Source organism: Microtus oregoni, unplaced genomic scaffold (assembly GCF_018167655.1).
Source record: "Microtus oregoni isolate MIOR12 unplaced genomic scaffold, Mior012 000034F_ref0000314, whole genome shotgun sequence".
Taxonomy (NCBI): domain Eukaryota; kingdom Metazoa; phylum Chordata; class Mammalia; order Rodentia; family Cricetidae; genus Microtus; species Microtus oregoni.
The window spans coordinates 9,674,316-9,746,404 of NW_024543093.1; positions in this window are offsets into that span (position 1 = coordinate 9,674,316).

The window sequence follows — 72,089 nt, forward strand, 5'->3', positions numbered from 1 at the left end:
TGGATTGAGACCCAGGTCTTCTATTCGGTTCCATTGGTCCTCCTGTCTGTTCTTAAGCCAATACCAGGTTGTTTTCAGTACTGTAGCTCTGTAGTAGAATTTGAAGTCAGGGATTATGATGCCTCCATAAGTTCCTTTATTATACAGGATTGTTTTGGCTATCCTGGGTTTTTTGCTTTTCCATATGAAGTTGAGTATCATTCTTTAAAGGTCTGTGAAGAATTTTGCTGGAATTTTGATGGGCACTGCATTGAGTCTGTAGATTGCTTTTGGTAAGATTGTGTAGGGCATTTTCTTAATTGTTACTGAGGGATGTGCCTTTTCTATTCAAGAAAGCCAATGGGAACAAACTAGTAATGAGCATTCCTACAGCTTCTGCTTTAGTTCCTGCTTTCGGGTTCCTGACTTGGCTTCCATCATTGGTAGATTAAAATCAAACAAAGTCTTTCCTCATTAAGTTGCCTTTGAACAGTCTTTTATCATGGCAACACTTAAAACATAGCAAAGGTAGCTCTAGAATTTCACTTTATAGAAAAAAAAACAAAACATTTAGTCGTGAAAGAAACATATAATATTTAATATTCATATAGCCATCATTTGAAAATTTTCATATATTTAAAAACAAATTAACATTAGTAGAATCCAAGATTTAAACTTGTTTGATAGTTTTTTTTAAAAAAGGTTTTTAAATGACAATTTGTTTTATGAGTCTACAAGGGAGGGCATTATTTGAAGTAGTTATATTGTAATGAAAATTTTAAAATATTTTCATTTTAATTCCAGCACTTTGGAGTCAGAGACAGGCAGATCTCAGTGAGTTCAAGGCCAGTCTCGTCTACAAAGGAAGTTCCAGGATAGCCAGAAATGTTACACTGTCTCAAAAAACAAACAAAAAAAATTTTTATTTACATTGTTAATTATTTCAGTTACATTTGTATTGTGGCGTATGTAGAATTGCTAATACATACAAAGTGACAAAAAAACCTGAGGGTCAAGCAACCTTCTTCTACCCCTGTTGTCCTCGTCTCCACAAACTAGAAATTTTAGCCACACAGATAGGCAAGCATATGACACAGCTTTGCTGGGAACGCTGCAGGTGCCAAAGTAATGAATGTGGAGATGTAGCCAGAAGTGAAACCGAATCCCTTGAGGCTGATGACGCACTTCATGTGACTGGCCTTGTGTTTTAAAAGGGGCCCTATAATCGGGAGAATGAGAGTAGACCAGGCTTTCTTTTTATCTGTGGATTCTTTTGCCTTTGGTGTCCATTCACCTGTCTGGCAAGATGCTGCCCCTAACTCCATCCATGAGAGGACATTCTGTCCGGACAAGAACTGGAATTCCCCGTGCACGCTGGAAATACCAGTGAAGGATTCTATGTCATACTGGGCAACTGCGAACCTTCTCATGTTAGTGCTAACATCTAATTCTCTCATCCTTTCTCCAATTCGGTGCCATGATCTTAGTCTGGTCTCTGGTCTGGGCTCAGCTGCTCAGTAGACACTCAAGGCTTAGGAGACCTTCTCTACAAATTTCTAGATGAAAAGAGTTTAGTTAGCAAAAGAAAAAAAAAACCCACCTGAAAAGACACATAAGGCTCCATCAGTTAACATGAACATTCTCAGTGTGTTTTCTAATAATACGCCTGAGTTTCTGTGTAATGATGAAAATCCATTCTAAAAAGATAATGGATAATAAGAAATACAATGTTTTCGAACTGAGGATGCAGCACAGACATTACAGGTGATGCAGAGTTGGGCTGGAATCATACACAAGGCCAGGACGGCTAAGAACTACTGCCTGCAGTTATCGCCCTCTCTGTAGAGTCCCACAGCTCCCCACAGGAGGATCATCTGCTCTTTCAGCATCCGCCAGCTGTGGAGTGAGCGAGCCCAGCACGTTCAGGTCCTGGAATACACAGTGTAATTAGAGCACTAAACCTTAATTTATTGGTGAGATTGCAAATATAAAAACAATTACAGCTTAGCAAATCGATTTTTTTCCTGCTGTCATGAACGCTTTGTATAGGATTCTTTGCGCGGCTTTCCTTTTCCTATTGGGCTCCACGATCCTTCGTGTGTCAGAGACCAGGAATCACACTCCATTACCTGTCCACCTACATTGTCCATGTGTCTGACCATCACCACCAATGTTTACTGTTTCATTGCAAATGTGAGAAGAATTGAGAAGCCAGTGCCACTGTGGCATTAATTTTGAGGCAGCTGCGGACTCACCTCTCTGGTAACTTTTCTGCCGCTTTTCTCTCCTTCCTGGCCAGTGATTGTTTTCTTTAGATTGTTCCTTTACTCGCCCATCCTACCGTTCTTACTCAGCCACATTCCCCTCTTAGGATGATTCATCTTCATTGTCAACTCAACAAGATTTGGAATCACCATGGGCACTTTATGAGGATGTTTCCAGGTTAACTGAGGCCACATGGCCTACTGTGCCACAGGCTGGGGTCCTGAACTGAATAACAAAGGAGAACACGCATATTCTTCTCTACTTCCTAACTGTCCTCACACTATGACGGTGTGTGTGTGTGTGTGTGGGGGGTGTCTTTATGCTCCTGCCTCCAGGTGCCCCTTATCAAACTGCAAGCTAAGACAAACTCTTCCTTTCTTATGTAACCTTTGTCAGGTGTTTCATCAAAGCAATGAGAAAAGCAGCTAGTCTACCCCTCACACATCTTGTCAGCTTTATCCCCCTCCTCCTCCTCTTTAAAGCTGATGACAGTGGCCATTACCCCCCACCCCAAGCTATTTAGAACTCACTGTACAGTCTGGACTGTCTTTGGACACACTATGGTTCTCTGCATCCTCCTGTTTTGCATAGTTCAGAGAATGATCTACCATAGCTGATAGCCAGGCTTTCAGTTTTGAATGAGGGAGTTTGTTAAGTATCAACTGAGCAGAAGTAAAAGAACCAACAGCCAGTAGCAGACCGACAGAAGCAGCAGATAGATTAATATCATGCAATCTGGAGCCTATAGCATCCAGCAGACGACTGGGGGCATTCTAACTGAGAGAATAAACAAAGGCGACACAATTAAATTGACTGTTTCCAGCATCCAGCAGACACTGACTGGGGAAGATGGGGCAGCCAGCTGGAGTTCCCAGTTGAGCTTGTGTCTGTAGATGAGCTCCCGCTTCTCATTCGCATGGCAGGGGATTTTATATTATAGAGTAAGAAATGCTCATATGTTAGAAATGGTTTGCTATATAACAGTTCTTAAGGATTCAATGTTCTAAATTCCCACTAGCTGCTCTTTGTAGTTCCCTCTCCCTATTACAGATCCAGGATGGGGGGCAGCCTAATTCAGGACAAAGAATCTTGGAGGAAGTTCTGAGACAAGCATGCTCAGATATGCGATTGGAGCAGTGCGCCTACCCCTCTTCCAGATCCCGCTCTTCAGCGAGCTTACACAGCACATCCCAATTTACCAACACAGCCCTTGCGAGACAGAATATGCCTGTGCCACTGCATCCGACATGACTTTCTGTCTCTAAAAGAGAGTTGTTTAGAAGTGTGTGTTGCTAAGCGGGTCACCGAAGCCCTTTAGACACGTTTGTTAGAACAGCCCATGGTTATACACTGAAGCCCTTTTAAGGGCCAGGTCTAAATTCCTAGAGAGCACAAGTGCTTGGAGAAGGGCGATCCACAAGTGACAGGAAACTGGATGCTGCTCTGCACAGAAATTGGGGACCTTAGAACCCAAATTTTTTCCAAATGATCTTGAATTAGAAAGCTGTTTTGCAAAGGGATTTCTCTGTCATTTAAAGACCACACACATGCAAACACACACACACACACACACACAAACACACAAATACATATGCAAACACACATGCACACATAAACACATACATAATCACACACAGACTCACATACAAACATATACGAGCACACATAGATACAAATGTACACACACTCACACACATACACACACATATACACAAACATGCACAAATACACATACATGCACCCATACACATAAAAAACACACACAGACTCACACAGACAAGCACACACACATATACAAACCTATACATACACACTCAAACACACACATACATACACAAACACTCACACACATACACCACACACACGACTATGACTTGGTGGAGGGACCAGAGCACAGAGGACAGAACCTGTGTGATTGGAGTGTTTCAGCCAAGCCAAAATTTATTGCATGGATGGAGGATGCTGCTTTCGGAGACACAGCTCAAGCTCTACAGACAGGTAGCAGTGATGAATTTTCAGGTCCTTAGAGCAAGGTTTTGTGGGAGAAACTCCTCAAAGGAGAAATGATGACAGTCAGGAAGCACCTGGAGACACTGCCAGCTTTAGCGTTGTTTGCGTCAGGCTTGCTTCCGAGTCCCTTACCTACTGTGGCAGGGGAAAGAAGCCAGCAGTTGAGGTCTGTGACAATTAAATTATGTCTCAGTTGTTTGAAATACCTTCCGTTGAGAGCTGAGACTAATGGCTTCCCCACAGCCATGTGCTGCAGAGCATAGCGAGCTAGTTCCTATGTTCCGTCTCTCTGGAGTCACTGGCACTGGGGGACACTAATGCTGTATTATCAGGACGTGTGCTTCTAATTCTGAGTGTGTCACTCGCAAGCTCAACATCTTAGCTCCTCCTGCCCTGGTCTACCTCTTAAACACGTGACATGGACTGGCCATGTGAACGATCTTCACCCATTAACTAAGATTACTCACAGTCCATTGCCAAAGCTGAAGCATTTTTGTCTTTGTTTGAACTGTGGTCCATGTTCTTAACTCTCAGCAGGCTTACAGAATGCTGGGGAAAACAATAAAATCAGACATTTTGTGATTAAGTTGTTTGAAGTGTCATATCTAAGAGGTGTTATTTTGAAGCAGAGTAAAGAAAGCTGGGGTCCCTCAGGAAAGGGAAAAGACCGCGCTGCTGGCAGGACCAAGCTGGAAGGACTACTGTGACAGTTTTATTCAAGGAAGACTTATTCTTGCACCAGCGATGGACTCTGGGGACCTCGAGTGGTCCTCTGTCCATAGACAGTACTTTGTCCTGTAGTTCACAGTTATCATAACATTTAGTTTATAAGTTAGGCAAGTGGGGTATTACTAGTAACCTATAAAACGGAATGTTAATACCCTGTAATAAATATTGCATAAGACTTACAAATTAGTTAGTCCTAGACTTGTCCCCTTGATATTTCAGAGTTTGATTGACCATGTGTAACAGAAGCCTGAGATAGGGAAACCAGGAATGCGGGGGTTACCGCATGGGACAATCCTAGAGAGAAAAGTGGTAAGGGGGTATTCCAGCCTCCAAAGCAAAGAAAGCAGGACTGGGTTTTAGGGGGCTACATGAGTCCTTGTGACACAGTGATGGAGCTGGTACATGCCAGCCCGGGACATTCTGGTATCACCTTTAGAACACACACTTCATTATGATGAAACCAACAAGCACAGTGGGCAGAGGAGTAGCCACTCACATCTTCATGTTTGTTGTGTTTAAAGCTGCATGGATTGAACTGTTTGACAGTAGTTGTGGTATCTGAAGGCATAGCATCAGTGACTCATAAAATAAGGAGGTAGACCCAGGGCTCAACACCCTCTGTAGGGGACATGGTGGCACAGGCAAGCAGCTGCAGGGTCTGCACAGCTTGCTTTGTGTGGTCCTCTGCTGAGGATTGATGGGGTGGTTTGAATAAGAATGGCACCCATAGGCTTGTATATTTGAATGCTTAGTCCGCCAAGCAGTGCACTATTTGAGGAGTAGAAGGATTAGGAGGCGTGGCCCTGTTGGAGTAGGTGTGGCCTTGTAGCTGGGGATAGGCTTTTAGGTTTCAAAAGCATAGCCCCCCCCTTCATGTTTTCCCCAAAATGACAATGGAATAACCTGAGAAACGTAAGCAAGCCCTTATTAAGAGCTTTCTTTTACAAGAGTACCTTGGTCATGGAGTCTCCTCACAGCAATAGAACAGTGACTAAGATAACTGATTTTGCTGAAGAGCATGCGTCCATTTATGTATTCATGTGTGTGTGCATGCATGCATGAGTGTGTGTGCATGCGCTTGTGTGTTTGAGTGTGCGTGTGTGTGTGAGTGGAGTGTACATGTAAACATGGGAATAGGTATACACATGTCCATATATGTGCAGGAGCATGGATGGGGGTGCCTAAGGACATATGTGAGTACATCCCAAGGCTAGAGAACAATCTCAGCTTCTCTTTCTCAGACCTTGTCCCCTTGCTTTTTCTAGAGAATATGTCACCAATCTGGAACTCACTGAGAACTCTGTGCTGTCTGACTCAGAAATCTCAGTAATCTACCTCTCTCTCCCTCTCCTGCGCTGGCAATGCAAGTGTGTGCTACTGTGGTTTGTCTGTTGTTTGTTTTTTTTTTCCCTGTGGATTCTGGAGACTGATGCAGATGAAAGCCTCTCTCTAGCTGGTCTGGATTCCCAGTACTATTCTGCACACTTTTGGAGCTCTTCTTGCTGTGTGCTGTAGCTTGAGCATGTGAGAACTTTCTTAGGATCGTGAACATTTGTGTCTAAATGGACACGATTCTCCTCGGAAGGTAGTCTGTTTTGATAACATGTGGGGACTGATGTCATAATTCACAGCTGCACACACGAATATTTCATTTAATTTTCAAGGGGACAGTAGCCTTTTGGCTTGAGTAACACCCGGCTGTAAAGAGGAGGTCACATCCATCAGGGTGACACACGCTGCCGAGGAACATGCTGCTTGGCATTCGCAGCCCTGAAGATCAGCCCTTTCCTGTCTGCAGAGAGCATGTCAAATGTGGGAACAGATGTCACCCACGAGGACTGTGAGCATGTCACTGGGTGGCTCCTCAGTCCAAGGGCACGCTCCTCGTTTGGAAAATTGGACATCAACTCTGAATCTGGAAAAATTCTATGCTTCATGGCTCTGCCTCTGAGCTCCTGCAGATACAGGAATTTGGCACTCCCGGCTCAGTGTAAGACCAGACAGTGAAAGTAACGCATAATGGCCTTTGGTGGAGAATCTTTCAGGGTGGATAGACAGCACACATTTTTTCTGTGCTCTATCCCTTGCTTCATTCATTATCTTATTCAATTAGTGAATAAATGTTCATAGAGAAAGTAGGATTGCTGCAAACCCTGCTGGGCTTCAGGGATACAAACAGGAAGGAGACACAGCCCATTCATGGCAAAGTCACAGTGCAGGAGGGGTGAAGCCACGGCACCTCACCACAGTGTGGTGGGCTTCCTGTGGTGATAATAAATGAACGACATGCACCGTGCATGTTGTCATGCTTGTGAGTGCAGGACTGCCTTTACCTGCTTCCATAACTTGAGGAAGGGCGGGTTGGAAGCACCAGCTGCTCCCTTGCCAGCCCTTCTTAACAAAGGCCAAACCTTACAGGGGACAAATAGAAGCTTCTTTCTGAAGGTTATTCTGACCCTGCTCCTGAAACAAGAGACATCTGGGAATGCCTGCAGACAGAGGTGGATTGCTGCTGGAATCTAGTGGGTAGATTCTTGGGGTGCTGTCAGAATCCCTAAAATGCCCATGTCACCTCCTTATAACCAAGGCTCTAAAACAGTCACCATCCCATGGATGCTACTGGATGTTCATGGGGTTGAAGCTCCCTCTCTCCATGTCCAGATATGGTTTTGGTTCACATCTTCTTGAAAAAATTAAAAGCAGACCTTGAAGTCCTCCTGCCTGGTGTCACTTGCAGGCTTTCATGTGGTCAGTGTGGGTTCTGTCTGGTCCCTACCCAGCCTCACCCCTCTGCTGGGTTCCTGTGAGTCAGACCTTCAGAACAGGTGCAGTCTGCCTGTCCTTTGCAGCTGTACCCTTTCCCTGCCCTTTGACCTCCTGCTGTCTTACCCATGCTCCATCTGGGGTGGAAATTCCCTGTCCCTGTCACCAAATAGTCATGACTTCTGTGGCCAGTCTCAGATGGTTCTCTGGAATAGTCAGAAGATAAATTTTGCCTTTATAGGTTTTATGGTGTTTTTTGTTTGTCTGTCTGTCTGTTTTTTCTCTCCTTTGTGGAATCTTCAGTCCTGATGTCTGAGTGTGTTATATGGATCCCACCTAGACCTGTGGGATCCTCCTCACTCCCAGGAGTCTCCATTTTAGAGAGGGTCATATAGACACTCAGATTTTCCCCTCCTTAAGGACATGGTTGTTCTGGAATGTACCCCACTCATAGTCAAGTGACCAGAGAACTCTAACCTCACGAGTATCTCTAGGATTCATCTCTCCATTCCAAATCTGTGTAATCATTTAAATAGTTTGTTGTGTTGTTTTGTGTGTACTCACGTGTTCACATACATGTGCATTTCCATGTTTATGTGAGCACACATGCAGTACATACAACCTTGAGTGACCCTCCTCCGGCACCATTCACCTTCTTTTCAGACAAGGTCTCTCACTTACCGGAGACTCTTCAAATAGAGTAGACTGGCTGGCCAAAGAGTCCCAGATTCCCTCTGACTCTACCTCCCTAGTCCAGGGGATTACAAGCACATTCCACCACTGCTAGCCTTCCGACAGGGTTCTGGGGGGATCAAACTCAGGTGCTTGTCCACTGAGCTGTGTCCCCAGAACATAATTCAATTGAAAGCAATGATGAAAGTTATTCTTTGCATAGATAATACGGTATGCTGAGCCCCGATTGGAGCAATTATCAGGATCTTCTCTGATATGTCAGACTTACAGTGGCCCTTCCTCATTACCTCCAAGGTGTTGTTTGTATTTTCTAATCATCCCAGACATAATTATTTGACGTACTGTGGTAATAGCTATGGTGGTGGTAGCTAATGTTTATTGGCCTATTATCATGTACTAGTCATTGGGCAAAATGGCTGCATGATGCTATCTTTTTACTCCGATACACTAGGGGTTTGGTGCTTCTATCTTTATTAAGTTCACATATAGAATAAGGAAATTATTGGAAAATTATTCAACATGTGCCCAGACATTTGTAAGGAGAGAAGCTGGAATTTAAGTTTTGAGTTGTCAGTATTCTCTGACACCCCTTGAGGCCTTGAGAGTAAAGAAAATCATTCTTTTCTTGGTGGCACTACAGAATAAATTGAATATTGACATGTGAAATATAAGTTGTGAAAATTTATAATGATTATTCAGACACTATTCAGGACTCCTGGTGAAGTTACTAGTTCTTTAATATCCAGTTAACTGAAATGTTTCTTATTTTTTTATTTGTTGTTTTTAAAAGAAACATGCTATCTTTTTTTCATTTTACATACCAATTCCAGTTCCCACTCCCTCTCCTCCTCCCATTCTCTCCACCTCCCCCTATCCCACCCCCATCCACTCCTCAGAGAGGGTAAGGCACGTTGCTTTGAGGAAGGACCAAAGCCTTCCCTACTGTATCTAGGCTGAGCAAGGTACCCTTCCAAATAGAATGGGTTCTCAAAAAGCCATTACAAGCAGTAGGGATAAACCTTGGTGCCACTGCCAGTGGCCCCGCAGTCTGCCCCAGTCACACAACTGTCACCCACATTCAGAGGTACTAGTTTGGTCCTATGCTGATTCCTTCCCTGTCCAACTGGAGTTGGTGAGCTCTCATTGGTTTAGGTTTCAACAGGTGTGCCCATCATGGTCTTGACCTCTTTGCTCATATTCTCACTCCTCCCACTCAGCCCAGTGCTCTGCTGTGAATCTCTGCCTCTGTTTCCATTAGTTGCTGGATGAAGGTTCTATGGTGACGTTTAAGATATTCATCAATCTGGCTACAGGGCAAGGCCAGTTCGGGTACCCTCTCTTGGGTCTAAGCTGGAGTTGTCCTTGTAGACTTCTGGGAATTTCTTTAGTGTCAGGTTTCTTGCTAGCCCCATAATGGTTCCCTCAATCAAAATATCTCTTTCCTTGCTCTCATCTCTGTCCTTCATCCATCTCGACTATCCGATTCCCTCCTCCTCTTCTCCTTCCACCACCCCCCGCCACTCCTTCTACCCCCATTCTCCCAATTTTCTCAGGTTATCTTGTCTATTTCCCCTTTCCAGGTGGATCTATATATGTTTTTCTTAGACTTCATCTTGTTATTTAGACTGTAGGCTTGTTATCTTTTGCTTTGCAGTTAGTATCCACTTATGAGTGAGTACATTCATCTTTCTGGGTCTGGGTTACCACACTCAGGGTAGTTTGTTATCCATCCCATCCTTTTGCATGCAAAATTCAAGATGTCATTGTTTTTACTGCTGAGTAGTACTCCACTGTGTAAATGTACTACGTTTTGTTCACCCATTCTTAATCTGAGAGGCATCTAGATTGTTTCTAGGTTCTGGCTATTATAAAAAATGCTTCTATGACCATAGTTGATCAAATGTCCTTATAATATGATTGAGCATCATTTGGGTATATGCCCAAGAGTGGTATTGCTGGATCCAGAGGTATGTTAATTCCCAATTTTCTGAGGAACCACCATACTGATTTCCAGAGTAGTTGTGCAAGTTCGCATTTCCACCAGCAATAAAGGAGTGTTCCCCTTATTCCACATACTCTCCAATGTAAGATTCCATTGGGACTTTTGACCTTAACCATACTAAAACTGAATCCAAGAACACATCAGAACCATCATCCACCATGATCAAGTCAGCTTCATCCCGGAGATGCAGGATGGTTCAACATATGAAAATCTGTCGACATAATCTACCATATAAACAAACTGAAAAATAAAAACCACATGATCATTTCATTAGATGCTGAAAAAGCTTTTGACAAAATATGGCATCCCTTCATGATAAAGGTCTTGGAGAGAGCAGGGATACAAGGGACATACCTAAACAGTTAGCCATACTGACTGGTATAAGATGGTATCTCAGAGTTATTTTGATTTACATTTCCCTGATGGACAAGAATGTTGAACATTTTCTTAAATGCCTTTCAGCCATTTGAGATTCTTCTGATGTGAATTCTCTGTTTAGATCTATATTCCCCCACCAAAAAAAAAAAACCCCAAAAACACAGGTACATGTAAGTTTGTTCTGTTTATATAAGTATGAAGATGCATTAGCTGGGGTGTGGTCTTAACTAGCTCAGTAAGTAAGAGCACTGGTTTGCTCTGGTTTGATTCCCAGCACCCACATGATAGCTCACAGCCTTCTGCAACTCCAGTTCCAGGAGATCTGGTACCCTCTTCTAGCTTCCATATACACACACGATACACGGACATACAAGTGAACAAAATATTCATACACATAAAATGAAATTTTAAAATATTAAACAGATTAACTGCTCTTAATCTCGGACCCTGAGGCACCAGCCACCTGGCATGGGCCCAGTGGGTTCAGGGAAGAGCCTTTCTTTCATTATTGAACTGCCTAGATTTGGGACAGGGGTGGAGACAGACTTCTTGGAAGGCCTGTGAAGGACTTGCATTCAGACCTCTGAAGAAATTTACAAAGAGCTCAGGGCCTTCCCTGACTTATATGAGGAAAATCCTGCCTTTTGCTGATGATATTTCTGCCCCAAGCCAAATCTTCACCCAGAGATCTCGCACCTTACAGCCTATATCTGCACACCAAGGTGAAGGATTAGTTATGTGCACTTGAAAATCAATAGATCATATCTATTTACCTGCAAAATAGATATGATCACATTTATGTATCCTACTATCATAAATATACCACCTAGTCATAACACTCAGTTAAAACTGGGAGACAGAAAAGTTGCGGTCTGGCTGGAAATACCACAGACACGCTTCTTGTGTTCACGTGGCTAGAGACTAATAGCTTAGGCTTTAACGTCTAGATGCACAGAGAAGGGGAGTCTTGTTCAGGCCACAGTTCCTGGATGTGCTCATCAAGTTCACGTCCCCTGACTGGTCAATCACATGTTCCTTTGCCTTCCCTTCCTTTAGGCTTTTGCCCTCATTGATAAAGGCTTTCTATCAGTGAAATCTGTCTTCTGCTGCCTATGGGTTGTCCAGGGTTTCCTTTATAATTGCAGGTTCGATTCCACCATTTCACATCCCATGTGTGTGAGGAAAGAATGCAAGTCCAGTGACGGACTGAGACATCTTTGTCCCGAACCTTCTGATTCACTCCATGTCTCCTCTGGATTTATTTTCCAGGGTCACTTTGGGTGTGGTGTGTATCTACACGTGTGTTTTTGTGAGCATGCATGTGTGTGCACCTGCATATGCGTGTATGCTTATGTGTAGATGCCAGGAGTCAACGCCAGCTGTCATTCCTCAGTTGCTCTCTGTTTTGTGTTTTTGAGAGAAGGTCTCTCACTTGCCTGGGAGTTGCCAGTTGAGCAAGACTGCCTGGGCAGCAGCCACAGAAACCTTCCCGTCTCCATCTCCTCAGTTCTGAGACTACAGACATTGCCACCATGCCCTCCCCCTCTCTTTTACAATGTGCTCTGGGGATCTAATTAGGTCTTCAGCTCCCATCCTGGCTCAATTTCTGAAGGGCAGAACAGCTCCACGTTTTGCTGCTACTACCAAGGTACCACCTGACCTCTGCTTTCTGTGCCTCTTCTTAAAGTTTGTATCTAGTTCTCTCAGCCTAGGTCCCATATCCTTAGAAGGAAATCCAGCTGTGGCTTGGCAGATTCCCTCTCCTCTGAACCGTGTTGATCCGCTGCTCTGTCTCTGTCACTAGCAAAGCAAAAGTTGCCTCGATCACGGACTTGGCGCCAGTCTCCTCGGGGCCCCTTTCTGTCTCCATGCCACACGAAACTCTTGCCATGACGAACTGTTCAGTATAGAGGTCACAACAAGATAGAAACCAGAGAGGCAATTCGTCAGTTAATTGAAAAATTGGCACAAACGAAATGTGAGAAAATTGATACGCCATGTCTTCAGTCTCTTACTATCACAGGAAAAGATAAAAATTCACACCCCTTTGCCAAATGTGGATATACCGCCAAGATCACTTTAAGTGGAGATTGGCTGAGTTGTGCGTTATTTTCCTTATATGAACTGAAGATGTATTGCCTTCCATGCAATTTCCAGATTTGGTCTTAAAAACGGACCGCAAAGCAGTTCAGCGAAACCTTTTCTCTTCCGCGACCCTTTTCCCAGCTGTTTTGCTAGTGTTTATCTAGTCGTGTGATGATTCAGTGGGAATGGCTCCCATGCCAGTCCTCAGGGATTGACGCTAGCAAACTGAATAACAACTGGCCAGAGGAGAAACACAGAAGGGGACACTAGAGAAGCCAGGGGACTTCTCCATAAACACACAAACGTTCCATAGGGGATTGACAGTCAGGGAAACACGGTGTGAACGAAAAGTGGCCCTGCACCCAGGAGCCATAGAATTCACAGTTTTTTCCTGGGAAATCTAAGAGAAAACGTCTTCTACCCCGGATAGCTCCACAACGAGAGCTCAGCAATAGCTCCGACATGTCTCCACCCAAGTCTAGCAGAGTGAGCCATGTGTTCTCTGTGGTTACTCACAAGAGCAGAGCACAGGTGACTCAAAGGCGTCGGAAGCACCAAATTTCCTCGCAGCATGGGTGACAGCTCATGAAACCTGCCTCTCTGGATCTTCCTGATGGCCTTGAAGTCACCTCCTTCCTAAGTGGCCATTACTGTATCTTGAACAGGGCCCTGCAACTCTTCCCAATCCCAGCAGCTTCCTGAACCTATGACATTCTCTCTGTTTGCCCAGGACCTGCCTGTTCCTTTCAGGAGGAAATGGTAGAATTCAGAGGAAATAGCTACACTACAATGTGTCTTTCTGCTATTGATTATGCATTTCTTCTCTCTGGAATGTTCAAGTTGGCCTTTCCTTACTGCTATGGTTTGTATTCTTTAAAAGCTCATTTTGAGAATTGCATATTAATGCAATCTGGGGGTGGGGCATTTGGAGGTATTTATCGTCATAGAGTAGGTGCAGTCCTGAGGGTCAGACCTCATCATACCCTTGGGTATTCTATAGAAAGGATGGAGTCCTGAGCTAGCGCCCTGATGTGTCCTACTGTGGGATGACTCTGCTGTCGTGACTGCAGCAAGGAGAGGCCACGAGATGCTGAGCAGATGCCCATGTCCTCGAACTCCTAAGAATTCAGGGCCGTGAGCCAAACACATTTCAGTTTCTGATAAATTTCAGTGTCCAAAATGGCAAAAGAAAGCAAATCAGTTTTCTGAGTGCACGCTCACCCCAACCCCTCCAAGTACAGAGTCCACCTAACCCACTGCTCACACAAAGCTGCCTCGTTGCCTCAGAGACCAGAGACCCAGACAAGTTTCATTTTCTGTCTCTGCTTTCAGATGTGAGATTCTCAGGGTGGGGCCGCTCCTTTATCCATGTCTCTTATCAGCAAACACAGGAGTGGATATTCACCATGAACTCCATCGGTTGAACAAGGGAGCAATCGTGCAGCTTGGTGGAGTTTAAGGCTTTTGTCACCTGTATCCTCTTTGGTGGGGATGGTTTCCACCAACCACAAGTGGCCCCTGGTATTTTAAGTTGTTCACACTGAAGTCCAATGAGGAATTTAGCTCCTTGGTCGCTCCAGTCTGTGTTTCTGGTGGCTGAGCAGCACATCTGTCCTCACTGCAAAGGCAAAAGGACAGAACGAATCGTCCTTCCAATGGCCTAAGCATCTTAGAATGCTCTGAAAGACTCTAGTCCTCGTGCAGAGACCTTAGTGCAGCTTCATAATGTAACAATACAGTTTATTTCTTCAAACAACTGGATTATGACTTCTGTTTGCAGTCTTGCGGATAGATTTTTATTTTCCTATCTGTGAGTCCTTGCCTCCAGGTTTTCTTAGTGTAGTCTTTATGGGAAGTCATTTGTTTTAAGAACTCTGATGATGATGGCTACGCAGATGAAGCAGAATACATCAGATGGGGGAACACAAATCAAATGATCGCACTAGTTCCCTGGTTCCAAACAGGGTATACTAAGGTTGTTATTATTATTATTATTATTATTATTATTAAAAGGGAAACTCACGATCACAATGAGGAAAACATGAACTGGTTCCAACATCCAGTTATGGTGTGTGGAAAGAAGAGGGACTGAGTGGGTTCTCCCGTGGGCAATTTTGGAACCCAAAAGTTGTGCTCCACCTGGTCCAGCCTCTCAAATGTCATTGGTTGAAGGAGGTTCCCCATCATTCAAGAAAAAGTCTCCCTCAAACACATTCTGAAGTCCAGACACCCTATCCATGGCCATCCAGAATGTACTAACAGCTTCACAGTCGGTTTGTCCCGTGATGCTAACACAGAGATGGCCTCAGTTTGAGGAGCTTGGTGAAATTTAACTGTTCACAGTATTTCAATAAGAGCCCCGAGAGTGAGCTATGCTTGGCAAATACCCAGCGTTTAAGGAACGTCCCATGCCTGGGATTCCTTGCTGAGTCCATCCCTGACACAGGAGCTGATATCTTGCCAGCTTGGAGTTCTTGGTTGATTGTTCTATGCCAGCAGGTCTCAACCTATGGGGTTGTGACTTCTTTGGGGATGGCATAACAGACACCCTGCATATGAGATATTTACATTACAATTCATAATAGTAGCCACGTTACAGTTAAGGAATTAGCAATAAAAATAATTTTATGGCTGAGGTTACCACAACACAAGGAGCTGTATTAAAGAGTCGCAGCATCGGGAAGGGTGAGAATCCCTGCTCTCCATGATCTTCCCTTGTGGCCCCAGCTCTCCTATCTAGTCTGATATCCACATTGACACTGAGGTTCCAGGCTTGTTTTGAAAGTCTCTTGCTGTTAGCTTCCCTGCGTGCGGCCTTGCTGGCTCATGAGCTTCTGCAGATTATGTCTCTGTCCTCATCATCCCGAGAGGGCACGGGAATTACAGATGTGCCCATCTGGCTTTATGGGGAATCTGAACGCCGGTCCTCATGTTGAGCAGTTTTACTCACGAAGACATCAACTCTCCAGCTTCAGGTTTCAACATTTATTCAAAAGGTACCCATTTTGTTTGTTTTCCCATTAAAATTAGGTCACATCTTACCTATTTAAAAGAGGGGAAATGACTACCCCCTTTTAATGGCCCTCACTGTGAGCTGCTGGTGGAAGAATTAACCATCAATTTGAGTGTTACACATAAAACAGCAATAAATATGATATTCATAATCCAAAATGAGCCTCATAAACCATTTCCAAAGAGCACCCCGTTTGTTTAATGGCCTTGCATTAATACATCGCTGTGAAGATAATGGCTCCAGACGGCTCAGATAATGAGCGGCCTGCCACCGGATAGACATTCGGCTTGGAGCTGTGAGCCTACGGAGAAGGTGAGAAAATGGAGGGTTTCCCTCCTTCAGAGCAGAACATAAAAGTATAAACAAGTCATAAACCTCCATCTGATCAGGGCAGGTGGGGTTTACTTGCAGATTTAAATGCTACACATCATTCCAGCGTTTCTCTCAGTCTGAGATCTGTAGGTGAGAGGGTTCAGGGCTGACATCCCTGCCCTGGAGGGAGCCCAGTGAGCAGAGGGTCGCGTCTGCTCTGAATGTCTGTCTCGTCCCATGGGCTCATGGCAGTTTGTCAAAAGCGCTGTTTCTGTGCTATGGAACACACTGATAGCCAAGCTCCCCCAAACACGCTGATCTGTCTTTTAAGAGCGTAGGAGTCGTGGGGAATATGATTAATGACAGAGTTCAGCTTTGCCTTCTTCCCAGGAGACAAAGGCTAGATGCTGGAAGGTCAGTGATGACAGTGAGCCTCTGAGGATGCTCTTCTCTAAGACCTCTCCGTCTCTTCTCCATATCCATGTGGCTCACTCGAATGCCCCCATGCATTGTTTCTGGGGTGGAAATAACAACCAGTCACCAACTAACGTGCGTACATTTGTCTCACAGGTTCAGGTAAGGGCAGTGTGAGTTTGATATGTCTTATTCTATGTTTGTGTTTTGATGAAACAATTCCCAGGAAAGAAAATGGATTTGCCAAAGGGGGGATGTAACATGTTAGCAAGCACAGAAGACATAGAAAGGAGTTAACAGCACATGTGTATGTGTGTGTACACCACACTAACATGCTCTTAAGTAACAGCAGTAAATACCCTCTATTCTCCAATTTCTTGCAATATGCAATATGTATGCTGAGAAATATATGCATGTATGTATATGTATATGTATATATGTATGTATGTGTGTATGTATGTATATATATATGTATGTATGCCGAGGAATATATGTATGTATGTGTGTATGTGTATATGTATATATGTATGTATACCAAGAAATGTATGTATGTAAGTATAAGTATATATGCATGTATGCCAAGGACTTCAGCCTACCCATCTTCCTCTCACTTCACGGCACTCACTTCTCATCCATACTGTGACTCCTCGGCTCCGCTGACATTACCTCCAGGCTGAAGGACTGCCTGGTCTTTGACTGTCTTTCCCTGTTATTTGTGGTTTTCAGTTTTCAACCTAAAATGGCTCTGTGTGTCTGTGTGTGTGTGTGTGTGTGCGCGCGCGCGCGCCTCTGTGTGTGTTCATTCACCTGTGCATGTGTGGAGGTCAGAGGTCAACACTGAGCACCTTCCTCAATCACTTTCCACCTTACTTTTTGAGTCAGGGGCTTTGATTGAACTTAGAGCTCAAAATTTTGTGTGGATTGATTGTCCAAAAGGTCACAGGACCCATCCGCCTCCACCTCCCCAGGCCTGGGATCTTGCATGGGCTTTGCAGCTCCACACTCAAGTCTTCAACTGCATAGCCTACACTTTGCCCATCTCCTGCTCCCCAGTTCTCAGAAGCCCATCCGCTGTAGGAGCTCCCAGGTAAGAACTCGGGTTCTCAGGCTTGGTGAGTGTTTACCCTCTGAGCCATGTTGGCAGCCCCACAGCCCTTTTCTAATATCGATTCTGCCTAGAGTCCTCTTCCTCCCTTGTTTCCAGTCCCCAGTGGATTCCCATCCTCTGAGAATAAAGCCCAGACTCCCTGCCGGCCTGGAGAACTGAAAAAGCGGCCTCTCTCCCACCATTCACTTTCTCTCTCTCTGAGCACCTACCTACCTGAGCTTGTCAAGTCCTAGCTCTTCCAGTTGAGCTGCTGTAACCCTTTACTTCCCATCTTTATTATGATAGAACACCCTTCACACTGACTCCGGGGCTTCTTCACTTAGTTCTTTTAAAGCAATGGAGCCAAGGACCAATGCCTCTGAAGCTAAGGATAAAAACAAGTCTCTTTTTCTGTAAGCTGATTGCCTCAGGCATTTTACCACACCAACAGAAAACTGAGTGACATCCTCCTGGGGTTCCTTATGAGCCCCTTCAATAGGTTTATTTTTTCTCACCATTTTCTCTAAGCTCAGTATAGTTCCTGGAGTCCGTGGACAAAAATACACAAAACACTGACTGGAAGGTTTTTTTTTTTTTTTTTTTTTTGAGACAGAGTTTCTCTGTAGCTTTGGAGCCTGTCCTGGAACTAGCTCTTGTAGACCAGGTTGGCCTCAAACTCACAGAGATCCACCTGCCTCTGCCTCCTGAGTGCTAGGATTAAAGGTGTGCACCACCACCACCCAGCGGAAGGTTGTTTCTTTAAGTGACCTGGGGGGCTTTTCATCCACAGATGTTGTGTTATAGGAGCTTTGTTAAGCTTCTGGAGTCCTTTTAATTTTAATTTCTGCTGTTTAGTCTTGTGTGTGTGTGTGTGTGTGTGTGTGTGCATATACTGCTGAAAATTGTTTAATTTTACAAGCTGAGAAATCAGACTGTCAGGTTCATTTTTATGTATCACCAATATTTAGTTCAGGCTGCTGTGTGCTACCAAGGATAGACAGAAGTAGAAGCTACCAGCTACTATCACTAGGGCAGCCACTGAGTCTTAGACTTCCATCTAGAGTGTGACTGGCTTGTCTTTGGAGAAGGAGAGAACTGTATTGAAGATGGTTGATGACCTCATAGACCTTGAAAATGTCCTTAGATCACTTAGAGTTGGTTGCTGTGGCTCTCATTTCCAGCAAACTTCGTGCTGAGCTGCAGGTCCCCACACAAGCACAGTTGTGGCATGGCAGTCACAGTGATGAACCTGTTCGGGCAGCGGTTCGGCTCAGTTCTCATTGGGTTACCATCTATTGAGGAGGTGATGCTCTATGGTCCCGCCTCCCTAAAGACAGCTCTCTTGGAACTTCCTTTGGCAGGTTAGCATTCCAGAACTTTCATCTAGTGAAGGTTAAACCTGGAAGTGGCTTGGATCTTTTTTCCTTCCCATTGACTGCCTGGTCTCAGACCCATCTAAAGCAGAGGCCGCTTTAAGCGCATTCACCTGTTTTATTGGGTGTTGGCCCCGGTAGAAAGATGTCAGAGAGCGTCCTTCAGCGAAGCATTAAGCATGCACTTCAGGAAGTATGGAGTGCTATAGACCAATGGGAGGCAGTTAGAAGAGGAAGGCGAGAAAAACTCAAGTCTCTTGAACTAAGCAAAGCATGGCGCGAAGTCACCACTGCTTTGATTTAGTTTTCTCATTTGCAAAAGGGAAACGCAGACTTAGTGAATGTTAGGGGGCCTAGTGGCCATGAAAATGCTCTCTCCCATCTAGGAACTGGAGATGTAATTACAAACATAAGACACAAGGCAGTTAAAACATTTATAACTACTGAGTGAAGATTTGGTAATAAGGTCTCACGGCTTCACAACCATAAGGCAGAAGGCGTTAACTGTGCCACACACTCACATGTGCTATGTATCTGCTCCCAACATGTGACTTATTCTCCCGTTCCCATGTTGTATTCCATCTCTCTAAAGGGAAGAGGATTCTGCAAATATTTTCACTGGGGTCAGAAGAAGTGCATGTACTTTTCTGCATTTGTGGATACGCTGTGTTGCAACATCTCGCCTCTGGGGTCGCTGAGCAAAGCATCCATGGTATTTTACAAATAAATGTTCATGAATGTGTGCCAAGAAAACTTTATTTGTAAAAACAGAAAGAGAATGGCATCGTGCCCAAAGACCATAATTTATAGACCTCTAATTTGGGAACTTAGAAACTATAGCCAACTCTTCAAAAAAATTTTTTTTTTAACAGAATCATTTTACTCAACTTTTAAAGAACATCTTTTAACCTAACTTTATGTATTTTAAGAATTATCTTAATTGCCAAGACTCTTTCAGATATTTGTAAATGTATATAGCCTGATAATTTGAAACATGCGTCTATTGCAGAATGGCTAAATTGAGCTAGCTGTCAGATGCTCATGTTCACGTATCTTTTGAAGGGAAAGATTGATAGCATCTCCAAGAATGCAACACTGTTCTTTAATAGTTTACCATGTCACACAACAGACCTCTTGGATACACAGCTCTTATCTAAGTGAGGTTGTGACTGTCCCATGACCACCCAGCCTCTGGGAGCTGCCATCCTGTGCTCTGCTTCTCTGAGTTCACTCTCCAGCCTTCCTTCATCTTACTGTTGGCAATCTCTCTCCCTCCCATTCTGCATATTGTGAGTGAAATGTGCTTTTCGGGGTGACCTTTGAGTTCTGTACTTAGACCCTCTTGAGAACAATTGTCAACCACAAATTATCTTGGCTTTAACAAATCAAAAGCTTTAAACAACACACAAGGTGCAGTGTCTATTGTCAAAATCTATGACGAAGTCATCTTTCATCACACGACACCTCAGCAGCATTAAACAACACGCTGACTCAGGGTGCCTATGGTCAGAGAATGTGGAATTGCACGGTAGAGCATGGGCTAGACCACACCCACCTCACAAATTCAACTGGGGCAGGACCTACTTCTGACTCAACTTGCTGGTTCTGCAAGGTTAGTGCATGAGGGATGTTGCACTGGGCCCTCTTCTCTTTGCCTTCCCACAAGCATCATTTGCATTGTGGTGGTTAGGGAGGGAGGGGTCAAGGACTGTGGCCATCCCTATTACTTCATTTTACACGTAACATTCCAAGCCAGGAGGTGGTGGCACACGCCTTTAATCCCAGGACTCTGCAGGCAGAGGCAGGCAGAGCTCTGTGAGTTGGGGCCTAGCCTGGTCTACAGAGTGAGTTTCAGGACAGCCAGGACCACACAGAGAAACCCTGTCTCAATTCCCCACACCTCCCACACAAAGTGACATTTCAGTATGGTTAGCACCTATGGCCGTGAGAAGGAGACCTGAATATAGTCTACCAGAGGAAGGGCATGCCATAGCTACCAGGGCATGTCCAGAAACTTCCATCCTTCTTTTCTCCATCCTATGGCAAACGTCCTTTGCCTTGAGCTTCTTTTTCTTTGGTCTGTGTTGTAAGGAAAGGCCACCCAACCAGCTTACACCCAAAATAACCTCACAGAAACTGTATTAGTTAAAACACTGCTTGTCCATTAGCTCTAACTTCTTACTGGCAAACTCTTACATATTAGTTTAACCCATTCTATCTGTCTGTGTATCACTATGAGGTCATGGCCTACCAGAAAAGTTTCAGCACATCTGTCTCTGGCCGTGAATCCATGGCATCTCTCTGACTCTGCCTTTCTTCCTCCCAGCACTCAGTTTTGTTTTCTCTGTCTACCTAAGTTCCACCCTATCAACTAGGCCAAGGCAGTTTCTTTTTTCATTAACAAATGAAAGCAACACACAAACAGAAGGAACTCCTACACCAGGTCTGTGCTGGGTTGCCCATGGATTGCTCCACTGTCACCAAAGACACAATGTCCTACCAAAATGCCACCCATCACCCAGTTTGTGCCACTTCTAAATGACTGCTTTCCACCACAGAGCTTTGTATGTGGGAGACAGATTGTTGCTACTCTTCTCCATCCCCAGCCTCATTTTCTGGGTTTTCTGTCTCTTTGTTTTTTCTTTTCAATAGATATCCAGAGATGTAAGAAGAACCTCTGCCATGGATCTGCAGGGAAATTTAAACTGTCTAAAAATGAAGGCTGAAAACATTTTTAAAATGTATTTCTCTCGGAGTCTTCTTGATCCAAGTTTGTCATCAAATTTTTCTTTTCTTTTCTTTCCTCCTTCCTTCCTTCCTTCCTTCCTTCCTTCCTTCCTTCCTTCCTCCAACAAATGATGGCAATGGACTTATTGGACCAAAACCACTCTGGCTGTTTCCTGATAGATCCTTCCTTGGCCAAGCGCTTAGGCAGGATGCTTCTCATTTTCCTTTGTATTGTCCTCTATGTTCATTGAAAGATGTTTGGAGGGAACTTTGCAGTCACTATGTTCAGATGTCTGCTTCTGTGATCTCCATCTAAGTAAGGAGACCAACAGCCGTCTCTCTCTTGATCATGTCATGGTGAGTGTAACCCTATATAGAGAGAATTTGAGTATTGGTTTGCATAGTTTTTGAGATTTCAAACATTTCCTTTTAAATATGAAAAAGATCATGAATACTATCTGAAAATAACAACAGATCAAGTATAGTCAATCATGAAATATACATAGGAAGGACAAAGGACAAGAGCAGCAGGGCCAGGGCCTGCATACCAGTTCTAGGGAACATTATCCTCTCTTTCCTTTTCTACATGTCAAGGAATGGTATTTGGCTCTATCATCATCATATACAAAAATAAAAATTTAAGACAGTCAAGAATCAAAGGCAAGACCAGATGTAACAGATTACTGGAGAAGAACCTGAAAGACTCACTAACATGGGCCCTACCAATGATGGTTTCCATGCTATGACGGACCCTCAGGTTGAAGAATCAGATGAACAAATAGTTCTATACCAAACCAGACTTCTATTGTATAGCAAATGAGACAGCAAAATGAAATGGGAGCTTATGAATGAGAGAAAATATTTGAAGTGGTGCCTCTGGCGTTAATATCAGATTCAACTCAATTTGTAAAACTCATCATCAGATTAACAGGCAGAAATTTGATAAGAAACCTTTCCATAAAAGGTATAATGATGGCCAACATGGGTAGGAAAAGGCTGTCAGCAGGGGCTACAAAAATCCACTGTCAGGTGCCAGCCTGCACCTGTGAGGATGGCCACTATCAAACAGTCAAAAGAGAAATGATCTTGGCAAGAATGTGGTTAGAAAGGGAATGCTTACACAGGTAGGAACACACACTGGCTCAGCCATTATGGAAAAGGTAGGCATTTCTAGAAGATTTAAAAATACGACTCCAAGAAGATCCATATCTCTCTTATGTGCATACCTGGAGGAAGGGGAATGAATGTCCCAAAAGGGCATCCACAGACCACCCTCCCAATTCAGTACAGCCGAGATTTGCACATGACCCCACTATGTGATAGATAAATGAATGAGGAAATTGCAGAGCCCACATGCAGAGAGACTATCATCTATGGAGAGTGGCTCACAGGGAGAGAGATGCACAGGAGTGTTCAGAACCATGAAGGACAAAATGGAAACCTATTTCTGCTGCCTGTGAGACTTTCTTCAGACTTCCTAATTTAAATTAGACTATCCAGGTACATAGTATAAACAAGGATAAACTTATAAATATATGTATCTGTGTATAGATTCCTGAGGATAAGATCTCATGCCATGCCTTATTCATATGCTTCTCCACAGTGATACCCAAATCATAGGCATTTAATAAAGTGTCTTATTAGAACCTTCCTAATAGTTTTCCTGATGACGCCTGCTATGAAGATGGTATTAAAGCAAGCTCTTTCCTCAATAGTTTGAAATACATTATTTAGGTTCAGAATATCCAAGCATCGTGTCAAAGGCCTGCATGGCTCTAAAATATTCGGTGTTGCAATAAATCCTTTACATGAATAGAGTAGGATAAAACACAGCAGAGAATTAAGTCAGTTCTTACAGGCCTATGGAAGAAGAACTCACCAAGATTACCATAAGGAATACTTGAGACAGAGCATCATATCTACAGCTAATGTGAGAAATAGCTTCCATACAGTATATAGCTAAGACCTCATTTACAGAGAGAGACCTGGTCACAAATTAAAAGTAGTCAACAAACAACCCAAAATTTATCCTGTGAGGGAAAAGATAAAGTGTGCCTGTCCCAGTAAAAATTGGGAAGTGGTGTCAGAGGCAACATGCCAACTCTCAGGTGTTAACACATCTCAGGGATCCTTTAGAAAATATCATACAAAACGGAGAAACGAGGACTTCGCATAGTTTTATGTAGATGCATAAGTCACCTAAGAAAACTACGCATCTTGGATGAGCATCGTTCAAAACACACCCAGAGGGACCCAAGTACCACATCTCATTTTATATCATCCATCTTAGGTGTGGTGTTCCAAGGAAGCCAACTGGGTGAACGTGGAGCATGATGACCCTCCGACTTCTGGTCACCGATGAGGTCAGGGAGTGAAAGTGTAGAAGGAAGCCAGATGCAGTGTGTGTGCCTTTGCTAGAACACCTAATGATCAATATCCAGTCAGCCCTGAGAGGCACTGACAGGTGATGAGAGGACTGGAACTCCTATCGTGCAGAGGGATTTAGGCACACAGAGCAGGATGGGAAAATTCTGGGCCAGCTGTGGAGAAAGCGATGGGAGAATATCAAGTTTCTCCTACTTGTGGTCTCCCAGCTTCTAAAGCTTTCATACAGACTGCTCTACCTATGTGAGGCTTTCTTACTACTGTATAGGAAGCCAACATCACTGGGTCACTGGTGTCTGAATGGTTTCTGTGAAGCTAAGGTGATGTTTTCTGTGGGATTCCCAAGTTCTTTATCAGCCTTCTAGAACCAGGATTGCACAAAACGCTTGTTTTCTGTTTGTCTCTGTGAGCTGAGAAGCGGTCTGAGAAAGCACTGTGAGGATTTAGAGCCTGGAGTTTGGAGGGGGCGTGGCTAGAGGATTTTCTCAGCTCCTAAGAGGGTAAAGCAAACCACAAGAACCAGATAAAGGACAAAAGCCTGAACCATCAGGTCTTTCCTTATTAACCCTCTGAAGATTTGAAAACTGAGAAAATCCTGGGACGTGTCTGGCTTCTATCACCTCCACCACCGCCAACCCGGCTACATCGCTCCTGTCTGTGCAGGATGATTCGCCACGCTCCCCCAAAGTCTGCACCTCCTGCACCTCAGTCCCTCACTGGGAAGTCCTTCTTGGCCCCTCAAGAGACAGCCATTGTTACCTTTAGGTTTTTACTTTCTGTCTCAAACATATCCCTTCCAAGTAGTTACTGTTCTCCTTATGTTCCTGTCCCCTCCCTCTGGCCTTCCCCTATCTTTGCAGGTCACTCTGACATCCCTCCTTCTCAGTCTCTGGGACTCTATAGCTACTTGTCCCAGTTACATAGGCATCACTAAAGGGGCTCCCTGGCTTGCATCCTCCATCATCAAGAACATCCTGTCCCCACCTGGGGTCACTGTGTTTGTTGGTCTACAGGGCAAGCTAGCTCATAGATGGTAAATGTTACATCGACACCCACAGGTAGATGTTTGACCTAGGTCTCCCTGACATATTATCTCAAGAAGTTTGTTTTGTTTTCTTTTTTTTGTTTTTTGCTTGGGTGGGTTCTTCCCAGGACCTTCTGCTCTGTGAATAGCTAAGGAATTACAAACAATGCAGGAACATGGGGATGAAGGTAAGAGTATCAGAGAAAACATAAACATCAGAGACCACAAAACAACAAAGCAATGTGTTGTGATGCTGATGGTCCTACATCTAAAAATTATATATATATATATATATATATATATATATATATATATATATATATTGCCTGGAGCTCGTGAGGTAAATTGGAAGGATTGGCTCAGAAAGAAAAAAATTGAATAGGACCAAAGTTAGGTACGGAAAAGGGTATGTGGTGTAAATGGCCCCTAACGAGGCAAGAAAAGAGATTTAAATGAGTTAATTAGCATGAGATGAAAGGAAGCTGCTTAGAAGAATAGGGACCAGGAGAAAATTATCCTTAATGTTTGGAGAATTGGTGTCAGCATCAAGATTTCAAGTTATCTTACCTATGATCTGAAAACTCTTAGAGAAAGAGAGAGTTCCTTTGTGTGTGTGTGTGTGTGTGTGTGTGTGTGTGTGTGTGTATGCTTGCGCGCGTGCGTGTGTAGGTCAGAAGTCAATCTTTGATCCTCATTCAACATCCAATTTTTTTCTTTTGAGACTGAATCTTTCTATGTAGCCTTGGCTGTCCTGGAACTTTCTATGCAGACCAGACTGGCCTTGAACTCACAGAGATCCCCCTGCCTCTGCTTCCTGTGAGCTGGGATGAAAGGCCTGTGTCACCACATCCAGATCTCATCTGTTTTTGCAGGCAGAGTCACTCACTTAGATATGGGACTCACCAAACAAGGAAGGTTGGCAGTCAACAAGGCTCAGGGACCCACCTGTTTCTACCTCCCCACAGGGACTGAAGAATGCGCTACAACTCTTAGTTTTCAAGTGGGTTTGGAGGCTGAACATGGGTCCTTATGTTAATATAACAGAGAGATTCCTGAATGAGCTAGAGCCTTAGAGCTGAAACCCCATGTTTAGAGAATGTCCTGTGGTTGGAAAGGAGTATACCAGGGTTGTCTTTGTGAGGGGTCCCATTAGAAGTCTCTTGTATCGATGAGAATGTCAGGGTTCTTGACCTGATGAGAGCAAGGGTTCTTGACCCGAAGCTCTGGACAAGGTTAAGTTGGTGCCTGATTCTCAGTGCATTCGTCTCTTCTGAATAGTGAGCCCAAACAGCAGCAACCAATTAAAGAATAGTCCCCAGGTGTGGTGGTGCACGCCTTTAATCCTCAGGACTTGGGAGGCAGAGGCATGTGGATCTCTGTGAGTAAGAGGCCAGCCTGGTCTACAGAGTGAGTTCCAAGACAGCCAGGACTACTCAGAGAAACCCTGTCTTGAAAGACCAAAAGCAAAGCGAAACAAAACAAAATGAAAGTATAGTGTGAAAATTCAAAAGGCATGCTAAGTCTAAATTCTCAGTTTCCCTGCGTTAAAACAAAAAAAAAAAGAAAAAAGTCAAACCCAGTCATCCCTCGACACCTCCTTTGATAAGACTTGAGTTTTTATCATCATGTCCACATTAAGTCTGTCCTAACACACTCAAGCAGCTCATTGAGAACATTTGATGGTTTTTGCTAGATTCTGAGTCACAGAAGATGAACTTTGTAGTAGGGAGGACCTCTGTGTTTACATGTAGAACTTGGGGCACCGTGGTGATCTTGCTGAAGTCTGTGGTATGATGGGACTGTCCCCATTGCCTCCTTGGGTAAATTTCCTATTCCAGTGTTGTCTGTGGGTTCTATCTTGTGCACCCTGCCTTCTCTGTCCTCCTACCAGTCTGTAGGAAGCCTGTGGGTTCCCTCCCCCAACAAAATTCTACCTCTTAGGTTTAGTGCCTATTCTTTCTTCCCTCTTGCTTGGGAAGGAGTGGCTTCCAGTCTCTCCACTCTCCTCTCAACCCCAGAGGACTGCAGCTTCTCTTGATCCTGATTGAGCTAACTCCCAGCTTCTAAAGTTTCTTTGCAGACTCACTGGTCTGTCTATATGAGACTTTCTTATGGGTGTTCGGGGATCCAAGGTCACTGGGTCATTGGTGTCTGTTACTGGAGTCTGAATGGTTCGTGAGGCCAAGGTGATGCTTTCTGTGGGATGCCAAAGTTCTGTGTCAGCCTCCCAGAATGAGGGCTGCACAAAAGGCTTATTTTCAGTTTGTCTTTGCTTCCTGGGAGCCTACAAACCTTAGCTACCCTGCCTCTTTCTTCCATGCTTTCCTGGCAGTTGGGATTGAGATTTCATGTGCTCCAAGGGTACAGAACAAGACAGGCAGAAGCAGGCAGCCTAGGGGGAAGGATTTGCTTTCAACGCCACCTGAGATCCATGGAGACATGACTGTGGCCTGCCCTGCCTACATTTGAAGTAGATGCTGGCCATATCCAGGCTATCACTAGCAGGACAGCCTTTCCCACCACAGAGACCCGGACCCTTGGCTGAGCATCTTTCACCTCCTCACTCCTGTGTCACCGGGTGTCTGTGGAAGGTCTAGTCGGCAGCAGACATCAAGACACGGATGCTTTCAGACTCTGAAGTTGTGAAAAACAAATGAAGCAAACAAATCAAAACTTCCTGGAGTTATGTTCAGTACAGGAGGCTCAGGTCATGGCTGCTGTGTTCAGCTGCACTGAAATCCCAGGAAGAAACCCTGGCATCCTTTACCACTGTTTTGCTTTAAGGGAGCCAGATATTAGAAGAGAAAGATTGGGAGGTGTCCCTATTACAAAGAGGCTGCAGTATATGAAGACCTGAGTTTATAGCCCCATAACCCATATAAAAAGCCTGGTGTGGTGGCACGCCCCTGAAGTCCCACTGTGAGGAAGACAGAGGCAGGAGGAACCCTGGGTTTTAAGAGCAAGATCTGCCTAATTTGTGAACTCTTAGCCAATGAGAGACTTGGTCCCAAAGAAGATGGAGAGTGTTGCCAAGGGTGAAGTCTAAGGTTGACCTCTGATCTCCATCTCCATATGTATCATGCAGGCACACCTGCAAGAGTATGCACATGCACATGTCAACGCAAACACACACACACACACACACACAGAGAGAGAGAGAGAGAGAGAGAGAGAGAGAGGGGGGGGGGGGAAGAACAAGAACAAGAAGAAGAAGGAGAAGGAAAGGAAAAGGCTTAAGGTAAATTTGCCCAAACATAAAAAATAAAGAAAAACTAACTGCTGGAAATAAACATTTCTACAAGCAAGCTTGGCAAGCAAAAAACAGTTGGTTCAAGTCTCCCTGAACCACGCAGGCTGAGCGGCAGATGCCGTGAGTGCCTGGTGACAGGATCACAACTTCACAGGTCTTCAGTTGCTCTGTGGGCCTGCTGTCTGCAGGCCCTGGTACAGACTCCTCCAAGGCAAACCTGAGTCTGCGCAGCGTTCTGCGGCCTTCCAGAGAGTGGTGCCCCCAGGAGAGAGGTACAGAGCAGGGACAGATGGGCCCTAAAAGGAAGGAATTACCTGCCCAAGTCACAATTATTACAGGTCTCTGGGTTCATTGTCAATTGGAGTGGCAGTTGACGGCACAGCAGCTGGGACAGATGGCTTATCTCCAGCCAGTGATGGGATCTCAGCCAACTCCAATCTCTCTCCTCCCTCTGGAACGAGACAGAGAAAGAAAAGGCTCACACAGTTGTCAATTAGTCAGCGTTAGAGGGGAGGAAGCACCGTTTCTGTGAAGGGCTTGTTTGTATGCTTGCTTCTAATCTCCATTTGCAGCTTTTTTAAAGCAGAGATTGTTTATTTATTGTGACTTCAAACGTGTTTGGGGAGCAACGTTCAACCCAGAAGACATTCCATGCTGGATCTTTGTTCCACAGGAGCTTATAATGCAGCTTCTCACAGCTGAAGCATTTTAATCAAATGGTTAGTATTATAATTAGCCAAAACTTCAGGTTTCTTTTCTCCCTCCAGTTGTAATCTGTACTGTATGCTCCTATTTACACAGTGCATAGGATCAAAACCAGAAAGGGTTATCTCTATGTCTGGGGACATTTCCCAAGTAAAGTTTACCCCACGAACCTGGCTTGGGTACTTCACTAAGCAGAATCATCTTCAATACTCACATCTTCAGATACCACACCTTGCCCACAGGGCAGCCTGTACTGAATGATGGGTGCTCGAGCCCTCCATCAGGCAGACGGCAGCACTGGCTCACGGGCTGTGCAGTCATGCTTGCACGATGCTCTGTAAACAGGAAGGGTCAGACACTAGTGGTTGGTAGCCTACAAGGGACTCCGGATTTACAGAGGTTAAAATTGAGGCTTCGTTTCCACTACATCTCAGCTCCTGAAGACCAGTGAAATGTAAAGGGTTGATTCTCTACGCTTCAGGTTTGGTAATCTTACAAATCAAAAAGTTCAGTGTTTCTGGCAGGTGAGAGAGTGTGATGAGTTAGATACGGTAGCAGCAGCATGGCTCTTCCACGGGAGCAGGTAGGATGCTTCTCCATCCTGACCCATCTGAACTCCTACTCTGACATGGCCCCTGTACACAGAATGATGCACCTTCCCCCTGAATGGCAAATGAATGAAAATGGAGCCTGTTCCCTTTCTGTCCCCTTTACTCTAATTTTGAACAAGTTCTTTGTATGCACCTTCTCAACGGGCCCACACACTTCCCGATGGTCGTGTCAGTGTCTGAGACATTGCACTGCGGTCACACCATGACACCATTATAGTCAAGCACCTACCTGGGTTTCCTGAATCCCATTCTCTACTCCCACCCCTTTGTTCTATGTTTAACGATGTCAGTGTCCTGACGAAAGGACCACAGCGACCATCCATTGGCCTTCATAACTCTCTCTACGATGGCCCTTGCCCTCTTCTCCCAGGGAGGGCATCCTTCCTCTGTCTTCCGCAGCACATTCTACAGAAGTTACACCTGTCTGACTTGAGCTGTGCAAGTGCTCATGTTCGCTGCTTGCAAAATCCCTTATTCCCTCGGCAGCTTTGCCCTTGCGAGCAGCTCTAACTTGAATGTCATCTTCTGGTTCTTCTGGGTGTACCAGGAAAAGGACAAACCACACAGCAGCACACAAACATTCCTAGAGTGTTTGTTGGAGCTGCCCTCTCTGAGTGTGTTTATATGCTTCAGACTCGAGCTTCTCCAGCTTTCACGTCTGCCCCCTTTACTCCCGTCTTCTTCACAGGGCACAGAGTTGCCTCCTGGATAAGGTAAAATGTTTCCATTAAGTGCTACTACCAATGCTACTTGGCAGCCTGACTTAGAGGATCTCCATCCTTTCTCCTCAAACGATGTACTTCTGGTCTCCTCTCTACCCTTCTCACTGATTAGAAATGAGCACATACCAGCATGCATATAAACACATGTGTGCGCATGCTCCATGGCTAATAAACTGACTTTAAAACTTAACGTGTGTACAGCTCCTCCACCTCCCATCCTAGGGACAGCAGGATTTTGTAGAGCAGGCCTAGCTTTCTAGACAGATGATTCTCTCCACGGCCATTTTAGAACAGGCAGTGGCAACTACTACTTAACTCCTTTACTACTTTAGACTACTTGTAGAAATATTACTGATATACAAACAGCAACTGTTTAATGTCCCCAACTCAGTGACCACCACGAATCCATGCCCAAGTCGATCACTTTCCCAGGATCTGTCCTTTCCCTTGGAGGTATTTTTGTTGTCGTTGTTGTTGCTGTTAGTTTTGTTCTGTTGTTGTTTTTGGTAGTTGGGGTAGTCAGAACACTAAGCATTCTATCTGCGGCCTTAGTGAAATTCCAGTACAAGACAGCACCGTGAACAAGCAGACTCTGCCCCTAGGTCATGTATGTGTTGAAGGGCAGGATGCTTTGACAGTCTGTGTGTCCCCGAGCCCCATGTCTGCCATGATTGGCTCAGAGAAGGATAAGTGTCCCATTTCTGGGCTAGATGAGGTAGTAGGTTGTGAACAGCTGCCGAGTGTTCTCACTGTGTTATGATGTGTAATTGTGAAGGCTGGAGGTCACCACCTGCTACTGCATGGAAAAATCAACCTAGCGACAATCATCACATGATGAGGTATGAAGGTATTATGGCCCAAACCTATCATCTGATAATATATATGATATTATATATATCATATGACATATGAAATATACCATATAAGGATGATATATTTATATGATATCATATATATGAGATATCATTTTAACATTTGAGTGTGTGTGTGTGTGTGTGTGTGCGCGTGCGTGCACGTGCATGAGTGCAGTTCTTGCGGAGGCCAGAAGACAATGAAAGTCCCCTGGAGCTGGAGTTGTATGTGTTTATAGCTTCTGGATGCTGGATGTTTATCCTCTGCAAGAATTCTTAACTGCTGATCCATCCCTCTAGCCCCAGCAAGCATTCCTAATAGAATGGAGGGTCCAAGTTGAGAGCTAAGCTCTCTCTGATACTGCTAAGCCCATTGTTCCACCATACCACACTGCAGCCATGTATTGTAAATACTGCTCTTGAGACTCTTGCCCTGTGTTACTGTTTCTCTGGCTGTTGTGCTCTGTGACACCATTCTCAAAAGAAAAAATTTCACAGGGGAAATATCTGGACGGAGTTTGGGATAGTGCTTAGGACTGAATTTCTGATAAGAAGCATAGCTTTAATGTTAAAATTTATGTGATAAATGTTTAGCGGCATCGCAGGAAGTATCACTTACTACTTCCAATGGATATGAATCACGCAGGCGTTCTGAGCAACTGCCCGGGTTCTGTATGCCTAATGGCTGTCCACTTCCTTGCTGCTAAGGTAGGTCTTGTGTGCAAACGTGATGCTGCAAAGACATGGTCACCATCGTCATCTCCTGTGCTCCCAACCTTCCTTCCGCAGAGTTCTGGAGACCTTGGTTCCGGTTTCTCCGTGATGTTGTCCTCATTGTCCCCACTATGACCACCATATAAAGGAAGCAAGTGTCATCATAGTCCTGACCAAAGAACAGGAGGAAGTGATACCACAATTGACTTGATTTTCTGTGATCAAACAATAAAATACGCTAGCAATGCAGGAGTCATCTCACTCTGTCCTCTCTCCCTTCTCTCTGGCCCAGCTCAGAGCCAGGAGTACTACAAGAAAGGATTTGGAGCATGCTCTGACTCCAACTCTGAGAGTCACACGTGAGGTGGGCACTTTGGAAGTTACTTGAGTTTTAGAGAGCCAGTCAAAAGTCACCAAGTAACTGGGAGTGGCTGTGGTGCCTGCAATGCCACACACAGGCACTGGGGTGGCAGAGACTGAAGTTAGAAGTTTTGCCTGGAAGAGGGAGGGCTCCCAGGTTGAGAGAGGATAATGGAGACGAATTTCACGTATATCTGAAAGTGCAAAAGAATACATTAAAACCTGGAGATGCAGCCAGGTCTGGGATGTCCATTTCGAGTTAACCTTGTTTCTTTTGGATGTGGATAGGCATGTGGACAGGAGTGTATTTGTGTCTGCTCTTGGCCTATCCTCACATTCTCACATTTTTCAGTAATGGTGGACCACATCACACAATCCTTCCAATCATGTTTGATTTGATACTGGTAAAAGAAGAAGACCATTGAAAAAGAGAAGTTTGAAAGACAGAGGCAGGCCATGTGTGGTCCCAAAAAACTGAGATCACCAAGTCACAGACCTTACAACAGAGTCAAAACTCTGACCTGGCTTTCCACGCGGGGCCTCAAACTGCCCTGGCAAGCACAGAAATACTGAGCCATATACCTACACTCTCATAATTATCTTTAACTTATTATATATACATGGTTTTCACTATATATGAATGTGTGCATAACAGATTCCAGAGTTTGAGCAGGAACGGTCACCTTCTGTATTTCTGAATTTCTTTTATCTTGCTGTGGTTTCTGCTTTCTTTCCCAAGTCATGGTTTTTGGTTTGTTGGTTTTGTTGTTTGTTTGTTTGGTTGGTTTTGTTTCTGGTGTAGAGCTTGGCTGTGGCAATGCCCTTGCTTTCTCTGCCCTTTGTCCAGGTAAATTTTCCCATGATTTCCAGAGTGCCCTTGAATTCCAAGACAGATGGTGTCTGTGTTCCTAGGAGACCCAGAGGTCCGGACAGCTGCTCGGTGCTGGGCATGTCACACCTGAGCTAGAAAACCTGCTATAGAAGTCCGATCTGGAAGTCTCACAAGACTCATACTCTCAGAGTGTTCGCCCTCCAAATGCCCTGCGCCTCTCTGACGCTGTCTGCTTTCCCAGGGTGGCAGGTGAAGAATTATGCAGGTGGAGATAATCCTTCTAGAATAAATGGGTCTCCACTTTGCTTGCTTGTTCCTGAATTCTAAAGGGAAGAAAGTTGCAACAACATATTAACTTGCCTCAGCCAAACCTGACCACACAGGCTAAGGAGTGAGCCTGCTCTCTTAGGAAGATTCCAAACAATCTGCAAATCAGGGAAGAAGCTCATTCTCTCCAACTCACTCCCCACCAAGCCAGTCGTATCAAGAGTCAAAGTGACCCAAACATCCCCATTTAGAAGTGAAATGACAGAGAAAATCCCCACTAGTTGGTAATGACATTGGACCTTCTCCCTGCCTTCTGTCCTCTTGCCATGGGTATGGAAGGTGTTTCATCTGCCTCCTCAGTGCACAGGCTAGTGAGCCACACGCACTCCAGGTTCTAGCTCCCCGGTCCAGGGCACAGCCACACCAGCTCCATTAAAGTTCTCTGGGGACCTTGGCCTCCATTCTGAGTGGGAATTGTTGAAGCAGGGAGATGAACCATTCAGACTAGAGTGGGTTCCGATTACAGCCCCATTCGGGTCCTCCCTGAATGTAGAGCGGATCCTCTCAGCAGGTTAAATGCATGATCACTGAGTCTGGAGTAAGGTATTTTGTACCCTAACCCATGGACCAGTGCTCTCACTGGGCAGGCTGAGTGATGTTGCAGTCCCATCTCCATCAGCTTAGACACAACTGTAGGGATGATGCCATCCACTATGCAAGAAGGTGAGGGGCAGCAGTGAGCTCTGTCTGTGCGAGTGTTTGAGGTAAGAAGAGCTCAGTGAATAAGAGCCCTCACTGCATACATGCACCCACACACCCACATGCACACACAAACACACACTCACATGCACAAACACATACATATACACAGAGAGACACAGACACATTCACAAATACACAGAGACAAACACACATGCGGAGGTGTGTTTTTGCGCATACTAACATGCACAAACATATACAGAGACACACATATATGAATATGCACTCACATACACACACTTACAGGGACAAATACACACATGTACACACACACATATATATATATATATATATATATATATATATATATATACACACACATACACACACATATACTCCAGTGTACAAGCAAACACATGCTTCTTTTATTCTACTTAGAGTATTGTGTATAAATATATCTAATCATAAAGTATAAACAAAAAGTTTTATTTACCAAGCAGACAATGTGTTAATTAGGAGAACCACAAGCTGAGAGCATCTACTCCTTTGCATTGTTCTGGTTTGGACACAATGACAGTAGGGGTAGAGATGTTAGCTCATGAAATACAAATGTTATGAACAGTCTCTGCTGTCTTCACCTTCTAGACAGACTCCCAGATGGGTGCTATCACGCTGCTCTGATGAACCCTAACCATGACCAGAGGGTGTGCATGTATCAGGACAGGTCCTGGCCTGTCAGTACTGCTTGCCGGGATCCTGGAAGGTGTGCTCTCTGAACACCACCTTCCCTAAGACTCCAGGAGCTGACCTGGTGATTCCTCCTGTGTGTCCAGTTCCTAGACAGCTCAGCAGAGATGAGCACGTGTTCAACTCCTGCCGAGGTCTTTTCACACTGCCACATGGGGCTGCCTGGTGCTGGTCGGGTATGGAAGGTCTTTTCACACTGCCACATGGGGCTGCCTGGTGCTGGTTGGGTATGGAAGGTCTTTTCATGAAGAAACCCCACTTTTTGACTCCTGTCAGGCTGTGTGGGGACAGTAGAGTCCCTAGTCAGAGTCATTTAGCTGGGAACAGTTCATGACCGTTGTAATGCCATCCTAGCATTTGAACAAAACATTTCTCCTGATTTAATCTAGCCAGAACAGATTATCTTTGGATTCTGAGGGCAGATGACATAATTTTTCACATCATGGAAGTCCTTTGCTGCTCCCTGGAAGGTTGCAGTCAGTCTGCAGCTCATTTGGGAGCCCCTCAGTCCAGGTGTGGCCCCACAGCTGCTCTAAGCCTGGGGTAAGTGGTAATTCCAGGATGCTGCAGCCTCCTGCTCCAACCCTAGGAAGGCAGAGAGAATGAAGAGCATCCCCCAACACTGCAAGGGACTCATTCTGCACTTCTGTTCTTAGGAAGGAGAGCAAAGCCTGACACCTGGCTCCTGTTACCCACACGATCTGTTAATATAAATGTCTGCCACTTCTGCCCTTTATACACCTTTTAAAATCAATGGATGTTCCTTTGCTTCATGCCATGCTTTCGAGGGAGGGAACAAAGAAGGAAGCTATGCTGTTTTGTAAATCTAATTCCTTTCTCCACCCATTCACCCAAGTTCCATTGATGCTCCTCCTTGCCAAGTGTTGCTCACCCTGCAGTGATTACGGTCTTGCAGAATGCCTGTTCTCAATTTTATTTTTACCTCCCAATTAAGCTGTTGTGGCCGGGCAGCCTAACCTTGTGTGCAGTGGTAATTGGCCTGCTACAATCTGGTGGTGTTGATTTCTCAGGAAACAGTAAAGAGAGTCAGTGTAACCCCTTCTGGCTTGTAAAAGTCCACACTTGTGTCTAGTAAATGCCAATTACTCACAGGCTTCAATATGAGACCATTAATCTCACAACAAATGGGGACTCAAAATTAAGAAAAACCAGACACAATCAAGACCCCAAACCAAATACAAGCAAACAAACAAAAACTCTGAAACCAACAAAACAGACAGAATGAGTGTTGGATGTTTGACTCTATATTCTGGACAGCCTTGAACCCAGAAGTGTGGGCTCAGATGCCAACCTCTGAGCTGTTGGCTTGCTATAGTGGGGCCTTAGGTATTCTGGGTGTGAGGACAGGGAACAGTAGGTGCTAAAAGAGCCTGGGTGAGTTTCTGTGCTTGAAGATCTCCTCCTTCGGTCTCCCTGATTAAAAAGAAGACCAGGGACAGGATTGCCTGTCTGTGGTTGCAAATCTAGACCAGTAGCAGTTGCTTCAGGCTTGTTGCAAATGGAGCTCCATATTTGCATCAGGACACAGGATTGGTGTTGACACCTTCAGAGCCCCAGAGCTGGTGGCATCACGTGCCTCAGCTAACCCACAAGGTTATACAAAGATGTGTTCCCAGTGGCTCAGCCAGGGCTTTGCATCCAAGGTGAGGATCAATCTCTTACCATTTTCAGCATTTCATAAGGCCTAAGAGATTTTGCAATGGGAATAATTGCAAAGAGAGGTCAACACCATGTCCTTCCACCTAAAAGTCTGTAGCTCTGTGGGGTAAGAGAAAAGTCTCTCAGGTGCCTACTATATAGCAAGCAGGTGTTACACAATTGCCTAGTTAGTGTTCCAGTGCTGCAAAGAGACACCATAACTAAGGCAATGCTTATAAAAGAAAGCATTTCATTGAGGCTTGCTTACAGTTTCAGAGGCTTAGTTGATTATTGGCATGGTGAGAAGCATGGAGCCACACAGGCAGACACGGTGTTGGAGGAGAACTTAAGAGTTCTACATCCTGATCCACAGGCAACAGGAGGAGTGTGACGCTGGTTCTGTCCTGGGCTTTTGAAACCTCAAACCTATCCTGAATGACATACTTCCTCCAACAAGGCCACATCTACTCCAAGAGGTCCACACCTCCTAGTCCTTTTCAAGTAGTGACGCTTCCTGATGAGTAAGCATTCACATAGTTGAGCCTGGGGGGGCATTCTTAGTCACCCACCACACAGGATCATAATTGAATTGCTGCAGGAGTCACCACATTACCAGTGGCTGGATGGTCTGCAGCCATGGGTCAAGGTAAGGGCTGGAGTTTAGCACCAGCACAGGGTGTGGGCAACAGCTGATTCTTCCTGGGTCTGACTCTTGAATCAGGCTTCTCTTAATCCAAATTGTCTCAGGTAGCTCTGAGGCACAGCTATTTGGACCTAACAGAATTAAAACTCAGAAAATTCTTCCTTGCTGTAGGGACCCATGATCCTAATTGAATAGTAGATACCCAGTGTCTGGAGGGTCAGGACATCTATAGTGAGTGGTTCCTAAGATCCTGCCCAGATGGGAAAGCTAGGGGCAGCCACTCTTGTCAACTTGCTTGGGAAGTGTCTTTGTTTCTCATTTTCATGGATCCCAATTCCCGTGGGTGTCTCTCTTCTGAGAGAGAGAGAGAGAGACTGCTATGTTTCAAACATTGCTAGCTGGAACATGTCTATACCATAATTTCTTACATTTTAGAACACATATGTGGTGGTTTGAATAAGAATGTCCACCCTCAAGGGCTCATATATTTTAATGTCTCATCATCAGAGAGTGGTATTACTTAAAAACCACTAGGCAGTATGGTCTTGTTAGAGGAAGTGTGTCACCAGGGTTGGGTTTTGAGGTCTCGAAATCCCAAACTAGGCTCAGTGTTTCTCTCTTTTTCCTGCTGCCTATGGATCTGGTAGTAGAATTCTTAGCTCCTTCTCCAACACCATGTCTGCCTACATGCCTCCGCATGCCCCCCACCCCCAAGCTGATAATGGACTAAACCTTTGAAACTGTAAGCAAAGTCCTAATTAAATGTTTTCCTTTATAAGAGTTGCCATACTTGTGGTGTCTCTTCACAGCAGTAGAACAGTGACTAAGACAACATAGGACATCTTAAGGGGGAAGGAGAAAAGAGAACATGAGGGAATGGGATGGTAGAGATGTGGGAAGGACAGAGAGGGAGAGCAAGGAGACAGATCTTGATTGAGGGAGCCATTATGGGGCTAGCAAGAAATTTGGCACTAGGAAAATTCCAGGAATCCACAAGGGTGACCCTAGCTAAGATCCTAAGCAGTAGTGGAGAGTTTTGTCTGAATTTTCTGTCCTGCGTGGTTCCTGCAGCCATTAAGTCCCAAAGAAATCACACAGAAGTCTACATTAGTTATAAACTGATTGGCCCATTAGCTCAGGCTTCTTATTAACTCTTATAACTTGCATTAGCCCGTAATTCATGTCTATGTTAGCCACATGACTCAGTACCTTTTTCAGTGAGGCAGTCACATCTTGCTTGCTCTGTGGCTGGGCCAGGACTGCAGAAAAAGCTTTCTTTTTCTCAGAATACTCCTGCTTCCATTGACCCTCTACTTCCTGTCTGGTTGTCCTTCCTTTACTTCCTGCCTGGCTACTGGCCAATCAGCATTTATTTAAAATATAATTGATATGATACAGACCATTGCCCCACAGCAGGAGAGGGTGCCTGAACTCTCCATCCCCTGTAATCAGATTGATGACTACCTTGATAGTCATCATAGAACCTTCACCCAGCAACTGATAGAAGCAGATGCAGAGAAACACAGATAAACACTAGGCCGAGCTCCCAAAGCCCAGGAGAAGAGAGGGAGAAACAATAATATGAACAAAGGGGGCAAGGTGATGATGGGGATACCCACAGAAATAGCTAACCCGAGCTAGTGGGAGCTCACAAACTCTGCACTGACAGCAGGGGAACCAGCATAGGACCAAACCAGGCCTTCTGAATGTGGGTGACGCTTGTGTGCCTGGGGCAGTCTGTAGAGCCACTGGCAGTGGAACCAGGATTTGTCTCTAGTGCTTGAACTGGATTTTTGGAGCCTACTCTCATTGGAGGGATACTTTGCTCAGCCTAGGTATGGGGGGTGGGCCTTGGTCCTGCCTCAAAGTGATGTGTCAGACTATGTCGACTCCCCATGGGAAGACTTAGCATCTCTGAGGAGTGGATAGGGGGTGAGTAGGGGAAGGTGGGGCAAACAGGAGGAGGGGAGGGAGTGGGAACTGGGATTACTATGTAAAATGAGAAAAGGTTGTTTTAAAAAATACTGAGAAAACTAAATAAAAAATAAAAAGAAAGCTTGTGTAGTAAAACAAAAAAATCTTTTAATCCAAAAGTTCTTTCCTCAAAGTACGGAGGAGAATATAACAAACCCCTAGAGGCACCGAAGCCACTGAGGTGGATGAACACAGCCTGGGTAGAAGCTGGGTTACTGGCTCTTCTCAACACACAGAGACTGCCAAATGATTTTGTTCATATGCATGTGCGGGCGGGTGGACATGTGTGTACTTGTGTGTAGAAGACAGATGTCAACTTCAGGTCACTCTTTTGGTACAATCCTCCTTTGTTTGTGGAGACAGAGTCTCTCCCTCACATCTGTAGCTCACTGACTTACTACACGGGTTAGCTCACTGATTAGACCACACTGGTTAGCTCACTGATTAAACTACATGGGTTATCTCACTGATTAGACTACCCTGGTTAGCTCACTGATTGGACTTCACGGGTTGGCTCACTGATTAGACTACCCTGGTTAGCTAACTGATTAGACTACCCTGGTTAGCTCACTGATTAGACTACCCTGGTTAGCTCACTGATTGGACTACCCTGGTTAGCTCACTGATTAGACTACACTGGTTGACAGTGATCTCTCAGATATGCTCATCACTGACTGCCCAGCACTGTTTTACGGATAGACTCAGGTTTTCATGCTTGCATGGCCAGCACCCTATCAACAAAGTCACCTTCCCAGTCCCTAGGGTGTCTAGTCATGTTGGAGTTCTGTCCCTTCAGCATTCTTTGAAGTGCCTTCAACATCAGGAACAGGCAGACTGAAATGGTGCTTCAGGGGACCTCGGAATCTAGCAGAACAGCAAATTTTCCAGAGAAAATGACACTTCAAAAAGGCCCAATTAAAATGTATAAACATTGACACTTCTTCTACTCGAGGAGGCAGGAAAAGGGAAAGGACTTTTTTTTTTATTTCTTAGAATTTAATCCAATCCGCCTGTAGTGTTGAGGCGAGCAGGCCTGCTTTTCATCCTGCCCAGCTCCCACACAGCTAGCTTAGCCCTGGAAATAATAACATGGAAACTATTCTTTTAGACACTGCTTGGCCCATTATATCTAGCCTCTTCTTGGCTAACTCTCATATCTTGATTAACCCACTTCTAATAATCTGTTTAGCACCACAAGGTGATGGCTTACTGGGAAAGATTCAGCATGTCTGACCTGGTGGCTGGCTCCATGGCAGTCTGCTCTCACTTCCCTTCTTCCCAGCATTCTTTTCTGTCCACTCCACGCACCTATGTTCTGGCCTATCAGGCCAAGCAGTTTCTTTATTAATTAATCAATGAAAGCAACAGATAGACATATGACCTTCCCACATCATCTGCCAGTTTTACTTTCAAAGAGTTCAGATACCATCCATGTGCCAGAGTGTGTGTGGACAGGGAACTTCCATAGAAACACCAAGCATTGGCTCTGATGTGACCACTGGCCCTGGCCCTGGCACAGGCATCCAAGTGCCAGAGCCTGCTCTGGGCAAGTGCCCAGGGAAGCACCTGAGAACGGCCAGGCCCTGGCTGGATGTGGAAACCTGTCTTTGCTCTGGAGAGGATGTCCAGCAGGTAACTATCCTGCATAGGTATAATGTGGGAGGTCCTTCTGTATATGTGATATTTTATTGGTTGATGAATAAAGCTATTTGGCCAATGGCTTAGCAGAGTGAAAGCAGGCAGGAAATCTGAAGAGACATAAAAAGAGAGAGTGGGTGGAGTCAAGGAGACACGGTGTAGCTGCCAAAGGAGAAGGACATGCCAGAACCTTAGGAAACTTTCTGGTAGGCCACAGCCTTGATTGATGAAGAGGGGTAAATTTCAGATGTAAGAGCTAGCTAGAGTCTTTGGTCAAACAGTGTTATAATTAATATAGTTTTTGTGTGATTATTCAGGTCTGGGCAGCTGGGAAACGAATGAGCAGTCACTAGTTACACAGATAGCATTAATACCATGGCAGGGACTGTGAATTATGATTTTCCTGGAACAATCAGAGTGGGTATTCTAATTTTTGATATTCCTCTAAACACACCTACTTTGTAGAATTCTGAGTTAGGATTTCCTGAGAAAATATGGCTTTTTAACTGCATGGAGATCACATACGTCTTCAATACATGTTTGAAGGGAAATATGCCCCCAAGGAAAGAATGGTTTTTTTTTCTTCCTCTGTGAGCTAGGAAGAGACTCTGACCTGTGGAAGAAACCATGCAAAACCAGGCTGACCTCTGCTGTAGGGAGATAAGGATAGAGGCTCAGTCACACATCCTAAGAACTGAGCATATTTCATGTCAGTGCCAGGAGTCAGGAGCTTCAGGCTTCCCTCCTAAGGGACACTGGTAGACACTGCCTCAAAGACCTGGATCCAGGTGGCCTCTGCTCTGGTGGGCGACTGATTTATTCACAAGGACACCCCTGAATCTGAGCCTTGGAAACAGAGTGCACTGGCTTTGGATAAAGGCTGTGGGATCTGATTCTTTTTCTTTCTTTCTTTCTTTCTTTCTTTCCTTCCTTCCTTCCTTCCTTCCTTTCTTTCTGAAGAAAAGTATTCATATATAATGATCATGTAAAACAGTATGCTCTAGTGTAATGAATTTAAACTGTATCCACCCCCATTTTGTCCTCTAGGTCACCCTTTTCCAGTGTTCTCCCCACTTTCATTCTCAAGACTCATTTACCCTCAGCCATTGGTGTCTCCCAGCTTAGGAGCCATTATCCAAGGAGGCAGGACTGACTTTACCCCTTGACCAGGGTACCTCCACCAACTCCACATTAGTCAGCTCCCACTGGTCTGGTCTTTCTTAGAGGTGGGGACAAGGGAACCAGTCCACAGCTCTGCCCCTGTGGTTTTCCTGCTATAATGCACTTAGATGTTGTGATTGTTTAAAATCTTCCACTGAATCAAGACCAAGAAATAGTGGGATGTGGGTATTTGGGGACTTTTAACTAGAATCTCCATGAACTAACAGTTTCACAGGGAAAGTCTTTGAGAAGAATAAACTTCTTAATGTCAGGCTTGGTGGATCTCACCTCATCCAAGCAGTAGGATGCTGAGGCAGGAGGACTACCATGAATTTGAAGCCAGCCTTGGAGTCTACATTGAGTTCCAGATAACCCTAAACTAAAGAGTGAGTTCCAGCTTCAGGTTAAGCTTTGGCTACATAATGAGACCTTAACTATACGTATATATGTGTGTGTGTGTGTATACATATATATGTATGTGTGTGTGTGTGTGTGTGTGTGTGTATGATTTCAATACTGCTTTCCCTTCACACAGGGTTATCTGCTGCAGACTTCTGAATAACTTCTCACACTGTTCAACTTCACTGCTTGATTTTCTGACATACTGTAGCCAGCTGGCTGCTTCATGCAGAGAATGGGCAGCATTCTTTCTTAGAGGTCTTCAGGATTCCAGGAGTTATGGATGCCAGGACACTGGTGAGTGCACATGTCACTGAGTGCATACAACAGCTGAGTAAACAAACTGCTGAGTGCACACACTGCTGAATGTACACACAGCTGAGTACACACACTGCTGAGTGTACAACCTTCTGAGTACACACAACACTGAGTGCATACATGGCTGAGGACACATACCACTGAGTGCACACACCACTGAGTGCACACTGCTGAGATCACACACTCCTGAATGCACACACCACTGAGTGTACCCACCACTGAGTGCACACACCACTGAGTACACACACTGCTGAGTGCACACACCACTGAGGGGTCACACCACTGAGTGCACACGCCACTGAGTGTACCCACCACTGAATGCACACACCACTGAGTGTACCCACCACTGAATGCACACACCACTGAGTGTGCCCACCACTGAGTACACACACTGCTGAGGGGTCACACCACTGAGTGCACACACCGCTGAGTGCACACACCACTGAGTACACACACTGCTGAGTACACACACTGCTGAGGGGTCACACCACTGAGTGCACACACCGCTGAGTGCACACACCACTGAGTACACACACTGCTGAGTACACACACTGCTGAGGGGTCACACCACTGAGTGCACACACCGCTGAGTACACACACTGCTGAGTGCACACACCGCTGAGGGGTCACACCATTGAGTGCACACACTGCTGAGTGCACACTGCTGAGATCACACACTCCTGAATGCACACACCACTGAGTGTACCCACCACTGAATGCACACACCACTGAGAGCACACCACCAAGTACACACACTGCTGAGTATGAACACACAGGATTTCCAGATGAACTCAGACTTAAAAAGTTCTAGAGCTTCTTGTGCGTGTGTGTGTGCATACGTGTGTGTGTGTGTGTGTGTGTGTGTGTGTGTGTGTGTGTGTACATTCATGCATATACGGTCAGGATTCCTATAATCTAATAAAGTTGCTTACACTCACTTTGAACTTGCCCTGTATCCTCAGCAATCCTTGGTCTTGTGATTCTCCTACCTCAGCCTCCTGATTGCAAGCAGGTGCTCCAGATCTGACCCCTGTTTGGATGCTCGCTTTGAGTCTAGGTCTCACTTGTTGCCTGTGTTACACGAGTGACCTAGAACTCAGATCTTCTTGTCTTCTCAGCAGCTAGGACCACAAGCACACTCTGGTGTGGCTGGTGACCTTTCTCTAACCCTGGAAACATCTGTCAGATAGAGCCGCTTTCATGCCAGTGAGAGGAGGTGGAGAGTTGCTGGCGGGCAGAAAGCCTCCCTGTGTGAGGCCCCTTATAGCTGCTCTTCCTCACAGGTTGGGAAGATGAAGGAGGTAAGTGTCCCACAGCATAGATGACATGTACAGGGCCATAGAGGAAGACAGTAGAAGATGAGCACATGAGATACCAGGATGGACTTGAGAGTCCACAGCTCCCCTTTCACTAGCCCTGTAGACATGAGTGATCTTAGCACTGTGTCCTCACTCTGCACAACTATGGGAACCAGCATGGGATTCAGTTTCCTGAGGTGGGCAGATACTGGTACAGAAGCAGAACATAGCCCTTCCTCAGCAACCCAGCCAGGAACATGAAGAACCCTCACCGAGTGATCCAAAGACCAGGGAGATGCACTCGGGAAGCAGTCTCCCAGTTATCAATGGGATTAACCTGGCTGAGGACTGGATGCAGGGCATCTTCTATAGTTTCTCTCGTGTGGCTCCCGTGGGATCTTAGGCAGTTGTATTTAAAGAGATATTAATAACAGTGTGTCATTAATATCCCATGCCAGACACTGAACATCCTGGGAATGCAGAGTCTTCACTTGTCTCTGCGAGGGTTTCACACAAGTTCTCCAAATGACACTCCTTTGAGTCCAGTTTGGTGTATCCTTGTACATATTACTCAGGGGTATATTAAGTTATGGCCAAATGACTGGGTCTCCGTGTCCTTGGGCACAGCTAGTGCTGCTGGCCTGACTCTCTGAATAGAAACATTTCCACCCCTGAATGGGCACTGGACTGTAGAACATGGGAAAGCATGGAAAGGCTCTCTTTCAGAATCACTGTGTGATGCAGGGGAATGTCCATTCTGGTGGACATGTGTGTGGTACATGGTTTCAGAAAGAGGACATTCAAGGATTGCGATTCCAGCTAGTTCTTAAATACTGTACTGTGTCTCCTATGTGCTCAGGCCTCGTATCTCAGGGATGGTGCTCTACAGGACAGGCACAGAATGGACTCTGTTATCTTGCACCACGCACCTTTGAACATGTTTGTTTCTGGAGGCTCCCATGTCCAAACCTCCCTGCAGGGCTCTTTCTGCTTCGCCCAGTTAGTAACAGGACATAGTATATAGACTGATTCTCCCTTCCCAAGGTGATCTGCTGAACAGATCCAGCATAAAAGAGATCTTGGGTAGAGAAGCTGCTAGGAAAGAGCCGGTGAGTGAGTCCCTTAGGTAACATAAACCAGTCTATGACTGAAGACCCTGTTAGAAGAAGCCACACACTGTCCGTGTCATGGAAGCATGCAGGATACATTCTGAATTACCAGTTCACTCTAGAAGCGAATAGCTGAGTTTTCACACAGGAAAAATAGACAACAGATTCACGTGTGCACTCAGAGAAATCAGAGTAGAACTTGCTTAAGGTTTCTGTGTCTCACACAGAGCATGCAGGGGCTAGGTCTTTGGACACAGTTATTCATCAGAGAAAACCCTTTAATTCCACGGACACGGTAGAAACTAACTATGCTCTTGCAGGCATAACCTGCAAATATCTCAGATGATGGCATGCATTCTCAGTAATGGGAGAAAGGTCTCAACTAATTTTTGTGTTTGTACAATTAGATTCTAAAGATTTTACTGTTCAGCAAGGCAAATAGGAGGACTTAATGAAAGCCTTGCAAATCGTTTATGCCTTTTAAGATCATTTGGAAACTATTGAAATGAAGACATTGTTCTGTCTCTGCTGGAAGCGATAATGAAAATTATCTCACTGAACTCAAGTTTATCTTTTACAAAATGTTAGAAGTCCCCAATGAAGAATATCAATGTGCAATTATAGAAACTTAAGTGTTTAATGCACAGAAGAGACAAAGCTATATTAAGGAGTACTGGGTTAGTCATAGTTCCCAGACAATAGGATCCATAAGGAGGCAGGAAGATTGGGTTCCGCAGACTGAGAAATGCGTTGACCTGCAGAGGTGCAGGCAGTCTTCCAGGCAGGTGAGTGCTGTAGTTCCAGTACGAAGAAAAAGCCCGCAAACCTAGAGCAGCAATATCCAAGGACAGAGGCAAGGGGGTTACAGAACAAACACAGAGAAAGAGCCTACCTGATCTAGACTCGTTCCTGCTGCTGTGACAAAGACCCAGATGTAAAGCCATGTAGAAAAGAAAGGGTTTATCTAGCTGACAGCTCCAGGTCACAATCCATTGTAGCAGCAAGGTCAAGGTATGAACTTAAAGCAGTTAAATCAAGAGCAGAGAGAACAAATAAACCCTTATTTGCTTGCTCATTCTCAATTCACTTTCTCCTTTCTAATACTGTCCAGGACCTGTGCCCAGGGAAAGGAGTGGCTTATAATAGGTGGATTGTCTATATCAGTTAGCCATTAAGACAGCCCCCTCCCATGCATGCTCATAGACACCCTGATCTAGATAACTCTCCAACAAGATGCTCTTCCAGGTGATGCTAGGTTGTGTCAGGCCGACAGTTAAAATCAAGAAGCACTATATACTTCCTGCATGTTTTCATCCTTTCCCAGGTCTCAGAGTCTTGGGTGATATGACTCACCTCAATTACGGGTCTCTGCTAGACCACAGCCTCCTTCCCTGAGGAGTTCCCTCACAGGCACCCCACCAGAAATACTCCGTTAGCTCTCTGTGGGACGCTTGTTCAGGGAAGTTGACATCTGAACTTGTTCAATGATGTTCAAGATCTGGGCTTCTCTGTGCCATACAAGAAAAATCACACATTAAATCCAGGGATGTCCTGCCTGCTACCCACAGGTTGCAAGAGATCTGTTGAGTCATACTTTGACAAGGCATTGTCATCAACCAAGTTATAAAACTCAATTGAGTTATAGCATGAAGAAAGAAAGAACTTCTTGTCAAACTTAAAATTGGTGTTCTATTTCATGTTGAGCTGAATTCACAACTGTCGAGGGGACAGGGATTAGATATTCCTGAATTTAAAAGGTCTTGTACTTTTAGCCTTTTAGCATCCAGGTGCTCTTCCCTCCTCCCAGCTCCTTTACAAATGACCCTTCTTCACTCCTTCCTTGTGACTTCCCCTCATACGCAGGACAAGAGGTATATGTTTTATCAGTGAAGACATTTGCTTTGGAAAGTAATCCTTTGCCACAGGATGTATGAAACACAGACCCATCTGGGTGTACTGAAGCCAGTATTAGCTGGCTTGTTGCCTACACCAATCCTGTGGGGTAGAAAGGATTGGGGGTGTCATTTTACTTCCGCTGTGAATGCTCCTGGTCTTACACTCAACACAAATAGCTGCAGTTCCAATGGGTCTTCTACTTTCCTGACATGGAGTAACTGGGTTCCTGAGGCTACAGGCAGATGGTGATGGGGGTCGTGTTTGGGACTTCACCCACACTCTCAGGGAAACATTCTCATGGCGGCCTTCGGAGTGCACCCAGAGCCTTGGTGCTTGGGGATGCTGTGTCTCCCTTGTTTACTTAATTCTCATGGTTGCCTTGGATACACTAGAAGTCAAGCCCTTCTTGAGAGGTTTCATTATGCAGAATATCCACAAGTGTTTGCGAGAGTTAAATAAAACAAAACCAGGACACAACGCAAGATTCCAGCAAGTCCCAGAATAGCTTCTACTATTTACAGTAGCTGTTCAACCATCCACGGTTGAGTTACACACAATCAGGAATATACACCTTGCATATATTGTGCAATATAAACAATCCCTGTCTGTAGTCAGATATTGTTTAACAATGGGGCAATGTCCTAAGAAAGGCAAGATTTGGCGAGGCCATTTTGTCATTCTGAAACACAGTAGGATGAGTCCTATAACTATGAGGCATGATCTCATGGGGTCTTCATGTGTGATGCAGTTGACCTGCATGGTAGTAAACATGGCAATGGTCTGTAACCTGCTGTGGAAACACACTGTGTTTATCCTTCAAGGTCAGGATATGTTCAGCATTTGTCAGTACAGCTCAGTTGTGTGGTTTGTTATCTGCTGGAGAGCTGGCTCAGCAGTTAGAGCATTGCCTGCTCTCCCAAAGGTCCTGAGTTCAATTCCCAGCAACCACATGGTGTCTCACAACCATCTGTAATGAGATCTTGTGCCCTCTTGAGGAAGAGACCTGGTCAGTCATCCTTATCAATTTAGACAGATCCACCATATACAGGCTGCCCATGCATGCGTCAGCATTGCCAGGGCATAAATTTAATTTTTCTTTTCATTTCATATCGATGAGCATATTTGCAACAATAATTTAAAACATATTTGAATAACCAATCTCAAATAAATAAATGGCTGAGTTTTTAGTCTATAAGTAACTTATATATTTTGGTGGCAAAAAAACCCACAAATTTCTGGATAAAAAATACATTATTAACTTTAGCAAGGCAAAGATGAGCTTAGAGTGGTTTGCCATGAGCAGCACTGGATACAGCTTTACAGAGCAACTGAGGTAGGGGTCTCCTGTTTCTCAGATAAGAGAGAATGTTATCTCTGGCTCCAAGTAAGGACAGAACCTCTATTTAGTTTAAGCCTTGCAAATATCTGAGTTACAATGGGAGAGACCTGAGGAGAAGAGAGACTGGGACAAGAGGCTCAGAAGTTGCCTTGAGGGTTTTGCTCCTCAGGTGTTGGCCAGACAGACCTCCTTGTTGATAGAAGTCTGGAAAATGGTAGAGCGTTCTCCAGTAAACAGAGAATCAATGTGTCTTCTGGGTGAATTCATAAAGCTGGGCTTAGTCTGTTCTCGGGAACTGACCTCCAGTGGGGTAGGAAGCTATAGTATCTACAGGGCTTTGAAACACATCCAGAGAGCCACTCTGTAGTTTTGACTGAACCCCTTAGCAGACGGAGGAAGTTCTGAGCCCAAACTGGTTGGAAATGGCTAAATCACCAGTTCTTACGGGGGCTTAGGAACTAAGAATTAGAATTCACATTCTCTCCCTTCTAGAAACACATGACACCCATTTACTAATGGTCAGGGGAGTTTTAGCAGTTTTACTCCATGGTTTCTGATGATGGGTTTTGGGTTTTGATGTAATTGCTAACTGCATCTTTAGCAAGTGGCATTGGAAGATGAGCTATCCTTTCCAGCGTGTTGGGCCCAGAGTGAACTGACAATCTAAAGCTGTTGTTGTTTCTCTGTCCTAGGAGACAGCTAGGCCAAGGAAGATGTGCATTTAAAGAGATTGGTATTTCATGTAGTTACTCAAAGGACACAGCAAAGGGTGAGGAGTGCTGGCAATTTTGTATTCCTCCTTCATCATTGAAGTTTCCCAAAACTACTTTCTCTAAGAGAAACATTCTTACAGTAGGAGATGGGAGCGGGGGCTGGGAGTGAGATGCTTGACAAATCTAACAGTAAAAGGACAGAAACAAATGTAGCTGATCAATGTTTCAGATAAATGGGGTGGACTCCTGAGTTCTCTGCTCAGAATTCCTAGAGCCTTTAATCTTCACAGATCTCTGTGCACAAGTACCCCAGGGGAAACATGTTACTGGGGAAGTCGAACATGTAGCCCACATGCTAGACAGCTGCTGGCATTTCCATTTCCGGACATGCTGGATTTAAATACCATCTGAAGATGTGAACAGCCACAAAATTTGCTCCCTGTCTATGTTTAAGACCCAATCAAGGCAGACTTTTTAAAGCTTGCTAGGCTCGCACTTTTAATTTAGCGTGAGTAGGACATCTGTGAGCCAACAGAGGCCCTCTCTGCGCTACACAAGAAGGCCCGCTTTTGACTTGCTCTGAGTCTTCTTTTCAGTCAGCAACATGAGTGCAGAACAGTCATTAGAGTCCCATGGGAGCTGTGACTAAAGACCAGAGGGCTGAGCTACAGAAGAGTCCTGAGGTCTCCAGCGTCTTCCCTGTGATGCGAGGTCATAGCACCAGCAGGTCTGCTCTGCCTTAGTCAGGAGGCCGGAGAACTTTGCACACTTTGGAAGGCCACATTCTACTAGAACCCATTAGGCTGGGCTGAGCTGCCTCCCCGCAATGTCCTGTAAGGCTCCAAACTTTAGTTCTGGACTTTGGGGACCCTCTGTCCAGCATGACTTGAAGAAGCTTCCTTTCTGGTGGAGTACATAAAGTGAGATATTGCCTCCCTCCAGTGATGGGGCTTGAATTGTCAGACATTCTCCTCTAGGTGCCTCTGAATTCGTTTATAATTTCTGGGGTCCATTCCATTGTTAGAAAGCCCTAGGCATTTTGAGTGGACTTGAGGAGATTCAGAGGTAACTGTAGCAGGAGTGAGGGATAGCTGGATAGAGGGATGCCTGGCGTGCCATCGGTGTAGATAGGATTTGCTAAGGAAAGCTAAGCTGGGACATCCTAGGCAGCTGGAACCCATGTGAGGACCCTCAGGGAGTGAAGGTGACAGAACAAATTTGGGGAAGGAAAAGGCGCTGTGTGCTCTGGTTGCTCTTCACACAGTGAATTCTTCCACTCAGGGTCTGAGATAAAGCAGATTACTTCTCTAACATGCTCTCACAGTTCTCCTTTGGGCCAATGGAAAGGTTTCGTCATAATACATAGGATTTGACTGACTCAGCAAGTTCATATGGCCAACTTACATGGTAGACCTACCCTTTCTGTCTTCTTGTATACTGGAGTTGTGAAATAGCCCATAGGGCTTCCTGATTCTCTTCTGCCGTGTATGCAGAGGCAGGCACGAGTTCCCTGGATGCAATCAGAGGAGGCTAAGATCCTGGCTGTCACTATGGAGTCAGCTAACAATATAAAAGTCTCTCTGTATTTGAAGAGCATTTGGGTAATTTAGCCCCTAATAGCTTCAGTGTGATTTGCTGCTTCAACATGAAGTATATCACATTTTGAAAAGAGAAGAAAAAGAAAATACCTCTGCATCCAATTAAACACTGACCATTCCCTTCAAAAATTGACAAGCTAAATTGAAGAACAAACCTTTGAAAAAGCAGAACAGTGTGTCTAAAACGATTAAGTTATTTGAGAAAAAAATGGAGTAACGACGTCAGTATTTAGCAGTGTGAAATTAAGCAGCCAGGAGCCTCTTGGGACAGGAGACCTCTAGCTGGTCACTGTTCACAGAAAGGTGTATTCTAAGCTTTGAGTGTCCTACAAGATTCAGGATGCTTAATTTCAGTGCTAACCTGCGCTGTAATGTAGAGGCATCTTCATAGTTAAGGAAATTTCACATTAAATAGAAAGAATATATGTGAGTGAAAATATGTGTTTATGTCATATTTTCTCTAGGACGGTCATATCATTATGCGTTCCAAGGGATTCCAACATTTTGATATTGCAACATAATGTTATGTAGTCATCTACACAGTTCACATTCAGGAACTGCATAATCAAATTATAAATTTTAGAAAACACAAAGAAGCTAATGTTTTAAGGTGGGTTTACGAGTTTGCATTACGAGGCTACATTCACAGTCATCTTTGTGCAGGCCGGTGGGCTGCAGTCTGGATCTGCCTGGAGCTGACACAAGAGCTAACTGAGGTAACAGACACTCACAAGATACATAGTACCGGGTCGACACCATGGCCTAGGAGAGCTTTGCAGCAGGTGGGCCAGAGCTGACTAATCAGAACAGATCAGCATGTACCCAGACACGGAATGAGCACACACAGGCCCAGGTGGAGGCAGCCTCGTCCACAGAGGTGTCAAGGTGTGTATACGATTAGTGAAGGAAGAGGGGACATGGAAGGTTGGGTGTCCACACACAGGGAGGTCTGAGACTGTGGAGTTGATGGTGCTCACGCATGCACAAGCAAGCCTGCTGGGGCTGGGAGAGGTGGCAAGAGGAGAGACAGAAGCTGAGGCACTGCAGCTACTCTGCTGCTGCTGCTGCTGCTAATGACAGCTGTCTCTGACGCTTGCATAATCAATGCCTCTGTTCTGTGAACCTGCCTCTGAGACTGATACAATTACTACCCTGATTATTTTCTTTTTCTTTTGTTTATTCAAACGCCTTCATACAATTTATTTTGATCATGTCTCCCCCCCCCAACTCCTCCCAGATCCACTCCACCTCTTCTACACACATATCTTCTAGTTCTCTCCCCCCCCCCAAAAAAAAAGTTAAAACAAAAATCAAAATGAAAGACCAATAATACCTCCACTGCAAATAAAGCATGGAGTTTATTTTGTGTTAGTTAGCTATTCTTGGGCATGAAACCTGCTCTGGAGTGTTTGGTGCTCCCTGAGAAGATCTGAATATAAGTGAAGAGACAGAAACTCGAACAAGTCCTCAGAATTCAGGTATTTTAGAACCACTGATGCCAGCCACATAACACAAGGTCATGTTTCATTATAGCCTGGAAGCCTAGGGTCCTTTGAATCCACACTAGGCTGAGTGTTCTGCCTGTGGTCTGGCAGAGCACCTTTCCAAGTCCTGAGTTTGATCTTGGGTCTCATCTGCCCTGGGTATCTACCGCTTCATCTGCCTTTTCCACAAGGCTGAAACTACCCCAGGCAGGAAATAGTTCCTGTGCCCAAGCAACTCTCAAGTCAGTAATCAGCACAGCCTAGGGAGGGAGCAGGCGGAGGGCCGCAGCAGGCCATGCCTCTGTGGAGAGGTACTGAAGAGAGGCTGAGAATGCAGAGGATGGAGTCGGGGAACACGTCCATTGGAGCCTGCATTGCAGCACCCCGAATCCTGCCATGGGAAGAGGCTCATGGTGTTCAGTGAGACGTGGCAGGTTGAGTCGCAGAAAGCTTACTCAGGCTCTGTGCAAATGGAATAAAAGAGACGTCAGAGACACCAAGAGCAGACAGCAATCGCAAGGAGGCAAATGCACTGAGTCTCTGTGATTGCTAATTGTATACGTCAGCTGCTCAGTGCCCTCGCGTACCCAGATATCATTCTGGGTATTTATAGAAAAAGGTGTTTATGGATGAGATGAGCATTGCATTTAAGTCAGTAAACTAAGTAAGCAGCGGGCCCTGGCTGATAGAAATGGCCTCCTGGGTACCCTCTGTAAGGTGCATCCTACATTGCCTGTTCCCAAATATGACATCGGCATTTTCTACCCTGATTGATATCCCCGCCTTGGCTGGAGAAACTCATTATCTAATATGACGCTGGACCCTCGGTAGTTATGGTTGACTCTGCCGTCTCGTATATTCCCTGGGTCCTATTAAACAATGTCCTAAAGACTGATCTAAAATCGTCATTTCAGCTTCACTACTTTCTCTATAGCTAGCATCCTACTTCGTATTAATGACTTCAGAGGAGTCCATCTCTGTGCCACCATTTACTATTAATATCTCTTTCGGCTTCTGAGGCGATTATTAATCTCTCTATGCTGCAGACGAAAAGAGTCTCAGAGATCTGGAAGATGAGGAAACATTAGCTACCAAGACCTTAAGCTTGGGGCTGTCGTTCCATGAGTTTAGAACTCAAAGTCTAAGCAAGCTCCTAGTCTCTTTCTTCACGCTATTTTTGGACCAACACTGGGTGTTCACTTTGAATAATTCACATTTTTCTCAATTGAGAGGACTAAGATTTATTGTTTGTTATGATAGTCCAGGATTGGGGCTGGGCATGAGAACATGGAACAGGTAGCTTCCGGTCACAGCCAGACAGCAGCTGATGACAGATAAGTAGAAAGTCGGTGGCGGAAAGTGTGTGCTGTGAACAAGACAGGACGTTGAGTTGCTCTGGAAAGCCAATGTGAGGCTGCCTTGCATTAGGTAGCCCTTTCAAATTCCACCAGTTTTTATGAATGCAAACTATCCAGATGGTCCTAATCCCAGAGCCTCCTTGGCCAAACAGAGAGCTAAGCAATCATCACACTGACTAAGCACACTTGGTAAAGTCACACTGACCAAGCACAGCTAGGTAAAAGCACTGCTAGTATTCTCAAGCCATTCACCAGCACAGATCGGGTTGGTTGGTTTACTCAGCTAATTCACTTGTCTCGTTTGCGAATGAGCATGCGTCTTAAAAACTCCCGTGAGCAGCTGAGATGAAGTCCAGCAATGGAAAACAAGGGAAGAAGCCAGCCTACCCTCTTGTGGTCCTCTGAATAGGGCTGAGGCTGGCATGCCTGGGTGGTGTCAAACTCACTCCCTGCCTCCCGCCTTCCCAGATGTAACAGCGGGAGTTGGTTTCGAGCGGTAATTAGCGATAATGTACAGCTTGCTCTGACCCCAAATGCCGGAGTTGGTGATTTCAATGATGAATTATCTGAGTGGCTTGTGGTGCTTAAAATAATCCAGAGAAGAGATGAGCTAGGCTCTGCCATCCACGTTCACGCAGCACAGACCCTCACTGTCATGCCGACTTGCTGACATCTGAGGTGGCTCACCAGAGTGGCTGGCCCCTCCTAATTTTCTTTCTCAGAGGTACATCCATATTCATGACACGCTGCTGTCTGTCTGTCACCCAGAGAGGCCCTCCCTCTCTCAGTCTTACAATGATGAGAAAATATGCACATTTGACTAACAAATAGCAGATTCAGAGAATCCGGGGTCTGCTTTTTGTTGTTGTTTGGAGCCTTTCCTTCCAAAACAAAGCACCGGTTACCTGATAAAGCGGTTATCCTCAAGTATTGGTCTGTGGGCAGTCAGGCATCAGGCTGCTGTGATAAGGCATTCAGGAGGAAATATTTATCAATTGACTTTGGGGTTCCGTGGCTCCATACACTTCTGAATGGTTTAATTCTTCTCAACACTGGATAAACACAGACATTCCAAAATATAAAAGTGGGGACAGAGCAGGAAGAGTGTGTGTTATCGTTCAGGTTTGCTAACTGCTGACAAGATCAAGGTCCCTGTCACCTATCCCAGGGGAGCTGTACCCACATGAAACACCACAGTGTGTTTCTTTCAGGCTTTTTCTCCCTAGGAGTTCACCGTGTTTCCTTAGCAAGTAGACAAGGCAGCGTGACTGTGCTGGCTGTCGTCATCAGCACTATAGGTGACCAAGGGAACGGCTCTTTGTTGCTGTCAAAGACTCCATTGATGAAGCTGCCCAAAGAGGGATATCTCCTGAATGCTGACACGTACTGCTTTATGTGGAGGTTGTACCTCTAGCTGGCATGAGGCCATGTCAGGTGTTGTTGAGTGACACAGCCAGGTAAGGGATGGGAGCGCAGGTGCACGGCCGTCCTCTGAAAAAGACACGGCATATTAGATAGTGAAAAAAAAAAATCACCCATTTCACAAAGCCTCCGTGCATCCCTTTTGATCTAACGAGGCTAAGATCAGCTCTGCTAACAGTATTCATGTCAGGGACACGCTGATTAATTTAATATTCTGATTGGATGAGCGGCAGAGCTTTAACGCCTGTTAACTTTTTGGCAAGTCTCTCTGAGAGGGCGATAATGAGATTAACATCAGGAGACTGGATTTGCTTTTCTGCTGTATTTAATTACTACTTTGACACCAAATAGCACTGCAATGGGTTTTCTAGACAGCACCTTATTAATCCACGTTATGTCACATGCAGGAGCCTACTTGGTAAAACCTGCGGAGAAATGGACCTTCACGGCCTGTCCTCTGCAAGAGGGGGAGACACGAGCAAAGCTGGTGTAGTCAACAGGATGTTCTTGGTGGTCGTCTGAGCTTCTGTGCCTCTTCTTGGGTGTGACATCACATGGTGCTGAATCCTCACAGTACATCGGTGTCTCTAAAACATTTCACACTGACCGCATGAGGTGGTGATTCACTGAGACATTGTAAGGGTGATATGTCTTGCTTACCTCAGGGAGGAACGGACTAGAGTGTAGATGGAGAGGTTAGCCCAAGCTCACGCACTTGTTTTCCTGCAATTAACTTTGGGTTTCCACATTGAACGTGGCCCTGGCGGGTCCTGAAGTCTCTTGTCTTCTCTGCTGTTGGGGGCTGAGAATAGCGATCATCTGGCCTCCCTCGTGGCGAGAACGGTGAAGCTCGAGCTATGTGGTTACACATGAGTAACCTGGGAGTATTTTATGAAGAATTGGAACATGTTTGAACGGAGAATTAAGGAAGACGAAGTGAGCTGACCAGGGATGTGTCTGTGTGGGTGGTAGCTGTGGCCTGTCTGACAGACACCCGTAGGTGGGCAGTTTGTACTCAGGGGATCTTTGCTGTCCACAACCTTAATTCAAAAGGCCTATAATTGCTGCTAAGGGGTCAGCAGGCTGTGTTTCTGACGAAGTTCAACTTTCTCATAGACAGGGATAAGACGGCACCCTGGGGTGTCCTTTTAAGAGCTCTGACCTCATCCAGGAAGTGTCCTTTGACCCAGTGGCTGGAAGCCTCCACCTCTTGTCTTTATTGCAACTGAAGCTGCTTTCAACATAGGAATTTTGAGAGACACAAGCATTTGATGCCCGAAAGGACTATGGACCTAGCACCTATCTTCAGTTTTCGTTCAAATATAAACTAAGTATTTTTTAAACTCCAGTACTCTGTAACTCTACTTTCCAAAAGTTTGTTTATGTTTATAAATCAGTAATATTTAATTATAAAAGTTACATATATAGTCCAGGTCTTCTATTCTATTCCATTGGTCGACTTCTCTGTTTTTATGCCAATACCAAGCTGTTTTCAATACTGTAGCTCTGTAATAGAGTTTGAAGTCAGGGATGGTAATGCCTCCAGACGATCATTTATTGTATAGGATTGTTTTGGCTATCCTGGGTTTTTTGATAACCCACAAACCTATGAACACCTGATTTTCAATAAAGGAGCTAAAAGTATACAATGAAAAAAAGAGAGCATCTTCAACAAATTGTGCTGGCAAAACTGGATGTCAATCTGTAGAAGAATGAAAATAGATCCATATCTATCACCATGCACAAAACTCAAGTCCAAATGGATTAAAGACCTCAATATCAGTCCAAACACACTGAACCTGATAGAAGAGAAAGTGGGAAGTACTCTACAACACATGGGCACAGGAGACCACTTCCTACGTATAACCCCAGCAGCACAGACATTAAGGGCATCTTTGAATAAATGGGACCTCCTGAGACTGAGAAGCTTCTGTAAAGCAAAGGACACTGTCACTAAGACAAAAAGGCAACCCACTGGCTGGGAGAAGATCTTCACCAATTCCGCAACTGACAAAGGTCTGATCTCCAAAATATATAAAGAAATCAAGAAACTAAACCATAAAAGGCTAATCAACCCAATTATAAAATGGGGCACTGAGCTGAACAGAGAATTCTCAACAGAAGAAGTTCAAATGGCCAAAAGACACTTAAGGTCATGCTCAACTTCCTTAGCTATTAGGGAAATGCAAATCAAGACAACTCAAAGAGCCGGGCGGTGGTGGCACACGCCTGTAATCCCAGCACTCGGGAGGAAGAAGCAGGCGGATCTCTGTGAGTTCGAGACCAGCCTGGTCTACAAGAGCTAGTTCCAGGACAGGCTCCAAAAACCACAGAGAAGCCCTGTCTCGAAAAACCAAAAAAAAAAAAAAAAAAAAAAAAAAAAAAAGACAACTTTAAGATACCATACCATCTTAAACCTGTCAGAATGGCTAAAATCAAAAACACCAATGATAGCCTTTGCTGGAGAGGTTGTGGAGAAAGGGGTACACTCATCCATTGCTGGTGGGAATGCAAACTTGTGCAACCACTTTGGAAAGCAATGTAGAGGTTTCTCAGGAAATTCAGGATCAACCTACCCCTGGATCCAGCAATACCACTCTTGGGAATATGCCCAAGACAGGCCCTATCATACAACAAAAGTATATGCTCAACTATGTTCATAGCAGCATTGTTTGTGATAGCCAGAACCTGGAAACAACATAGATGTCCTTCAATGGAAGAATGGATGAAGAAAGTATGGAATATATACATATTAGAGTATTACTCAGCTGTAAAAAACAAGGACTTCTTGAATTTTGCATACAAATGGATGGAAATAGAAAACACTATCCTGAGTGAGGTAAGCCAGACCCAAAAAGAGGAACATGGGATGTACTCACTCATAATTGGTTTCTAGCCATAAATAAAGGACATTGAGCCTATAATTCGTGATCCTAGAGAAGCTAAATAAGAAGGTGAACCCAAAGAAAAACATATAGTCATCCTCCTGGATATTAACCTTCATCAGGCGATGAAAGGAGACAGAGACAGAGTCCCACATTGGAGCACCGGACTGAAATCCCAAGGTTCAAATCAGGAGCAGAAGGAGAGAGAGCATGAGCAAGGAACTCAGGACCAGGAGGGGTGCATCCACACACTGAGACAACGGGGTTGTTTTATTGGGAACTCACCAAGGCCAGCTGGCCTCGATCTGAAAATGCATGGGATAAAACCGGACTCGCTGAACATAGCGGACAATGAGGACTGCTGAGAAGTCAAGAACAATGGCACTGGGTTTTTATCCTACTGCACATACTGGCTTTGTGGGAGCCTAGGCTGTTTGGATGTTCACCTTACTAGACCTGGAAGGAAGTGGGAGGTCCTTGAACTCCCCTTAGGGCAGGGAACCCTGACTGCTCTTTGGGCTGACAAGAGAGGGGGAGACGATTGGAGGAGGGGAAGGGAAATGGGAGACTGTGGCGGGGAGGAAACAGAAATCTTTAATAAATAAATAAATAAATAAATTTTTTAAAATAGTAATATATATATTAGCAACTTTCAGTTTAGAGGGGTTCTACTTCAACTCTTTAAACTCACTCATACCATCTTGTTGATGTGATATATTGATTTTTCAATTAGCAAGGTATTTGAATGGTTTACAGTGCACAGATGTAGACAAAGTATGGTGAAAGGTGATGGAAACATTGTAACTGCTATGAACACAGCTACTTCCTAGTATCTTTACAGCCACCAATCAATCTACTCACCCACCAGTCTATCTGTCTCTCCATTTACTCACCCACCCATCTAATCATTTATTCAACGACCCCTCTACCTATCCATCTACCCATTCATCCAACTAGCCTCATCCATCGATCTACCTATACTTCTATACATATCTGACCACCTATGTGCCTATCAGTTCCACAGTCTACTCTTAATCAATCTACATATCCATCTATCCATTAATCTATCCAACTCTTCTTATACCCATTCATCTGTCCATCATCAATCCACACATCGATCCATCATCCTTCAATCCATCATTCATCATCCATTAATCACCTATTCATCTGTCATTCATCAGTACAACCACTCATCTGAACAATAATCTTACTATGTATAAGTTATGTGATATGCAAAGTTAGACATGTATTATCTTTTCTTACAAGATCCTGGCATTGCACACTACTGTTTAAAAAGTAAACACGACTGTAAACACTCCAAATAAATCAATTAGTACTGATTAATTAAAACTTTTGCATATAGTGCTTCTCCCTTGCAGGAAGATATAAATTTAACCAAGTTAAAAATTGATTCTTAAAGTATCAAATAAAGACTTTGTATAAATGAGACAATGTTGGGTTATGTCATTGACTTTTATCTCATTTCTTCATAGGAGAATAATCTTATATTTCAGTGGGATGAATTAATAAATATTTTCAAGAAATTTGTATTTCTTGGAGATAAATTGATGAAAATCTGTTATCTTCTAAGATAAAAATGTTAGAGAGGTCAGGGTACAAGGAGAGAGGTAAACACAACAAGGGCAATTTACAACAGTCCTAGACACAACATCAAATTAAATGGAGAAATTCAACGCAATTCCACTAAAATCATGAGCAAGACAAGGCTGTCTGCTCTCTCCTTACTGTTCTCTTGCTAGACAACTAATGGAGATCAAGGTGATACAAATTGAAAAGGAAAAAAGTCAAAGAATGGCTATCGGAAGATAATATGATATTATACATAAGTGACATATATGCATAAGTAATATAATAGTAGACATAAGTAACCTCAAAAATTCTACAGGGAATACCTACAGTTGATAAATACCTTCAGCAAAGTGGCTGGATACAAGATTAACTAAAAAATCAGCAGCAGCTCTCCTATATACAAGTGACAAAGGAGCTGAGAAAGAAATTGGAAAAACCAATTTTCACAATAGCCACAAATAATATGAGATACATTGGGAAAACTCTAACCCAGCAAGTGAAAGTCCTGTATGATAAAAATTTCAAATCTTTGAAGAAGAAAATTAAAGACAATATCAGATATGCAAAAGATCTCCCGTGCTCATGAATCGGCAGGATTAACATAGTAAAAATGGCCATCCTATCAAATCAAAATCTATTTACAGATTCAATGCAATCCCCCATCAGAATTCCAACATAGTTCCCCACAGACATTTAAAAAACAATATTCACTTTCATATAGAGAAACAACAACAACAACAACAAAAACCCTGGATATTGAAAATAATCCTATACAATAAAAGAACTGCCGGAGGTATCACCATCCCTGATTACAAGCAGTACTACAGAGCTACAGTCATAAAAATCTTATGGCATTTTGCTAATTACATCTGGTAACCCCGTTTCTGAGGTTGAAAACACATAGCACAGTAGAGTGAAGAGATTCCTTTTGCTCTTCCTTCCCTGGTAAGGGACAGGCCGGTGAGGGCTGTGGGAGCCGAGACACCTCGTTGGCCCTCCATCCTCTATGTCTTCCTGTATCCAGCTCCAACATGTAGCTTCTGATTCCATCATGATGTGGAGGTCTCACAGGTTTCCTTGCAGACACAGAAATGTCTGGCATTCTCTGGGCCTCAGCTTCAGCCTTCTTCATTGGCCAGAGCTCATTCTTCTGACCAAAGGTGCAGAATACCAGTGCATCACTCTGCTGCTAAATCTTGTCAGGAGACCCCATTGCCTTCAGAATTAATTGCTAACTCATGATAGTAGCTATGGGTACCCTCCCAAGCTAGCTTCAGATCCCCGCAGCTCCATTTAAGTCCTGCCCTCTCTCTCATCTCTGCCTTCTAACTCAAGAGGGTGCGTCCCAGTCCTCCTTGGGATCCTCAAACCAGTTCAGGTCACAAAGTTCTGTCATCTCTCTTCATATCCATCATCCTTTCCCATTATGGTGGAGGGGTATTAGAACTACCTAGAATAAGGCAAACCTTCCCTATGGATGTAAGGGAAATGAAATGAGAAGTATATTCAGTCCCCCAGGCCAAGAGTTCCATGTGGTTTGATATCTGATTCCCTGTGGTACATGGGTAAGTAGGTGAAAGAAAGGAAAGCTAGAAAGGGGGAAATGATCCATAGGAAAATGCAGAAACAGGAATTTGTATCTCAATATGTTCATTAAATTTGGAATAGGTCAAGATGACAAAGTCAAGAGTTACAGCGTTAAAATTAAAATGAAGTTAAGGGAAACATGAGAAAGCATTTCCATAGAATAAGCATTCATGCAGAAGGAAAGAGTCTTCTGCTCTAATCCCTCTGCCTAGCATATGAGTCTCCCTGAGAAAGTCACATGTTCTTGGTCTAAGTCTCTTCACTAATAGGAGGATGGGTTCGTGTGAAACTAGTCAGAGCTCACAAAATTCAAGATTCTATGAGTTCAAGAGCGTGTGACATGGCTTATATAAGTAGAAAGGAGACTGAAGGAAGTTTGGTGACAAAGGAGGGAAACCATGGCAAAGACGAGAAACATCAACAAATAGAAGGAGCTGCAAGAATGAGAGAGACAAACATCACAGATAAACGTCATAGCTCACAGCAGTGGTGTTTACAATGCCCCTGTGGGCATGGAAAGCAGACATATTTTCTCACTGGAGGCAGAGGGACCCATCTTTCATATTTGATGTGGAGGAAAAAGGAAGCTGACCCTGAAGATACCGACAAGCTGGAGCCATCATAGGATCTCCTTGTCCAGAGGGTGGAGTCAAACACTTGAAACAACTTGAATAGCAACTTGCTCCTGGAGTCCTGGGACTCTTAAGGATAACATACATGCCATGAGTCCTGAAGGAGTTTTTAGCAAATAGACTTAGTTGGGTTCTCACTGTAATGTCAGTGTCCTCTCTTGCATCCGAAACCCTCGGCAAGATGGAAGAAATCCATGAAATGGAGACAACAAGACATTAGAGACACTAGAACTGAGGGATGCCTGTCAAGGACAGTGGCAGGTGTGGACTGGACCTTGTCTAAACCTACAAGACAAGCTGTGTGTGCTAAAGCTAGCAGAGCAAGAGTTGTTGGGCTATCCAAGCCTTTGGAACCCAGAAGATTATGAACGAGTTCCAGATGTCAGATAGTAAACTACAGGATTTTTTTTTTCACTATTTTGTCTTGAGTCTTGGTTTAATCTAATTGTTCCTTTCTCTGGTTCCTCCTTTTTATACTAATCAAGTATTTTCTTTGTATTGTATTCTATAGGAACACATGGGTCAAGAGATTTTAGATTTTTTCACAATAAAAGTAAGAATCATAACCCCAAACCAATGAGCCAACATCCAATTAAGGAATTTTAAGGAGGCCTCAGACTTCTAAATGTTGGGAGTCTTAAAGACTGTGGAACTTTCAAAGTTATAGGATGCTTTTTAAAATTTGCTTTTAAAATTGAATATAATTCATTAATTCTTTTAGAATTTTGCATATGAATAATATTTATTTTATTATATTCATTCCTAGTTCTCCCTCTAAACCCTCTGAGATTCATGCCTACTTCCACAAACCCTCCCAACTCTGTGTTCTCTCTTTTTAGTAATTTGGAGCCCAATTTATATTGCCCATATACTCATGGCTATGAGCCAATCCACTGAATAATTATTGGCCTACCAGTAGCTATATCCTTAAAGAAAACTGACCTTTATTCCCCAAGTAGCCATCAATTTCTACTAAGTTAGAGATGGGGGTCCTGAATATACATACACACTTATTCCATGCTGGAACAGTGTCTGGTTTGATCTTGTACAGGTCTTGTGCAGTCAACCGTGTGAGTTCATATGGTGAGAAATCCTGTCACATCCATAAAAGACATTTTCTCTCTGGCCCTGCTCACCCTCTCACTCTGACACACTTCCTGTCAACTCTTTCACTATGGGAAGGGGGTGTGATATAGATGTCCTGTTTGTGGCTGAACATCCTAAAGATACCTATTCTCTGTACTTTGAGTCATTGTGTTTCTATGGTAACCACCATCTATTGCACAAAGGAACTTCTCTGGTGAGCTCTGAAAGGGAAACTAATGTATGTGTACAGTGATATGAATTTAGAGGGGATTTTGATACTATGTCCATTTTGAAAAATAAAAGAAGTAGTTTAACCCCTGGGTCCTATGAGCATCTCAGCCATGAAATTTTTGGGAGACTTTGCCAGCCATGGGTTTCTTCCTGCTGAATGAAAATTAAATCTTATAGTGGTTGGTTACTCTTTTTCTAATTTATTTATTTATTAAAAATTTCTGTCTCTTCCCTGCCACCGCCTCCCATTTCCCTGCCCCCCCCAATCAAGTCCCCCTCCCTCGTCAGCCCAAAGAACAGTCAGGGTTCCCTGCCCTGTGGGAAGTCCAAGGACCACCCACCTCCATCCAGGTCTAGTAAGGTGAGCATCCAAACTGCCTAGGCTCCCACAAAGCCAGTACGTGCAGTAGGATCAAAAACCCATTGCCATTGTTCTTGAGTTCTCAGTAGTCCTCATTGTCTGCTATGTTCAGCGAGTCCGGTTTTATCCCATGCTTTTTCAGATCCAGGCCAGCTGGCCTTGGTGAGTTCCCAATAGAACATCCCCATTGTCTCAGTGTGTGAGTGCACCCCTCGCGGTCCTGAGTTCCTTGCTCATGCTCTCTCTCCTTTTGCTCCTGATTTGTACACTCATCCATTGCTGGTGGGAATGCAAACTTATGCAACCACTTTGGAAAGCAGTGTGGCAGTTTCTCAGGAATTTCGGGATCAACCTACCCCTGGACCCAGCAATACCACTCTTGGGAATATACCCAAGAGAGGCCTTATCATATAAAAAAAGTATATGCTCTACTATGTTCATAGCAGCATTGTTTGTGATAGCCAGAACCTGGAAACAACCTAGATGCCCTTCAACGGAAGAATGGATGAAGAAAGTATGGAATATATACATATTAGAGTACTACTCAGCAGTAAAAAACAAGGACTTCTTGAATTTTGCATGCAAATAGATAGAAATAGAAAACACTATCCTGAGTGAGGTAAGCCAGACCCAAAAAGAGGAACATGAGAATTACTCACTCATATTTAATTTCTAGTCATAAACAAAGGACATTGAGCCTATAATTAGTGATCCTAGAGAAGCTAAATAAGGAGAACCCAAAGAAAAACATATAGGCATCCTCCTGAATATTAACCTTCATCAGGCGATGAAAGGAGACAGAGACAGAGACCCACATTGGAGCACAGGACTGAAATCTCAAGGTCCAAATCAGGAGCAGAAGGTTGGTTACTCTTACAGCCTTCATGCCACTATTACCTTCATGGTCCTATCTTGCCAAACAGGTCTTAGTGTCAATCACAGGCCTTGATGACTTTGCTCTCTCAGCTAACCACCATGGAGGAAGCTTCCTGATCAATTCCAGTTTCATTTATCTTTGTCTTATGACTCAGGTATATGGTGCCTTCAGCATGTGGGTCATATCATCAAGTTCTGGTGGACAACCAAGAGCCATCACAACAGCCAGCATTGTTTTGGGAGTCTCTTTGACAACACTGACCAACAACTTGAGGAAAACCATCCTACACTTGGCATGGGGCTCTTCATTTGGCAACCTATATCTTCTGGGATGACTGCTATCACCTGTGTAGGATAACTCCAGTTAGACACACTTTCTCATAGAATGTGAAACCTGTAAAATAATGCTTTCTATATGGAATTTTCAAACACTCTTAGTATTAGTTATTCCTCTTTGCCTGCTTCCTACCCTTCCATCTTCCTTCCCCATTTAAACCTGCCTCCCATTCCCATTCTCCCTCCATACCTTCTGTTCTACTTCTCCCCCCACTTTCCTCTCCAAATCAGTGTGTTCTACTATCCATCTTTCTTAATACCTTTTTGTCTTCTTCATCAATGGCTTCTTTCTAGTTACTTCTGCAGGTACTTCAATTTAAACATACAAATCTAAAGACTTTATGCTAGGTTCCACTGTGAGTGAGAACATGGGACATTTGTCTCTCTGAGTCCAGTTACTCTTATATATAATATAACATATTTTTATTTTATCCATCTACTTGTAAATTTCATGACCAGTTTTTTTCTTTTTTTTTTTTTACACACAAATACAAGTACATTATTTTGTCTGTTGTTAGAACATTGACATTAGATCTTGAGGACAAGAAATTTTCAAAGGTCATAGTTTAAAGTAATGTGTTTGCATGTCATATTGACAAGGGGTGGAATGTTAGAGTTGGCTTTAACTCTCAACCTGACACAGTCTGTAGTCATCCAAGAACCTCCACTGAGCAAACAACTAGATCATATTAACCTGTGGTCATATCTACGGGGGACTGTCTTGATTGATAACCAACATAAAAGGGTCCATCCCACTGTAGACAGCACCATTCCCTGGGCAGGTGGTCCTGGGCTGTTTCAGAAAGCTAGCTGCAAATAAGTCTGTGAGCAAGCCAGCAAGCAGTGTTCCCCGTTGTCTCTGCCTCAAGTCCTTGCTTGAGGCTGTTCCCTTGATGCTGATCTGTAACCCAGAAGCTGAAATGAACTGTTCTCCCCTAAGTTTTCTTTTGTTATGGTTTAACTTCAGCAGCAAAAATTAAGTGAAACCAGAACATGGATGTATATTTCAGTAGAACATATGTGCTCAACATGCAGAACCTTCTGAGAAGCCCTGAGAAGACCGCATAGTTGTGTACACAGGTGTTAATGGGCCCCAGTACCTTGGCTATGGGCAATATAACACTGCTAACTCCCTTCCACATCTCCTTTGGATTGAAGATCATGGGTAGACCTGGTATGACACATGTCCCATGTGCTCAATCGTGGACGCTGTGGTCAAATATTGTGCCAGGGTGACTAAAGCTTAGAACGAAAATCTCTGATGGAGCTGGAGTAAGTTGTGGCACCAAGAGACCTGCACTGAGGCATTCTGTCATTCACAGTGATACTTTAGTGGCTACGTTTTTCTCACTATGTTGGAGAATTGAGATAACAGGGATATACATGGAAGTCCTGGAGGTCAATAAAGGCTGGATGGTGGCATTGGGGGCTCTTGGAGGCTCTTCTCTTGGGGGTTCTGACCTTCTCACTTCCCTCCTGGTTATGGTCTCCAAGCATATGCCTTTGGCCCAGATATAGCAGCCAAAAATTGTGTTTGCTCCAAGCTGCATGGTGTAAGAGGGTCAGTATAGAAGGGTGAAGGTTTTTTAATAGGGTTTCAATGTGTTCAACCTCCTTCATAATTCATTTCTATGCTCATGATCATACTCCATGGCTTTTTTTTTTTGGTCTTTTGAGACAGGGTTTCTTTGTATCACAGCCCTTGCTTCTCTGTGTCACAGCCCTAGCTCACCTGGAACTAGCTCTTGTAGACAAGGCAGGTCTCTCAAGCTTCCAGAGATCGGCCTGTCTCTGCCTCCTGAGTGCTGGGATTAAAGGAATGCACCACCACTGCCTGGCTTCTCAGTTACTTATTTTAAACACAACCTTTCCATCCACCATATGCATATGTATTGAGATTCCGAGGAAGGCATTCAGCCTGGTTCTCAAAGCATATGAAGCCAACTAACATGGACTTAGGAATGCTTTTATTTGAGATGCCAAGTAGTCAGGGAAACAGCCATCACCAGGGCTATCTTTGGGAGAGTGGCAGGAGGTGGTGATAGCCATTTCTGACAGACAGCCATCCTTCAGCTCACTCTCTGAGACAGACACCATTCTAATCACTTTCTTGCTATCTGTTTGATGGATCTCAATCTGTCTGACATTGCCGCTTATTGTTTCATAAGGCTGCAGTTTTACTGAAATTTAAGCTGCACATCTCATGTTCTGTTGCATGTGGCGTTATCCAGGATGTATAGCTCATCATTCCTAACAGGTCAAGTGTGTAGACTTCTCTTAAAGTTCCTTTACATACCCTGGCAGCTGTGGCTTGCTTTAGCTTTTGTTATTCTATTTAAATTCTCCCTTGTAAACTGTACCATACATAGAAGCAGGGCATAAACAAATGTGATGTATAATTCCTACTACAAAGTGAGTATTGGTATAACCATAAGTGACACATCCTTGTCACCTAACCTGGCTCTCATGATCTCCCAGACCCTGAAAGGGCACCCACTGTCCCATGCAGCAGGTAACCTTTCCTTAGGGTGCTGTTCCATGCTTCAGAGCCGGTTGTGTGGGCACTGCTAGGGAAGGATATTTGCTTTGGATTTTCAGTAATTCTATCATCTAGAATTACCCTCTATAGAATAATAATGTAAAAAGTCGAATCATAAGATGCATGTTTTATAAGTTGCTTTTTATGCTCTATATCTGTGAAGTGTCTCTGTGCCGCTGTGTGTTTGGTAATTTTCATGCCCCTTAAATCTCATCGTCCCGTGTCTAATAAAACTTCATATTTGAGAATATGGTTGAGGATTTGGATCTATTTAGCTCTATTACTTTTTAAAGATTTACTTTATTTTTAAGTGTGATCTCTCTGTGTGTGCGCACGCACACACACACACACACACACACACACACACACACACACACACACGAATATCAGTGCCTGTGAAGGCCAGAGGTGTTGTATTCCCTGGGGTTACTGTCTGTTCTGAGGCACTTGCTATGGATGCTGGGAATTGAAGTCCAGTCTACTGCTATCATAGTGCACATCCTAACCATTAAGCAATTCGCCAGCCCCCTGAGCTCATAATCTATTTTGATCAAAGGTTGTGAAACTTGGTGAGTCTATCTGGATCCTTTAATTTAGTATATGGATATTTGATGGCTCTAGAGCTGCCTGTTTAAGAGACACCAGGTCTCACTGAGGGACTATTGCTCTGTTGTCAAGTGTAGATGAACTGTATTTGTGTGGACTAATTTTGTTTGCTTGCTTTCTCTTAGTTTTTAAAACCAGCACACGGAGTAAGGGGTTTCATTGTGGCCTGGTCATTCATACTTTGCTGTTGTGGGTTCTTCTTCCCCCTCCTCCTCCGTTGTCCTCCCTCCATGTCTCTTCTCCTGCTCCTCTTTCTCCCACACTTCTTCTCTCCCTCTTCTCACTCCTATTCACCCTGTTAGTCCTTGTCCTCTGCAGTAGCCCTGTCTTGATGTCATATCACATGTGTCCTATTACCCTCTTTGTACTTATGGTCCCCAGGCATCTTTTTCCTATCCCATGGTCTCCTCCCTAATCCCACAACCTATCTGCGTGTGCTGATTTCCCTTGCACAGATTTGGTTATGTTCATTTTGCCAACACCACAGCCTCTTGAGCACTGTAGCTTTAAAGTGACTGAAGCTGGGTTGTATGAATCTTATATTTTCTTTCTTCAACATTGCATTCCTAAGTCTTTTGACTCTTCATGAAATTATTTTTGCTTGACATAGTCAGACTATGTAGTGTAGCCCAGGCTAGCTGCAACTTGCTATACACACTAAACTGACCTCTAATGTAGATAATCCTCCTGCCTCTTTCTTCTCAGGGCTGGGACTAAAGGCATGTGGTACTATGACAGTCATAGACTTTGAATTTATTTATGTCGAGGGCTCACTACTGCGCTGTGGTACACAACCATGTAAAGAAGCAAAACACTCATATATAAAAAATAAATCTAAATTAGAAAAAGCTATATGTGTGCACACATAATCATGTGGATGTATGGCGTGTGCAGGTGCGTGTAAATGTGTGTGCACAGATATGCATGACAAAGCCTCCGTGGATGTCACAGGATTGATAGTGGGTAATAGCTCTTTCCAGACTGTGGGTTCTAAGGATTGGACTCGGGTTTTCAGACTTGGCAGGAAACATACATGCTGAGCCATCTCACATTCTTCAGGTCTGTATATTTTTAAAAAGAGTTTTGTTGACATGCACAAATTGTCTTTCTGGGATCTAAACAGAAACTCAAGAAGAATGATAAATTCTAATTATGTCTCTTCTTCCAATTCAACACACATGGAGCGTTCCTCATTTACTTAGATATTATTTGATCTCATCAATCAGGTTTATAGATTACCTCATACAAATCCTTTATCCACTTTGTAGGAGATTAAGTATTTCCATTTTTGTGCTAAGACAAGTGTTTAATTTCAATTTCCAGTTTCAATTACTCATTGCTGTTAAATACACACAACACATTTATACATTGTTTATATTCTACCTTTTTGCTATTTACTCATAAGTTACATGAGATTTCATTGATTCCTTGGGACTGTTGACATAGAGTTATTGTATTGATGGAGAGTTACTCTCTTCCTTCTCCATTTGGGGACCTTTTCATTACCTTTCATGTTGTAATACACTATGCAGACTTCAGCTTGATGCTATGCAGGGGTGGGAGATAAGACATTTTTACCCGTTCTCAATGTAAGTGGTCAAGATTTCTCTGTGCATGCTTGTAGCTCTGTGTGCTATGTGCATTTTGTCACCTATCCCAGGATCTTTCCCTCTTCCACGTCAGCTGATGTATGCCGTGAATAGCTGTAGTGTGTTATTTAGCTTGTACATGGGATGTTTATACAATTTGATTTTGGAGCTTTTATTCCACTTGGGTTAGCTCACCTCAGATCATTGTGTGAGATTCCTTTTAGGCAGTGCTGGGTTGCTTTGTCGATGTTACTCCAGGGTTTGGTGTTTGCTGCTGAGCATAAGTATCCACTTGCATTCTTCCTTTCTGGTGGTACTTTTTTTTTTTTCTTGTTTTGAGGTCTTGAGGTTTTGGGATGAGCAGGGAAGAATTTCCTCCACTTCAGGGATTAGAAGAGGGACTGGAGAATTGACATGATTTCTTTTTCACTTGCTAGAATCCAATAATGAGACATCATCTGATCTTAAAATTTATAGATATGATTTTGTGAATAAATCTTTCTAGGTCCATTTCATTCCCGTTATCCAATCTGTGTTCAGTTATATTATTGTTCTTTTGATGTTTATGGGGAAATTGTTGAGACAGAGCAGCCATCTTCCTTTCGTTTTTGACCTTACTAACTTCATATTTTTCTTCATTTTGCTTTCACCTGAGTAGAATTTTGTCAGTTTTATTGACTTATTTTCAAAAACAAGCTTTTGGTTTTATGCATTTCTGCTATCAATCGTCAATAATATTTTTAAATTATACTTTTATTAATTGAAAGTTTCATACAAGTATATTTTAATCATATTCAGCACCTCTCTGAAGCCTTCCCAGACTCAACATGGCCTTCTCTTCCCTCCCAGTGTCTTGTCCTTTAAAAAATCCTCACAAGTTCAATTTGTTGTTCCTTTTTGTTAATGTTGTTGTTATAATTTTTATTCATTTTACATACCAACCACAGTTCCCCCTCCTCTCCTCTCTTCCTTCCACCATCCTTCCCCACATCCACTCCTCATAAAGGGTAAGGCCTGTCTTGGGGGATCAACAAAGCCTGGTCCATCAAGTTGAGGCAAGACCAAGTTGCTCCCACCTGCATCAAGGCTGAGCAAGGCACCCCATTCTAGGAAATGGGCTCCAAAGAGTCAGTCCATGCACCAGGGAATCCATCCTGGTCCCACTCCCAGGAGCCCCACATGCAGACTAAGCCACACAACCATAACTCACATTCAGAAGGCCTAGTTCGGTCCCCTGCAGGCTGCCCAGCTGTTGGTCTAGAGTCTGTGAGCTCGCACTAGCTCTGGTCAGCTATCTCTGTGGGTCTCCCTTTAGTGACTTTGATTCACCTTGCTCATATAACCGCCCCTCTCTGGAGTTCAATTTGTGTTGCCCTGATATGCTTAGGCCTGTGGTCTTCCCTTAGAGACCACCCACTGGGAGACATTTCTATGTTCTTTCTGATGTTGATTTCGACTTTACTTCTGTGATTTTTCTATTGTCTCTGGGTTTGTTAATGGGTGCTTTATGAGCCCACGCAGTAGAAATTCCCATTTCTTGGGAATGCTCCTTGGAAGCTTGGGAAAAATAACACCTTTCTAATTATTTGTGAGTTCTCTCACAAATAATTAGACGTGAATTCAGCCACGTTTACATGGAGCTAATGAAGTCCAGATCCTTTGATCACTAATCAGTGCTGAATTATGGATTACATAGAGCCCTGGGCAACCTTGCCCTCGATTCTAACTTCCCTCCTTTGCTTTGCTGTTTCCTGGCTATGGGCTGGTGATGAGGTGATTCTGTGTCAGTAAATGAGGCTCCTCCTTGAGGCACAATTAATAAAAACTCAGGGAGAGAAATTGGGGTTCAACCTAAAGGTCAGAAAAGCAAAGCACCCAGCCACTGGCTCTTACCTCGACCTCAGTCCAAAAATGGCGACCCTGCTGCCAGGAATCTCAGAATGAGACTGAGTCTGAGAGTTATTTCCTCCCACTTTATAATCCTCTCTAGAGCTGGGATTAAAGGCACGCACCACCCAGTTTCTATGGCAACTAGTGTGATTAAACGTGTTTAAAGGTGTGTGTTACCACTGCCCGGTTTATAAGGCTGGCCAGTGTGGCTGTTTTACTTTTCTGATCCTCAGGCAAGTTTTATTTATTAAAATACAAGTGAAATGCTACTACATCTCCTCATACTTGGACCTTTTCCACGTCCCATATCCACTTTGCTGGAGCAAGTATAGCCCCCGCCTCCCCCCCCCTCCCCCCCCCCCCCGCTTTATCTTCATTATCATTCCCTGATCTATTTGTTTCATTTCTGAACTTTCAATCTGTCTGCGTCTGTAACATTTAAGTCAAATTTCTTGTAAGCGACACATTTTGCACCCACAGCTCCTCCTCCATCTCCTTAATTTCAACCTTTCTAGATTTCAGCATTTGTCTCTTGCTTGCTGCCCCTGGTTCTCAACTGAAGTCAAACCATTTGTATTTTCGCTGACATTTAGCTTGTTTACACTTTCAATGATTGCTCATAGTTTTAAGCAGGTTTGTGTCACAAAAGTTTTATGTTTATTTTTCCCAGTTTTGATTGTTAAAGGTTCTTAATTGCATGCACACAGCTGCCCCGTAAGGTCCTAAGTCGAGTAAGGGAGTCAGACAAACACGGCCAAGTTTAGCAAGTAGGGTCATAGCCACGTTCCTGTTAATTAGAGGTTAGAGCAACCACTCAGTCAATGATTGGAAGTCCCTCACCCGCAATTTCACTTCTCTGGGTCTTGTACTGAGAA